At 37.7% G+C, this 52,449-nt stretch overlaps 1 protein-coding gene across 5 annotated transcripts; it reads left to right on the top strand.

Moving 5' to 3' along the window:
* The first annotated feature begins 23,514 nt into the window (after nucleotides 1-23,514).
* Nucleotides 23,515-49,804, top strand: LOC145979130 (uncharacterized). Of its 5 annotated transcripts, XM_083112135.1 has the most exons (4): nucleotides 23,515-23,612; nucleotides 30,018-30,106; nucleotides 39,448-39,557; nucleotides 46,021-49,804. In XM_083112135.1, exons 3-4 carry the CDS (start codon nucleotides 39,482-39,484, stop codon nucleotides 46,509-46,511), a joined length of 567 nt encoding a protein of 188 aa, XP_082968261.1. In that variant the 5' UTR covers nucleotides 23,515-23,612; nucleotides 30,018-30,106; nucleotides 39,448-39,481; the 3' UTR covers nucleotides 46,512-49,804. The 5 variants fall into 5 exon arrangements, with proteins under 5 accessions (XP_082968261.1, XP_082968258.1, XP_082968260.1 ...); XM_083112132.1 differs by lacking the exon at nucleotides 30,018-30,106; XM_083112134.1 differs by lacking the exon at nucleotides 30,018-30,106 and having other exon boundaries at nucleotides 23,515-23,662.
* The last annotated feature ends 2,645 nt before the right edge of the window (nucleotides 49,805-52,449 follow it).

The raw sequence follows: 52,449 nt of genomic DNA, 5'->3' as shown, positions 1-52,449 counted from the left end.
CTGAACATTCGATCGATTCGTTAAGTCTTGGAGACATCTTTGGCAGCGATTCTAACTACCTCTCCCTTTGTCTGTCTTTCTCTTCACCTCTCTCTCTCTCTCTTTCTCTCCCTCGTCTCTCTTGTTAATGAGGAACAAGAGAGGGAGGATAACTTAGTCGCTGCAATGATTGCTTATGACATCATCATTCATCAATGATGCCACGAATGACACAGCGATGCGATACTCGTGTCTGTCAAACTAATCGGATGTTTTGTACACAATCCATAGTTCTGTACAGCTTTCGACTTCATAGAATTAAAATTTCAAATATTTCTAATCATGGTTTCTAAGAGGGGCCAAAATCGGCTGTCCTGAATTGAAAAGATGTAGAATTAACAAATATTTTCTGTCTTATAACACTTGAAAATTCAATAATTGAAAAAAACTGCATATTGTGAAATTTAAATTCATAATATTTTTATATGTTTCAAACAATTATATGGTGATTCATATGACAAATTAAAAGCAAGGGCATAAAGTGAAGGAAATGAAATATAATGTATACAGGGTGTTCAAAAACAATAGCCGACCTCTGTCGCGAAGTGGTTAGCACTGCGCCAGGGATTCCGGATTCGGATCGCGGCAAGGCCATGTGTGCTATTTGTGAGTGTACCGTCATTAAGTTTCATAATATCATCACTCATCCATCTTCGCGATTAGTCAAAAGTGACAGAAAGACGAGGTACAAGTTAACTAAATCAATCAATCAATAAATTAAACTCTGAAGTGCAACAGCCCTTTGACAGCCAAAACGTGCTAAGCAAATTTTCATTGTGTGAGATCGAGTCCCATCACAAATGTTTCCTGATTTCTTAAACCGCTACCCCTGCTTTATTCCGACTAGCTCCCCCTACTGGTCTTCAACAAAATTTTCGAGCTCTAACCGGCCATCGAAATTGGAAAAGCTCGTATGAAGAGAGCGATAACTAATCTGCATGGGGAACATTTTTCAAACATACATTAGTCATTATTCATGTGTAGTGAGAATGTCGAGTTGTAACACCTCTTTTATCTCTCACTGTTAAAAGTTGCCATAAATTTTGCAATATTATTCCTCTAAAATTTAACAGTTTGCCTGTTAATTTACAAAAACGCGATGCAATTGTTTTCTTTCCCGAGAACGTTGTAGCGTCCATGTCGGCACCTCTCTGTGACGTGGCTGGAGTGAGGAGTAAATATGGTGTCGGTAAAGGGGTGGAATATTAAACACAGACACACATACTCATTATACAGTATTGAGACATATAAGAAAGAATATTTTGAAATTTGAATTTGAATATTTATCTTGCTTAAAAATACATATTGATTTTAAATTGCAGTTGTATGCACCGAAAATACGCATATTTTTAAAAAACAGAATCATTAAAATTATACTGGTCAAAAAAAGTTTTGCATATTGCAAGTTTTTTAAATTCTGCATCACTGACACCACAAATCTCCATACCTTTGAAGCGCACACATCAACCGAAGGCCAATTCAACACACAAAAAAGCAGTCAAATGTCTGTGGCGGGGTTTTGAAGCATATTTCACGTTTTAACCTCGTGATTCACCCACCGATTGTCTCGCAGTTCGTGAGAAGCACTGGACGTCTCAAGGAAGGTTGTAATGGTTATCATGGCGTTAGTTTACATTTTAGAAATACCACACTTTCGGCAGTGGATAGAATCAGAATAGTGACTCTACTACAGGAAGGTATGAAGCAACTGGACGTAGCAAATCGGGTAGGCTGTAATCAAAGTGACGTTTCTAGAGTGTGAAAGAAATTCCAGGAGACCCATTCAATAGCAGATAGGCCCAGAGAAGACCACGCAAAAACAACGGCTGCACAAGACAGGCATATCCGTATTTCTGTTGCTGTGGACATTCTACGTCCACAGCAACCCAACTCCACAAGAAGATCCGTGAGACCTCAGGGATCATGGTGTCGACCAAAACGGTGCGATACCGACTGCACGATATAGGGATTGATGCCCGTCGACCTTTAAAAGTTCCCCGACTCGCTGCACGACATAGGGCACTACGCGTAAGATGGGCCAGACAACATGAAAACTGGACCCAGGAACAGTGGTCACAAACACTGTTTACAGATGAAGTACGGGTTAGCCTGCACCCCGATGACAACACTATACGCGTCTGGAGAGCAAATGGGCAGCGTTTCAATGAATCGTTCATGGTGGAATGCTTCCAGCAACAGGGTGGTTCGGCACTGTTCTGGGCAGGAATCATGTTGGATCGTCGGACGCCATTAGTTCACATACAAGGTACTATGGATGCACAGACATACGAGGACAGTGTTCTTCGACCCGTCGTTAGGGCATTTGCGCAGGATTTTGGTATAGGATTCACGTTGGTGGACGATAATGCCCGTCCTCACCGTGTCCGTTCAGTGGACTTTTTCCTTCGAAGGCATGCAATCCGTCGGATGGACTGGACAGCAGTCTCCCCCGATATGAATTGTATCGAACATGCCTGGCACCTTCTGAAACGTGCCATTGCAAACCGCCCTCACCCACCACAAACCCTACGCAAGCTGCGATTCAGGAATGGTACAAATCTTCCACAACATGCATTGGATAACCTGGTTTTCAGCATGCCCCTTTGTGTTCGAGAATGTCTACGTGTTCGTGGAGGCCACACACGTTACTGACTAGACGGTGAGGGGTTTCTGATAGGTTTACTCACCTTGATAATTGGTGGTCTTTTTGTTGCATCTTACTTTGGTTAGGAAAACAAATTTGCTTCTTTTGTTTCTTTTGTTATATCTTTCAGATTTTTATTTAACTGTGTTTTGTGTTTTGTACTTTCATTGCCCTAGTCGGAGGTATCGACATGTGCGGCTTCTGCGATGCAGAAAATAAAAATTTTGTTATATGCAAAACTTTTTTTTTGACCAGTATATATTAATTACAGTTAGGGCCTCCCCCATGTCGCAGTGGTAGCGTCTTTGCCTTGTAATCAAGGGGTCCCGGGTTCGATACCCGGTGGAGGCACAAGTTGTTCGGATCCCACTTTAAACTGTAGGTCCAGTCCCTATTAGCCTTACTGTGCATAAAGTGGACTTAAAACAGCAACTCAACTCAATTAATTACAGTTAGCTATTTAGAATCGTTAGTACTTTAAAGACGGATGGATCGCAGTGAACTTTATTCTCTTCGACCGTCATATCACCAGTCAACTATTTAGAACGGCAACTTTATTTTATTTTAACATTTCGGATAATTTTAAATGGAATTCTTGGAATACTTATTGCAATCGCTTTTTTGTCACTAAAGTAGATATTGTTGATTCGATTGGTTTTCAAGAATCCGGGCGTCAATACCGAGTAAAGACATTTCATTTAGGAACACTGAATTCACAATGTAAGTACATTACATTAGTTAGTACGAAAATCTAACTTTTGGAAAAGTTTTTAGTCCACATAATAAATGCAGTAGTAAATTGTAGTTCAAGATGAGATCCTTTGAACGGCATTATATTGTGTATGTCAAGTTATCCCAGGGGAGAGGACAATGCAGACGGTTTACGGGAATACTGTACTCCTTCCCAAAAATTTAAGGGGGTACAATTTAACCCTGAAACCTTGCTCCCCGCCACCTTTTCAGACCTAGACCTCCTTCTATACAAAAGGGTCTCCTTTATAGGAAGGAGAAATGGCTTTGAAAGGGGCCGCAAAATGTTAAAGAAATGATACACTGGAAAGTACGCAAAATATCAGAAATAACTAACCACCTAACGTAACTTGACACAACAGTTATAACTATTTTATTTCATTTTTAAGTCCACTTTATGCACAGATAGTCTAATTGGGACTGGACGTACAGTTTAAAGTGGTATCCGAACCACTATGTGCTTCCACCGGGTATCAAACCCGGGATTCTTTGATTACGAGGCAACGACGTTAACGCTACGCCATCGGGGAGGTCCTCAAATTAAAGTAAGTTATACATTTGCTAATCATATTTGTTGTTGAAAGTAAACATGCGCAGGCAGGCACGTCTTACGACCTTAGCAAGGAGTCTAACGATGATCTTAGCAACACTGCTCTCTCAGGAATCAGCATCATGATAATGGACACTTTGTAAATACAAGCTTTTTTTTACTCCCGCCGCCAACACAGCAATTCTCCCGCGAATAGAAAATCGAATTCCCCTTGCTGGCGGGAGTGCGTACCAAACAGGGAGAGGAAGGGAGAGGAAGAGACAAGAAGAGGGAGGGATTTGGGGGAGATGAAATATTCAGCAAAATTTCTCTCCCACGTGAAGCACGTTTAACGTCATTGTCGAGGAGTCACGTGGGAGCGGAGGACGGCCAATCAGCAGCCGTCTTTTGTGTATGCAAATAACCCGACTTGCGAGCGTTGCACGTGGGGAGGGGGGGAAGAGGAGAATGGGAGGGATGCAAAGCAAGGGAGAGGAGGAGATCAAAATGGTGACAGGGATGCTGGAAGAGTGAAATCACCCGTTTCGATTTCTCTCGTCCAGTGCAAAGAATACAAGAAGGAAAGCAAAATAGACGCGATTGGAAGTGCCCCAACTATTTATTTATTTATTTATTTATTTATTGAACTCAACAGGTACATACCTAATTACAGAGCCCATATGAAGGATACATAGTCATTACAATTACATATATTTCTGTAATATAGAGATAGAAATTATATATATATATAGACATATATATATATAAAGTATATTAAAAATATTTATTTTATATATATACACTTTATCACACAATTTGAATACGAACTTATGTGTTTAAGCTTAAGCCATTGTGTTAATAGTAGCTTTACTGAAGTCCCTTAGGTTCATAGAAAAGATGTCAATGGTGTTATTCTTGATTAGCAAGTTATTGTAACTGGTACACATTTTCCACAATGGAGATTTCTTTTTAATTTCTGATCTAGCCTTCTTTATAAGAAAAACTTCATTCTTTAGTCTAGTTTTCGACGACGGGATTCGAAAATTAATCTGGCAGAGTAGATGTTCAGCATCTATTTCGTGATTTAACAATTTCCACAAGAATACTATTTCATATAACCTTCTTCTGTGACACAGCTTTGTAAACCGACATTCATATATTAGATTGTCGTAGTGTTCAAATGTGGGGTAAGCTTTCTGAAATTTGTATTTTAAAAATCTAAGAAATCTCGATTGGACTCTTTCAATTGCTACACTGTACTTTGCTGTGTCTGTATTCCATATAACAGATGCATATTCGAGTTTGGGTCTTACATATGAATAATACAAAACTTTTAGTGTCTCTATACTCTTGAAATCCCTCCCCATTCTAAGAATAAACCCAAGGTTCTTGAACGCTTCACTAATTATTTGTTCAACGTGTTTATTAAATGTAAGATTTGAATCAAAAATAACCCCTAAATCCTTGACAGTAAAATTTCTTGCTAGAGTATTGTTGTATATCTGATACTGAAATTCAACTGGGTTTTTCTTTCGAGTATATGTTACATAATGGCATTTACTGATATTTAGTTTTAAATCATTGATTCTTGTCCACGTTTCTAACTTTGTAACATCATTTTGAAGTCGCACACTGTCATCTTGTTTGCTTATTTTCCTGTAAAATTTCAGGTCATCTGCAAACAGCAATTTGTGTGAGTTTTCAAATGAATCCGGCAAGTCGTTAATAAGTAATGTGAAAAGAAGTGGCCCAAGGTTAGAACCCTGAGGTACTCCTGAGGTGACTCTTATCTCGTCGGATGTGTGGCCTTTATACGTTACGTACTGCTTACGGTTCTGCAAATAGGAAGCGAACAGTTGACGCAGTGGTTCAGAAATATTGAAGCATGCTAATTTACTTAATAGAATATCGTGGTTAACCAAGTCGAACGCTTTGCAAAAGTCGGTATATATTACGTCAACCTGACCTCCTTCGTCCAATGTTGAACTAATAAAATTGGTAATATCGGAGAGATTGGTCAACACCGATCTACGTGGTACAAAGCCATGCTGAAACGATGATATTACAGGTTTTACGTGGGTAAATATGTAACGGTGCATGATTTTTTCGAATATTTTTGCTGGGGCTGATAATATACTTATTGGTCGGTAGTTTTGTACGTCATTAGTGTTATTGCTTTTGGGAAGTGGACAAATTGCCGTGGCTTTCCATTTTTCAGGAAATTTGTGTTTTGCAAGAATTAAATTGAAAATGAGATATAACGGGTATTTCAATATATTACTGCAACCTTTGACTACATACGGCGGTATCTTGTCCGGTCCGGCTGATTTCTTAGGTTTTAAGTTTTTAATTGCTTTTTCTACGTCTTCAATTCGTATCTCTGTAATATTAAGATTATCCAAAGTTTCATATTGTTTATGGTTAGGCAATACTTTCATGTCATATCTAGGGGGATCTTTTTTATACACCGACTGAAAATGCTGTGCAAAAGCTTCGACTACTGATAGTCGGTCTGACAACACTTTATCCTTGAACAGTACAGGATCTTTGTTACTTTTCCTGCGTTTATTTGTAACATACGACCAAAACTGGGTGCTATCTTTTGCAATATTTATTTCCGAATTGGCAACGTAACTGTTGTATGCATCAATAATTTCCTTCCCCACTATTGTTCGAAATTCGCTAAGTTTATTGTAGTGGTATCGAAAGTCTCCCGCCTGTTTTTTCCACTTCTTGTGGTGATAATGTTTCCTACTTATATTTTTAATAATGCTGCTCGTAAACCAACACGGGTACTGTCTTTTGCGGCTTTTCTTTAAGGGGATACATTCATCGAATATTTTATATATAATTTCATAAAACACGTCTGTAGCTTGATCAACGTCATTCTTTGTTTTTAATACATCCCAGTTCGTGTTAAGCAGCTTGTGATAGATGGATGGAAAGTCGGCTTTACTAAAGTTGTACTGTAGCTTATGACATGTTTTGTCGCGGGTTTCTTTGACATAATTAATATCTACTAGCAGCGAGGGATGGTGTGTGTCTTCAGGAACTAGTGGCTGTGTGTTTCGTGTTACTGTTATTCCCTGCCCATTTATCAAAAACAAATCGAGCGTTTTCCCATTGCTATTTTTAATGTCGTTCAAGCTTTTTAGTTGATATACATTAATAAAGTTGTTTAAATCGAAATACGTTGTTGCTGATGAACTAGTTAGATTGTAATTGCTACCAGTTATATCTGTCAGATTAAAGTCCCCTCCCCACCTATCAGGAGTTTAGCGTCACCAGGTTGACAGTGCTTTTCTATGAACCTAAAGAATAAAGTGTATGTTTCTTTGTTACTACCAGGTGCTATGTACACAACGCAAATGTATACAGTTCCTAATCCATTTAACCATAGTTTAATCAAAATGCAGTCTATATTCGGATGTAAACACGGCGAATCTATTAATGCACTCTTGACGTTTGATTTCACTGCAATGATTACACCACCACCCATTGTTTTACCAGACACTTTTTTGCTTCGGTCCCCCCTATATACCACATATCTTTCATCGAAAAGTTCACTATTCTCGTGGGAATCTGCTAATCAACTTTCAGTTATCATTATTGCACTAAAGTTATTATAAAGGACATTCGTGTAAAATTCTCTTGTTTTGGTTCGGAGACCCCTAACATTTTGGTAACATAATTGAAACAACGAAGTGTCAAGTTCTTCTGAAATACATTTGGAGTTGCCTGTACTTACTATGTATTTTTACAAGGAAAATTGAACGAAAAGCTATTCATTTTACTAAAATAGTTACAAATACTCATACTAAAATACTAACTCTGAAATAATAAGATCGTTTCCAATGTTGTGCGCGCCTCTAGCAGTGTGAATAAATACACGGTGTATCATAATAGAGTAAACAACTTTTAGAATTTATTTCGGCTAAAGTACGAGGCATATTTTTGAAGTAAGTTCCGTTTTGATATTACATAAACACAAGGACACGTGTTGTAATAATTTTATTTGTACATGAAAGCCTGGGCCTACATCTACTTTTCAACATAATTGCTACCTACATTAAGGCACTTATCGTATCGTACGACCAGCTTCTGAATGCCATCTTCATAGAAATGGGCCACCTGATGTGATAACCACCGTGAGCACAACTTCCGGTAATTTAAGCGTACTGTCACAATTTCATACAGAACACTGCGTGACACTTTCGGAAACTCCGTAGATAAAGATGAAATCGTAAAGCGTCTCTTTTCGCGCACTTTTTCATCAACTTGCTGCACCAGGTCATTATTAATGACGGACGGTCGCCCACTTCGTCGCTCGTCGTGCACGTTTGTACGGCCAACTTTAAATTCCCTCACCCATCTTCATACCATGCTATCGCTCATGGCGTTGTCTCCATACACTTCTGCAATCTGCCGATGGATTTGGGCCGCTTTCACGTCTCTTGCACTTAGATTTGGTTTGGTTTGATTTGGTGTTGTTATAAGTGCACTTTGTGCACAGTAAGGCTAATTGGGACTGGACCTACAGTTTAAAGTGGGATCCGAACCACTGTGTGCCTCCACCGGGTTTCAGGCAAATAAACAATACCTATGGCAACTAATTCCATAAGTAAATTATTAAGCAAGAAAGGGCCGACCCTTCCTTCGGACTTGGCGTTCCCACCCGAAATGTCCATGCTACGCCACTGAAAACAACCAGTTTCATTGAAATTCGGTTTTCTTGTTGGCATCGGCTTCTTGTAGGTAGTAAGGAACCATCGTTGCGGACTGAGTTTCATGGAACTTTAATAAGACACAGTCTGCTTTTTCTGCCTTTGTGAAAGTCGACATTTTCTTTAACACTACTCCAACGCCACAATGACCGTGTTTACAAAAGTCTTGCGCATGAAAAACAAAACTTGAAGGTTTTCTCATTGTTATACAACAAACCTCATTATTGTGTTCAAGATATTTTTTTCGAAATTATAAACCTGATAAGTTGTTTCCTCTATTAAGATAAACGCTGTTCATTCTTATGCGAAAGTTTAGCGAAAGTTGGAAGAAATGCGACGTTAAATGTAACTTGAGTGCATTAAAACAATCTACGTATGATGTAGAAAGTAAAATTTAAAGCTTTACATTCAGGAGCGGCGCCAGGGTGGCGCGAGGGGGTGCTTGCGCGCCCCTTAATGTTTATTATGTTTACAGACACAATATGTGTAAGACTTCTCTTTGAGGATATACGTTTGAGGCTTTTTAAGTACCAAAGTTGAGAATTATTTTATTCAGCTGATAACAATATGGTCATATCTATCAATACCAGGATAAGAATAGATAAATAAATAAATAATATAAAAAATGACACCTTCTATTATAACTTGAAGTAAAGCTTCAACATGAGGCAGTATCACAAGAAATCTAGATTATTACGATGCATAAACTGCTTTTGGCTTTGTAAAAAACCATTGTCTCTCAGGGCTGTATATTAAATTAACCGATAAGTGTGAAGCAATTATATGACGATATGACAGTATTAAAAAGCATACAAACAATTTTTGAATGTGAAGAATTGTTATCTTGATATAAGATAAATCAATTATTGTATCACATCTTTATTCGTCTTTTTTTCCTTATTTTATGTTGCTCTTCTGCCTACTAGTAGTCACGACAATGGAGATGAATTATCATTAGATGAAATTGGTGAGGAAGCACTCACGAAGACTTAAACCTGAAATGTTCGATGGCGAGTTAGTGAAACCACTCAAAGTGTTACAATTTTATGGTTATTTTTGGGCGGATTGAACACATACACACGGATAAAAACATACACATACACATTCTTTAGGGGTGAATGCAGTTGGTTGCTTTGTTATACCGCTAGAGTAACTGCTAGGAAGAGGTGTGTGCATTAGTCGAGTATGAAGGCTCAATCTCAGCATTACCTTGATTGTGAAACACAAATAAATTTAACCCAGCACAAACTACAATTCAAAATTTGCGGGTCTATGTTTGTTAGTGGATGTTGACAAGGTTTGAATCATTGGCAATGATAAGTGTTTAGGAACAGTTGCCCTTCTTCCATCCAAGTCTCACAAGAAGATAAAATGGAGAATACCAAGAATAAATTTGTCTCTCATCTTGTTTTATTGCCAACTTTATCCTTCTGTGGGTTTAGGTTCTTTTCTGAGTTTTTGTAACTAGTCCTGGTGGATTAAGCCGTAAAAGACATCCTATTTTTAGCACGGGCCATCTGAATTTCATCCAGTGGGGTTGGGGACAGAGGGGAGGGAGATTTGTGTTTTTCAACACACGAACGCATCGCAGATTTCTTCCTCCGGAAACCGCGTGGCGACCTATGACCCGCAAGATGGCCGCCACAACAATGCCGCAGGTTGTTCGCGCGCACGACCTGGAGGACATCTGTCGGGCACGAGCCGAACTGTGAATTATGCAGCCGCAGCTGCGAACTGTCCCGGTCGAAATGGCCATATTTCTTCGCGATCCTCTTTGTCGAAGGACATTCAGGGATCCCCGTCACATGGCGAATTCGGAATTAAGGTCACGTGATGTCAAAGATCCATGGCCGGGACTGGTGAAAATTCTACGATCCGGTTCGTTCTCGCAGTGACGGGCGACATGGTCAGTTTCCAAAAGCAGGATTGGATTCACCCTCCCTATTCGTCGATCTCTTTTGATGTTTAAAAGGGAGTCTGATATTGAGAATTGGACAACTTTGGATACAACCACGATCATAGTAATGAAAAACTCTTCTTTTATAATTAAATATCAATAGACCATTTTGTTAATTAATCACTTCTTCCTTTCTAGATTACATAGGTGCAGTTATTTATTAATTATAATAATTACAAAAATTACCATCATTAATAAAAAATAATAACCAATAAGCGGATTAGTGTCGCCACACATATTTACCCTTTCACTAACACTCACGAGAAGCACATTTTATTTTTAATGCTATTTTGTTTATAGAGGTGCAGGTGTTTATTAATTATAATAATTACAAAAATTTCCATCGTTACTTTCCAATTGTACACTGTAACTGGAGCCAAGTGCATTTTGCCTCCTATTAACTATACATTTACATTTTTATGAACAAAGTGATACAGTTATATTTGGAACACCCTAGGAAACGATGTAATTTATTGTAAGCTAGGGTTAAGTTACTATACTTCAAAAATATTATTATAAAAGTAATATAAATCTGATGATGAAAGTGCGATAAATGAAAACTCTCACATTAAAACAACATGTTTTGTCACGTCATTGTCTCGTCTAATGAATATCTCGTTCTCGGTTATAAACGTAACAAATGCCTATCTTGTCTCGGTTTCTAAATACCCGTCTCGATCCCGGCTAGATCACCACTTGACTTCAACCATCAGATGGCCACCCCTACTTGTCTGAGTAAGTTGCACATTAAAGCACTTTTTGATTTACATGAGATTTTTCACATGCCTTGCATTCTAATTAACTAACACTTGAAGCAGGAGAGACTCTCGGATAGCAAGTCTAAGATTTGCCTTGATTTTACAGGCGAGTGTTTTGTTAACGGTCTCAAAGATGATGATCTTGTTCTCCACTCGATATTTAATAATGGTCGTGACGTCACTAGCAATAATTTGTGACAAAGTAGAGATCAAATATTCTGTAGGGATGGTTTCGAGAGCAGACGAGGTAAGATGAGACGAACCTTGGAAGGCCTTGGTCTCGTCTCGAGCTGTAAATGCTTGTCTCGTTCTCGTATCGACTGGACAGTCACGTCTATAGCATGCCTTCTCCCTGTCGGTCCCCTCTGCCTCGTCTCAATAAGACTTGTTTACGTCTCCATTTTTTTACAAGGCCGTGTTTGGTCTCGAGACCATCTTTGCTTCAATATACGATTTGTGTATTAGAACATACAAAATACATCCGATACCATTATGATGAGCAAGGTTTCAGTTAAGATTATTTATTTTACTCTTTCTTTGCATATAATTTTGTTGCCAATTTTCCCTTCTTTTTGATTTCACTTTTGCTATTCTATCGGAAGGACGTGAAACAAACTACAATTATTTAACTAGTGTGCTTGTGACAGATACGTACAGTGGGACGCATAATTTTAACGAATACCGCTCAAACTGTCCATCACCATGTTTATTATCTCTATTTGACGTTATGAGAGCTTCAAGGTTAAAACACGCCGCCAAACAAACACTACAACAACACACGTAAAAATCCATTTTTTAAAAAACATGTGCAATGTAAGAGAGAAAGTAATGAACAAAGACAATTAGTCGAGTAATACTTGTGCATCCCACTGTACCCGCGGAGAGTGGGAGGACACTGAGGCAAAGAAGGTGCCGAATGAGCAAGAAAAGGGGAAGTTGTAAAAGAATTAACGTCATGGAATTATTGGCACCTTATTTAATAAACATTGTCAGTTTGAAAAGAAATAGACTGGATTATTTTTTGACTCGCTTGTCTCCCAATGCAACCGTTTTTTTAAAGAGTCACATTAAGTTTAAAAAGGAATATTGGTTAAAAACATATATTACATAGGCCTACATATATGATGTGGTACACAAGCTATCGAGTGATGACTGACTGAAAATATGTGCAGGACGTTTTGAAAACCGAAAACGGTCAAAATCGAGATATACGTGTTGTAGTGCACTATTAGTTTAATGCAGATGTCAATCAGTTTTACAATGTTGTTCTATTAGAAATACTATTGTATTAACGTTTTTTGTGTGCTGTAATAATGATACTCAATATAGATACTGCATATTAATACATTGTAAATTACCCAGAGAACAGAAAAATGAATAATGCCAAATGTGAATTTTGAGCTTATTAGCTTAGTGAATGTTGAAATAGTTAAGAAAAATATTTTTATAATACAGGAACGCGAGTACTTAAAAATAATATGAATAATTAATATTTTAATAAATAAATAAATAATAATTAATTAATAATTAATATTAATATAATTAATAATCGTTTTCGTTACACGTAGTTTTTTTGTATAGGCATATTTACTATATAGGGCAAGCCATTACTTGTATTAATAATGAATTAAATGAATATTGTACGGCTTAATTGTAACCCTATTAATATAATAATAATAATAAAATAAGTTTTTTTTCCACTCATGCACTACTGGGTCGGAAAATTGCTTACTTCCGAATATTAAAAAGGATATAATATAAAGAGTATAACATGTGTCCAAAGCTTAGGAGGGGAGGAGCATGGGTACCTGGGGTCCAGAAATCTGCAGGAATTTAGACTTTTTGGAGGACCCGTTGCCGCTGGTGTATTCGTTACCGGAGCCCGAATTTTAACGTGGAGAACCTCTATTTAATTCAGTTCGGTTTTGGGTATTATGGGATTCCAATATAAATTTATTCGAAGTAAAGGCGAAGTAGTCCATGTAAGTGTTACTCTGTCTATGCGTTGGTTTTTTGCTCTGACATCCATTTCATCAGTTCACCACCATCGTCGCCAAGGGGCAAAAGAACGACGAAAAATAACCGAAAAAGAAAAAAAGAATGGCACCTCTTATTTAGAGATAATTATTTTGATACTTGCGGGTTTAGTATGATCAATGATCATAATTTTAAACTTTTCATGCGGAACATACAAGCCGTTATGTTACAACTACGAGAATACTCCTTTAAAAAGAGAAAATATAGTCGCCATATTGAAATCTTTGGGTCGATACAATTCATATTGCAGGCAGCTTGAAGGGGGATATTGATTTGAACGTGGAGGCAGGGGGTGCGCCGGTCTGTCACAACCTGGCCAAAATTTTTCCATCTTGTGCTCTTTCCACTCTGTCTCCACGAGAAAGACTGGAAATATGATTGAGTAAACTCGAGGTCTGCGATAGAACGATTCTATTTTGGAAGAGCAAATAATACACATTACACAGAATTTTCTTGACTTAACAAACAGAAGGTAAATCAACATTGGAAAGTTCCACACAATCTTTTGCTCTACGCAGTTGCATACTCAAGATTTAATATTTAGGGGCTGAGCCCTTGTGTGTGCGAGTGCTCCAAGCTCTCCTAAGCCATAGCAAGATAACAGCATGATGGTAGGCTACTCTATACGCTAATTTGGAAAACTTCGTCTTTTGTTATTAATTTAATTACTAAGTAATCATTACGTGATTTCGAATCAATTTTTGTTGCGAAAAAGTTTTTTTATATATATTTTAAATCTAAATGTACTAGTCTTACATAGTGTAAAGTATGTTTTACATTACTAAGCGGTTTTTTAAACACACAGCGGTATTTTATAGTGGAAGAGAGGGTTCCATCTACACTGAATAATATTTCAGATGCAATAGGAAAATAGGAAAAATTAAATATTTTGCACCATTTCCTGAAAAAAGAAGGGGTTCCAAGGGTAACCCCTTCTGGAAATAGATATTTAGTGTGTTTCATGTGTATGTTTCTTGGACATGCTTTTTTTTTAACTATCTCTCACAGAGTTTTTTTATCGAACTAATCTCGCACGGATGCGAGCGTAACTTTCGTAGAAAGAAAGTTTCAGCTTTCTTTGTCTATGTTCGCTTCCTGTTTCTACCGTATTACATGCCATTTTTCATAAAAGAGGAAAGACATTTGAAATATTTGCCTCATGCGGACTATGCACGATGCCATAACCACAACACAATGAAAGTCAGTTCGCTTGAAAATAATTTGGAACACTTTCTTGTATTTAGGTTATTTTACCTAATTTCATCATTCTCGTATACGTCGCTGATACGAGTATTACTTAAGGGATTTATCTTAGATGGAACTTAAGAGAATATTGGGGGCAAATTTGAAATTTTCATGTCGAAAATCCTTCAAAATGAACATTCTTGCTGGGAGGATTACACCTCAATTTGTTAATTAATAAGATCTTCTCCTGCAATTTCTTCCTCTCCTCAAGGTTGCCGTTGTCTTCCTCCTAAGTTAGGAATGCTATCGAGACGAGACAAAAAGTACTAAGTCTTTTCTCGACTTACGAATGAAGTCCTAGTTTTCTGTTTCGTTTGGAACTGTTACCACCCCTGTAGCCGAGTGCGTTGAGCGGTTAACTCAACGATTTCACTACTGGAAGTTCAGGATTCGAGTCCCGGTACATGGGTGTTTGTGAGGGTCCTTAAGCCAGTTTCCCTTATCATCATTCATCCTTATGGTCGTCATTAGGCTAAAGAGGCAGGGATTTGGCGTGAAAATAAGATAATATAAAATACGTTTGGAAAGGCACATGCCTGTCCCCACTTCGCTTTAAGAACAGCGGCAGCACTAAAGGAGGGTCAGTGTAGGCCACAGAAAAGTAACTGGTTCCCTTCTCTTCAGAAGAAAATATTCTGACTATCATTTTTGATTATATCATTTTTACTGCATACAATATTCTGTATTAACTTTCTAACTTTCGAGATTTGTTTTTTAATCTCTCCACTGCCCATACTGGTCGACTCCCTTCTAAATATTTTCTAGCCTCACTATTCACACTAAGTTCTAGAAATAATATCAAGAAAATAGTATGGAATACTGTTAAAAGAATTTGAAAATATCGCTCCCTTAACATGCAGCATCATATAGTAGAGCATTTTACAGTATTCATTCAATTTATATTCTTATTTTATTAAATTACCTCTCGATTAGTGGACCCGCGATAATCCAGACACGGGAGACCCGGGTTCGATTCCAGAGGTGGGTGAGAATGTTTTCAGCAATGTCCCTGTGTGGAGCGGCTTTAGGATACGCCCAGCCTCTTGGGGATATCCAGGAGTGTAAAGTCGGAACATGGTCTCATCGTGTATCGGTCACTCGAACAACGTTGTATCGAATGCCATAGAAACAATAAAACAATCAGTCATATCGTTCTTGCACGTTTTTCCACAAAGAGGAAGTTCCACGGTTCAGAAAAATATTTTGTCTGTTCATGGATCTTGTCACAACTATATTCTACAAGCAAAATATGTTTTCTCCAATATAAAGTCATTGTCGTTTTTTTTTTCAATACTGTTGGTTACAACGTTGATCGTGTGTTGATTCAATAGGCATATAGCGACGTAAAAAAGTGTAGTTGGGTAATTAGTTTCGGGCCAAAGGTTTATCCATTCGAGGGTGTAAGGGTAAATTTAGAGGCAAAATTACGATAAATTAGACCTTTGTGAAAGCAGGGGTTTATCCTGAATTTCCCATTTGGGAGTACAAATTTAGGGTTGTCGTGTAAGGCTAAATTTCAAGCAAAAATAACCATAAATTGGACCTTTGTGAAAAATTTTAGGGGTGTATTTAGGCGGGTGTCAGTGGTGTTTGTATAGATCACTGTGTGAAGGATTTTAGGGGGTGTTGAGGAAATTTTATGGAGTGTTGTGGGGGTTTGTGGCTGCCTCAGTCTCACCTCGATTTTCCAGACGCCGGTTCTTGTCTATTGGTATCGTCTAGTCACTATTCCTATACGAAATAGCACGCATAATAGTAACATCAGGTTTCGTGGTGAGAGAGAGAAAGATAGAACCAAAAAATCTCGGCCAAACGGCAGTGAAATACGATTAAGCATGGGCGAAAGTGAAAGGGGGGGGGGGTCATGCTTTGTCCACCCCGCAGTTGGAGACTCCTTTCATCAACTCCACCCCCTTTTCCCTCACCGTCCAGCGACTGACCCTTCCAACGCATCTGCACTGTCCCCAACAGCTGTTTTTAAGGCCGATTTATACAGTAACAAACAGCAGCGTGCGCTCTATGCATATTTACCGACCTATTACCGACTCGGAGCAGTATTCCTGTATTTTGTATAAATCCATTCGGATATAAAACCCAGAATGAAAGCTCTGTCCTGTTCAGGGGGGGGTCGAAATAAGAGGGGGGCGGGGGCTGCCCTTGGCGGCGCAGACCTCAAACTGGGGGCCACTCGTTTCCTGTGAAAATCTCCACGTCCCTTTCTCCATTCTCGGTTTTACGAGCGACACATAGCTGTGGGGCTAAGTGAATCTGCTTGTGATCCTGCCGTATACTGCATCAAAGTATTATGGGGAGCTTTTCTTTTTCTTTTTGGTTCAGCACGATCCTTGAAACATACATGCTGCCTCCTAACTCCCATAGCATACCTTAGCCTTATTTTCTTCTTTTAGTACCCCAACCTCTAAACTTCGCCTAAGCATCCTACCGAAGCACATATATATAATTATTACTTAAGTGTTAAAGTTGAAATATAATCATGTAATATACTTACTTATAATGATAAAACTGTACTTAATTGTAATAACTTCATTATACCATTTTGTTTATATATGTAAATGCTTTGTGATGCAATATCTACTCATGATCATAACCAATATACTAGCCTCATCCTCTATTCCCTACCATATTTCATAGTTGTGTTATTATTATTACAATTACACTTACTCTTGTTTTAACCTTAAACTTCATTTTTCGAAATTTTATTATTTCAGTTACTCCTTACATACACCCAAATCCATAAAAAAAACACGTATCACGTACATACAGAAAAAACATCAACCACAAACATTAAAATCCTTTTTACAGTTATAGGTATATAAAAGAAAAATACAACTTATTTTATTTGTGTACTTATGTAAATAAGGCCTGTTCTGGCTACCAGAACAAGTCTTCTAATCCAAATTTTTGTAATCAAAATACATAAATCAAACAATGTTCAAAGTTTTTATAATGCATGTAATATGTAATATTATAAATAAAGTAGCCTACACATAATAGAAAAACGGGGGAAACGGTAAATTCGGAGCAAAAGATGTCCTGGTTTATATTTAAGGCACCAGGACTTAAGCGCATACCCTCGAATGTATGCGGGTGGAGGAAGGCTGCTTTTGGGGGGTTTCCCCCTTTTTTTACGAGCGACACATAGCTGTGGGGCTAAAGTGAATCTGCTTGTGATCCTGCCTCAGAGTATTATAGGAAGCTTTCTTTTTATTTTTGGTTCAGCAGGATATACGCAAGGTAACGCACGATCCTTGAAACAGACATGCTGCCTCCTACACTTCTAGTTGATTGATTTGGTGTTTTTAAGTCCACTTTATGTACACTAAGGCTAATCGGGACTGGATCCGAACCACTGTGTGCCTCCACCGGGTATCGAACCCAGGACTTCTTGATTACAAGGCGACGACGCTACTACAGCGCCATCAGGGAAGCCCTTCTACACTCCTAGGCGTGAAATAATCATAATAATATAAACGCAATTTAAAAGAATCCGATGTCATATTTTAGCACCACGTCAAAGTATCTTCTATCTTCTTCAGCAAGGACATATTTAGGGGGGGGGGGGCAAGGGGTCCGGACCCACGAAAGACATACCAAGTATTAACAAGTATACTAAAAATTTTAAGAAATGAAAATGTACTTGTTTAGCAGTTTTTGTACAATCGATGGTTATTAATTTCCTCTGAACTTAATGGAAAGCAAGGATTATATTGGGATCATACGGATTTGAAGGACAGTACCAAAGATTTATGCTTGCGCAGTGGCGTGCCAGGATATTTGAAAGAGGGGGTTACATAGTCAGCCTACATTTTGCCATATTCTCTGCCTTTGACGTTCTTTTTTTATTTCTTTTTTTAGAAAAAACTGGCCCAAACGGGGGGAGGGTTATAACCCGCACCAGCCCCCCCCCACTTGGGCACGTCACTGTGCTTCCGCATTACTATTTATGATAATATGCATTTGAATTGGTTCTAACATCCTTTTTTGTTATTCAATAAGTAGCTATTAAATTCTTCATCTATTTGACAATTTCTTTGCCAGAGCACTTGTTTTATACAAATTATGCCGATCTTAACTACAGATAGACTAGATAATAAATATGTGCTTTTTTACCTATTCCTGTAAAAATAACAATATCATATTAATTAATCCTACATATTTAATTAGTGTTTATTTAAATTAATATAATGTAATTATTTTAATTTAAACATTATTATTATTATTATTATTATTGAGGCACTTGCTTTGGACCCCAACGAAATATATTTCTAGATACGTGTCTCGTCTTCAAATTTGCTACAAAAAATATTGACTGGAGAAATGACGTAAAATGACAATGACCGCTTTTAATGTACGTAACGTAACGATCCTACGTAGTTAACAGCAGTCAATCAATCAATTGATGTAGTTTTAATTATTCAGTTTTTAAAATTATATTTATGGTGCACACAACTTAAACTTATAAACATTTTCTAACTTTATACATGACAAAATATTCAAATTTAAATTTTAAAAAACAAGTGCGTTCCATTTTTGCAATTACATTTTATTGGTAAAATATTATAAATATTACGATAACTTCCAACAATATGACAAGCTTTGTCATATGAATCTTTTAAAGCGTACAACGAATTAATTTGTGGGACAACTTTAAACACTGTTCTAAAATCCACAGTAGAAGAAGAAAAGAAAAGAAAAGGTGTTTTGGTGTATCTTCCTCATTGATCATTTAGTGATATTATACCCAAAAAATGTTCAAGTTGAAGCTCATATTTAATTTGTTATTTCTTTACAAAGTGACACAACATCCTTACACCATTTTTAAAATACAGTCTATGACTGTAAATATGAGGATCAGAATGACAGATGTAAAGTCAATTTCCAGTATTCATTGGAAGTGGCAGTAAGATTTTATACACAGTTCTTACCTATATGACTCACAGGTCATATTGAGAACGCCTTGTTTCTTAAAAGATAATCGTAACAATAATCTGTGAACCAAATAGTGAATACAGCAGGTTGTACAATTTTTAATTTTGTAAAAATAATGTTAGTTCTTTAGATATTATTGTTGACTGTTATTTAATAAATCACAATTTACTAAAGGGACAAAATGATAGGAACTGTGGTCGCTTGTTATTCATAGAAGTCACAATTCTTTCCATGTACCTTCTGTAGTGACCTGTCAATAAGAAAATAGCAAATATGAGGATCTGAAATTTCCTAGGGATGAAGACCTAGAAAATAATACTTTGATGCAAAATTGGGCTATTCGTAGTATAACAAATACAACGCACATGACTTCACGTACAAGCGGAGAAGAGCTGCAACTACCCACGCTTGAATCCAGGCAAAAATATGCAAAAACTTCATCAGGCAATTCGCACAAACAACTTTCACTTTCAGTTGCCAATAACTTTTCACCAAATGAAGTTACATGAAATCTGATTTCAGATTTGACATCCTGACGAAATTATAGCCTTTGGTCATGTATCACATGACCCACCTATCATTTTAAATAAAAAAAGTTGAATTCAAGATGGCGGAACCAAGATGGCGGACGTCCGCGTGACATACTCCAAAGGGTGTCCCCCTAGGCCTATTATGTATCGGCCATATCAAATGCCATGAAAATACATCACTGCGGATTTTACAAGGGGTGGTAACGGACTTCTGATACACCCTGTAGTACATTGGTTTGGATAACTAAAGGCAGATCTATTATTCAAGAACTGCATCAAGAGACCAACCAAGCTAGGAAGAGGTCTGTTTAAATTAAATGCACACATTTCTACAAAATTATTATAGTAGTCAATTGATTAAAGGCTTACGTACATCATGCATTCATATCAAATCCCCTTCTCGACATAATGTTCCCGATCACGTTAAACGATAAGTATTTGACCGTAATAAGCTCACTGGAGTAATGGCCAAATTACATAAATAAAAAGAGCTAAATGAAATGAAAGTAGAAGGTTATATATATATAACACACACATTCGTATACGTAGCTATACCTTCTGGCATTATTATAGCAGAAGTCAGAAGGTATACGCTAATGAGTAGGCGTATACCGCCGTATACCCTGGACGCAACCGTGGCTACATCTGATGAAATGTAAAACAAAACAGAAGAAAATATTGTTCTTAAATACCTAAATAATTATTTTTATACAATTACAATTTAACAGAAATCCTGAATTAATTTGTCACACTTTTGTCATTTGTCAATCCATTACCAGATAGAATACTTCTTGAACAAAAGCACATTTCTCGATAAGTATCCCAGTGAGGTCAAGGACACTCAGTAACTGGGAACCATAGTTACTCCAAAGATCAAGAAACCACCCTCCCAGATACCAGCACCAATCACCGACATCAAACAGAAGTGAGTCACAGTTCTAGGCGTCAATGACAGCAGCAGGGTGGTATTATTTGTTGTTTAGCTTTTGATTCGATTTCCTCGTAAATCTGTGTGGTATACACTAGTTTGAGGCGGATAAAAGGGGCATTTCCCCTTCTGGTTGCAACTGTTCATCTCTAAGGTGATGCTACATATAATGAATTTCTCTTGGGTTATGTGCATCAATTTACATCCACTCCATCTGCTTGGACGGAAAATAGAAATTTGTAATACCCAAGTATTGAAGAGAAAATTGCTTCAACAATGAATAAGTCGACGACGTGGTTACAACTGATGTCACAGTAATTTCATATCAAGTCTACTCTTAGCATTTAAGTATTATATTGAATATCTTAGATGGCTAGAAAAATTTCTTGTGGTTCACAATGAAATTTACATACGCTATTGTTGTCACACACACGCTATTATTGTCATCCATCATGGTCACAGTGCCACCGTGAACAACGTGGGTACCAAGCCGTAAGGACCATCGATAAACTACTAGAGGTAAGGACTAAGCACAGCATTTGAAAGTTCAGGGTCATTTTCTGTGTCAGGAAGGTACTAGTTCATTCTTCGAAATTCTGTCGATTTTTTTGGAAATCAGAACACAACCATTTATCCACAATGACATCCAAAGTAAACATTGACAAAATATGCTTCTTTTTGATCTTATTGTCATCTTTTGTCTTTGTATTCCGTACATGTAAGAATATGACAGCAGGAAATTGGTCCTTTGAGTTTGGACCTGGATTTGCAGAAGACTTTGCCATGCCTTTGCAAAGTGTAGTTCAACCATAATTTTTTGACTGTAAGACCAGTTGTTGCCGGTATCTGGTACTGGTATTACAAACATTACATGAAATGTAGTTTTTACTGTAGTTTAGCTGTTAATAACTATAGTGCATAATGATCCTGTTATTTAGGACAAACCTAAAATAAACCCCAGCAAATAGTCATTTTTGTAAACAGTTTTTAACCGTAAAAATACAAATGACAGGAATTCAATATTTTTTCACTATCCATTATTATATTAGCCAGTAGTGCTGGAAATATGGGTCTACAGGCGGGAATTGCTTCAAATCTTGCAATTACGCGAGGGAAAAATGGCATGAGCCCTGAGAAGTGGGAAGGTATTGCTGCAGTTATAAAGTATATATATAGATTGTAATACACAATTTTCAAACCATCTTTTAAAATTTGTAGTGTATATTTTAAGTGCATAATTTGGCTGTTTTAATGTATATTTGCATGCATATTTTGACATTTATAGTGCATATAAATCCGTCCCCTAGTGATAACACTATCGCTAGTAATCAAGGGCTCCGCCTCCCGTATTCGATACCCGTCCGTGGAGGCACAGTGGTTTGGATTCCACTTTGAACTCTATGCGAGTAGCCTATCTGAGCATAAAATGGACATGAAAGAAAATTTGATGACTTCTGAATGTGATTGCGCTTGTTCAAGAAATGAATGAATAAATGACGGAATAACATTTATGTATTTTGGAAGCGCGAGGCCTGTCAAAAGCATGAGTAAAGGACCCAGCACAAAGATGCGGGGAAACATGGAAAAATCCGGCAACAGAACTTCTTTCGTCTGCTTCTATTGAAATCGAATTGTGTAACATGTCTATGGGTGTAACGTTTACTACAGGGGAACGTGCGGAACCGAAGCACGGAATTTCCTGCTATAAGTCTGCAGGTTATTTTGAAGGTTTTAGCCCACTGAGACGCCGGAAGCGAAACTGTCCCTTTCCGTTGCCTCGCTCCCGGCGTCTCAGTGAGCGTAAAGCTTAACTGTGTTGTGACATTCGTCCAGTGGCGTGCCCAGGATTTTCGAAAAGGTGGGGTTACGTATATTTTTCCTTGGTTGTCAGCCCTCATTTTGTCTTTTCCTAAGGTAAAGTAAAGGTAAAGTGCTCCCCTGTGTTTAGCACCACGCCATGAAGGCGTATAGGGGGTGTGAGGGTAACGCCCCACACTTTCTTGATCCGGTCGTGAGTGGGAGTGATGTGATCAGCATCACGCCCCTGACCGCCTTTACCCCCCAGGGTTTCCCCCAGGTACCCATGTTATTCGACGCTGGGTGGGCGCCGGGGCCGCTTCCAAGTTCCCGGATTTGAACTGGCCGGGGATCGAACCCGGGACCTTTAGCATGGTAGCGAGACGCGTTACCGACTGAGCCACCGCGGCCCTCATTTGGTCTTTTCCTACCTTGGACGTTTTTTTAAAGTTTTTTTTTAGAAATACTGCGCCACAGGGGGTTTATAACCCCCACCAACCCCATTACACACGGCGGCCCCGACATTCGGAGAAAGCTCAGAATAAAAATCCACGCCCACCATCTAGTGGCAAGGCATGGTACTAGCTAGTGAAATGTGGGGTTATTTGTTTATGGCAGAAGCACGACAGAAGCAAAGATGGCTCTCGCGTCGAAATGAATGAAAGGCATTTGACAAGAGGCATTCGAACGTAGCATACTGATAAAGCACGTGGAAATATTTAATGTACAAAGTTTTTTCTTAATATCAGCTAATATATATTATACAATCGTCAGGTGAATGACAGTGGCTTATAGCTTTGATTTCGATACAGGAAATTACGTTTGATGTGCATGTTATTCGCGCAATAGGTTAGCTTGTTACATGTCAATATTTGACAATGAATATTTTGTTGTTGTTACACATATACATACACATACGCACGCGCGCGCAAGTTAAAATATGTCAACTTTGTGTGTAAACGTGTGTAGTAGCAAGTAATTTTGTGTTGGAAAGCGAGGTAGAGGTCATTTCCCTTACCATTTTATGTGGATTACACACACCAAACTCTACCCTAAATTTTACATAATATTTTAACATTTTTCCTACAAAACAATGTATGTTTCTTACTAAATGCCTATTTCAGTATACCTATTATACATTTTCTATAATTTTCTCATTGTACAATTTTAGATTTTGTATGTTTTACCCTTTGTTGGTAACAGTTCGTTATATCGGAGACACATTTCTTCATTTTTACACAAGAAACTACGGTACTTGTCTGATAAGGCCCGAACATCTCTCACTCGTTTATTTCCTTAATTTTAGCATTGATAATTACATATTCTGCGTTGCGGAAGGTTCTTTAAGGTGAAGATATGCCTTTTTCCATTAAATAGTGTCAACTTTTAATATTACGAGTCAATATTTGTCTTCCATGTTATGCTTGAGTAACAGACAATATGGCGTGCAGTCGTGCTTGTGTTTTGTCGATCCGAGTGGGTATGCAGTGTTTCAACCTTCTTATCCGAAAAATACCTACCTTCGTGTTTATTATGTCATCATAAACCATTGACGGATAGCCCCAAAAAACCATTCACAATAGCCCCAAAAACCATCCACAATAGCCCCACGAACCATTGACGGATAGCCCCAAAAACCATTCATGATACCCCCACGGACCATTTCCGGCAATGTTAGGTAAGGTAAGCATAGTTAAAAATTAAAAAAAAATTCTCGTAAATGAAAGGCACGTTTGGAAACACTGCCGAGACCGCGTGACTTTCGACGCTTGCGCCATCTGCACGTACATAATGGAAACAACGGCCTAATGTTACAATAGATGCAAGTTCCTTACGTAAAAACTGATTATTTATTGTTCTGCAGCATTCATTTAGTTTCCGCGAAAGAAAATACCTCGAAGAACCTCGACAATGATACAGAAAGTGATTTCAGTAAGTAGTTTCTCCTGTAAATTTGAAGAAATCCGTTCGGGCGATATCAGACAGTTACTAAAACTACTTACGGAAATGAGTTTCTCTAAGGTTTCTAACGTTCGTCGAGGTATTTTCTTTCATCGTGGAATCTATTTGACTGGGTAATCATGTATTTTTCAAGAGAAATAACTCACCGACGCACAATTGCCATTGCTTTCGCTACGTGAACTGCATGCTCCGCACGTTCGATGACGTAACCCACTGTCAGTGTTTCAAACTCCCTTTTTTTTTTTTAATTCTTGCCTAACCTAACCTTATGGAAATGGTTCATGGGGCTATCCGTCAATTGTTCATGGGGCTATCCCTCAGCTACGACTACCCGTGCATAATGTATAATTTCCACCAGTGACGAACACGATAGTAGGTATTTTTCGGTGAAGAAGGTTGAAACACTGCATACCCACAATGTGAGTCAAGATGTGCCCGCTATATTGTGTGTTCCGGAAGCGAAGAAAGGAAAAAAACCCACTCAGAATGTGAAAAATTGTTTGTTTTCGTGTAAAAGGCATAATGACACGCCACCTTGAACTGTGTTCCACAATACATAATTCGGAACGACTTGTGAGATGACCGGACCCCTCTCTGATTTTCTTCATATTTGGCATACTCACTAATTGAGGCCTCCTAATCGCGAATCTGAAGTTAAAATTTGTCAGAAACATCTAGAAATTGCAAAATAAGCGAAAATAAGGCTTTAGTTTTCGGAATGGAAACTGTCAGTTTTCGCAAAATTTTTTGTTTCACAACCAAATGTATATATTCCTGATACTACCACGACACCAAATTTTAACTATGTTTGCCTAACCTAACCACGTGCCAATGGTTCATGGGGTTAGCGCCAATGGTTCATGAGGCTAGCGTCAATGGTTTGCAATTTTTAGACGTGACCGACAAATTTTAACCTCAGGTTCGTGATTAGGAGGCCTCAATTAGTGAGTATGTCAAAAATGAAGAAAATCGGAGAGGCGTCCGGTCATCTCAAGTCATACCCATAATTCGTAACACAAAATATCTGATTTTAATGTGTCTCCGATATAACGAACTGTTACCTCTTTCTTTATATCCATTATTATGTGGCGATCTTGAAGGAAACCATATCTCATGATGATTATTTTATGAGTATGTTATCTTTTTTGAGTGCATGTTAGGGTAGACAGTTAATGTTCAATGTGTGTCTGTAAAAATAATTACCAAGGAAGTTGTATACAAGAAGGTACTCATAAGTAGGTAGTTGAAAAATGCATATTTCAACAAATTCAAATATATTTGTGCAGCTTCCATTGTGGGTTAGCAGAGATTCGTCCTTAGTTAATGGGGCCAACTTGGCACTTTGTTGGTTAATGTTCAGATTTTCCTGTAGGAGTTAGGAAACTTTGGCTGGCTGGCTTGAAGGAGAGAGCACTCCCTTATCACAATGAGCCTGAAGTCATATAAGTTCATCTTCGGTAGGGCGTATTTGTTGTAAAGGTAGAAAGCATTTAATAGTATAAGCTGTACGTAATGAACACCTCACAGTCTTATGATCACTTGGATACTAAGACGACATTTGGTCCTGTCTATCTACACCAGACATATAACAATTGCACTGCACAATTGGAAGTGGCTTGATCTGTTTTCATGTATTTTATTCGGAGCTCAAGTGATTCATTTTCATATTCTGTTGATATATAAAGCACGTTTCTTTTATCCCTCCACTTATTGATCATTACACCTTCATGAGAGTATTTTCGCACAGTTTCTCCCTTTTTTAATTTTGCTTGTGAATTTTTTTTCTCTTATACTGAATGTGGAATGTGTTATTTTCTTCAGGAGAGTCTCAGATAAGTCATTGCAATTGTAGAAGTTATCCATGTATATGGACTGTCCATTATCTAATTTTTCCTTCATGAGGTGCAGGACTACTTTACTTGAGTGACCCTTGTCACCTAGATCATCAGATGTGCCACTGTAGACAAAAGTCTTGACCACTAGGCCATTCTGTTCTGTCAGGTTGTGTAATTTTATACCATATTTATATGTCTTACCTTTTATGCACTGCCTGAAGAAAAGTCTGCTATGCCACAGAACCATTGCTTCATCGATGGTCAATTCCTTGCCAGGGTAGTACATTGAGAGTTTTTTATTGTTAAAATACTCTAAAATTGTTCTAATCTTATATAAATTGTCATTCTTGTTCCGGTTCATTTGGACTTGGATTTCTACAAAAATGTAAGCAATGCAGGATAATCAGAAATGTATCTCTGCTCATAAACTGAGGGAAGTATTTGGATAATAAATTGTCACTTTTCCAATAATCCTGTAGATGAGGCATCACTATTGTCCCAGTGTGAAGAAGGAGACCCAAAAACTGTTTCAGTTCATAGTGTCAAGTCTTTCCACATTGAAATACGTAAATATTCCTTCATATTCCCTGAAAGAAACATTTCCTCTGCATAATGGTTGGTATGTTGAACAACTTTGTGTAGAAATGGGTCATCAAGTAATAACTGAAAATAGTCATGGGGGTGTTGCCTCCAGTCAGAGAAACAAGAAGTGTGTTACATTTAGTGAAATGGATTTTTTTTATTGGCCGTGAAACATCATCAGACCATGTTGGTGTGTCCGATTCACTGCTTGAAGTCCCCTGCTTGCTAGCAAAACTAACATCAAGTCTTGATATTTAACTTTCACTTTTTGAATTTGATGATATATCACTCGATCCTACAGATAATTTGTCCAGTTCACTTATGTCATATTTTCGGCATCAATATTTTTACCTCAAGACAAACGTCCAGGTTGATTAAAGTTACCGTAAGCTTTATCACTCGTATTGAAGACTGAAGTCATAGCAGTTGCTAAACTAAACTCCGTGGTGCAACATCCCTTGAAGGGTCAGAGCTGCTTTTCATGGGGGTGACGCATGGTCAGCGCATAGGATACCGTCACCACTGTTTTCTAGCTTTCGTGACTGGAGCCCACTACTACTTCTTGTCAACTAGCTTCCCAATTGTCCTCACGGCACTGGGTTAATGCTGAAATTTTGTGGGCTTCCATTGGTAATTGAACCCGGGATCGCTCGCACGAAAGGCGAGAGCGCTCATCGTTTGGCTACGTGGAAGCCACAGCACTTACAAAGGAATAAAAGAGTTAAGATAAACAAAGCTACCTCTGCCACTCTATGCAGTCTCACAGTGGCAAAATTGGCACTTAGTTCCCCGCAAAACTAACTCTGCTCAAACGTAAATGAAGCATCGAAAGGTGACAACTGCATATTGTGAGACAACATGATGATGCGGATCGGCAACATCAGCAGCGAACATGTTAATTGCATGGGGGTCCACGATAGTCACATGACACAAATTCAATTTCCACTTTGCCCACTAAATAAGGGGCAGGGAGGGGGGGGGGGGGTCATAAATCAGAAGCTTGTCCAGAATGTAGAGGAAGTTTTTCTGGAGCTGGGAAATACTGCTAGGCCATCATGGTAAGGAGGAGGTGGGGGAAGTTGCAATGTCTACTTATGAATTATAGATTATGATAATAATATTCTATTACGTTAACAGTACTGCTGCTACTGCTAATGTTCTTTCAACACTTGATGCATTCACTAGTTTCGCATGTCTCAAGACTTTGTCACTATCATGTTGCATTTACCCTATGCTTTATCTACTCTTCATGGCTTACACATACAGATAGTCTGGTAGATACCACTTCCAGTTTCAATCAAATGCAGTGAGACTAGTTAATTGAAAATTAACTTGAAATACCCATTTGTATGTATGATAGATTAATTTTTTAATGTTTTTTGTTACCAAAAGTATATTTGGTGTACTTTTAATGTTTTTTTTTGTTTTTTTTTAGCAAATACGTATAACAATTGTTAATGAAATGGATTGTTGTATCTGCATATATATTTTGGTGTTGTGTAATCCATCATTGAAGTTATGGGAAACTGATTCCTCCTTCATCAGATGGAATGTCTTATGAATAACAAGAACTTTTTTTTTCATTTTTCATAATTCACCTGCAAATTCCTCTAAAGTTTGGACACACATGTTGCAATTCTCCTGGTTCCCTGGACTGGTTGAAGAATTGTTCCATCAGCCAATCAATGATTGTAACAAACTTTGCTCATACACTGACATCAGTCTCTTCCAAATTTCCTTAGATGTATCACATGCACTGGTTAGTTCTGAATTTATATCATTCATGCTATTCACTAATATCCTAAGTGCCATAATGTCCTCCTTTTGGAACGTTTTAATGTTAACTTCGTACACACATCTATCTTCTTCATTGAACTACTTTCCCATTCACTACTATAGCACTTTTAATTGTCGTTTCCGCCTTGGCTAGTACTGTGTGCTTTAAAGCATGTAGACTGTACTTTTGAACTCCATCTTTAAGTTCTAACATCAAGGCTTTTATCAAAATCTGCAGAACTCTCAACCAACAAGCCACATAAAATAGTGAGATTCAGAAACCTGCTAGATTTAACTACCACTGTGGTTACACTGGGTCCTTAACATGATGAAACTTACTTACGTGAAATTGAGAAAATTTCGCGCTTCCGCATTGCACAATTTAATGGTTAAATCCTATTAATTTCGAAGATCCACTGTCTTCATTCACAAAAGGGTACAGCGTTTGTAGCGAAGATGGTACCGCGTCACCTCCGCTTCAAACGTCGTTCCCTTTTGTGAATGAAGACAGTGGATCTTCGAAATTAATAGGATTTAACCATCAAATTGTGCAATGCGGAAGTGCGAAATTTTCTAAATTTCACATAAGTAATTTTAAACCGTGTTTACCGCAACCATCATGAATGATGAACATTATTGGTTAAATTTATTATTAAATCTAGTATTCACAATGTTACTTTACATTCAACCTGCAGTAGCCTGCATGCAGCCGTGGTTCTACAAAAACATAAATGACAAGACAAGTGTACGCAGACTACACTGTTCTGTAGATATATTCATTTGTACATGACTGGAACTCCATCATAGTTTTTCTTCTATTATTTAAAATAGTTAATACTAATGTATGTGTGTGTAGTGATGTACACTTATGATGTGTAGTGACAGTGTCTGTGTTCTTTACTGAACATTCATTGAAGATGTGCTTAGAAATATTAACAAAATTAGTATTTTGATTGATATATATTGTACTTTAGGTAAACAGAAATACAATCAAATACGATTCTCTCAACTATAATGTAACTGAAGCAGTAGGCTTGACTAAATGGTTGCTTCTCAATGCCAGGTGAGGTGGAAATGTGAGTAAGTTGCTAATTGAGTGATTGCCACTTTTGGGTAACCACGAAGATGGCTATGAGTGATGATGGTGATGAAATTGACATTCATAAAGAAACCCACGCCCAGGCTGAGATTTCTAACCTGGGACCCCTGGTGATGATGTGCTAACCCAGAGGCGTGGTGCGCATGTAACCAATGTTACCGCAGGTACAGCGCCTTGAATAATGTAGTGTGGAAAATGACCCAAGAAACTGGTTCCCCGAGACGATGACAAGTAGATGGCAGTGCGATTGACCCAGGTGCTAATTTTGTTATGAAAGTAATGCGGCTTAGTTAGTTTTTGGAATATATTGTGTAGATTTGTTTCTCTAGAAAGGCGGTAAGTGAATTGATGGAAACAGTTATATTTGTGGAGTGATTTGAAGTCACGAAATGGCATTAATTTGGAAAGAAAAGTAAAATAAAATTAATAAATAAGTAGCATGCGTAACACAAGAAGAAACATCGCAATGTGATTCCGCACGTCAGGTCTTGGACTGTGTATTAGAGTTTATTTTTCTATGTTATTAGAATATAAATAGTATCCTGAGAGATATTTCATACCGAGGCGACAAACCACAAGTGTCGTTTGAAAGCGAGCAGTCAGTAATCAATGCAGGTTTTCGAACCGTTGGGACACAAGCTCTGACTGCACCGTTTCCTCAAGGAGATTTTAGAACAAAGCGATACGCGACAAACGATACAAGGATTTCACACCAAGCGACACGGGTCTTTGGTCCAAGGCAACTTTCATACCGAAGCGACACATGTTGCTTGGACAGGAGCCAATCAAGAGCAACATTTCACATGACGGGAAGCACAGGCCAGCGTTCGGTTGGTGAAATCCTCAAGCGATAAGTGTCGCGTGCCCCTTGTCGCTTTGGTGTGCAATCTCACTAAAGCAAGACACTCATTGCATCGCGTATGCCCGAACAACAAACCATGGCAACATGTTGCAAGCTATTGAGGAAATGGCCCAGTTTGAGCGACGCAGAAGCAACAAAGCGACACGTGTGGCTTATCATGTCGCCTAGATCTGTTGTTGTAATGTGCGGTTTATAGTGTCGCCTATCTGTTGTTCGCAAGCAACGCTTGCTAATAGACTGAAGGCACCATGTCGCTTGTCACTTAGTTGGGAACTCCCCCTGTAGCACGTCGCTTCGGTCTCAGCACCCGTCCTTTAAGGAGCTTTCCGACCGAAGTAACAAGTAGCACGCGAATACGCCATATGAACGTGTCTTTTCCTGCTTGGACCCTAATGTGCAATGAATGCTATTTTACAGTCTGGAAGCGTGTGTCACTAGTGTGACAGTGTGAACATCCCGTGTCGCTTGTCCCATTGGTTTGAAAGTTTCCTTACACTCATGTCGATGGCACTAAGAAAGTTTTGTGGGGTTCCCTTTGTCGTTTCATGCAATCATCATTATCATCATCGCCGCGATTAGTTTAAAGCGGAAGAAAAGAGACAGTAAATATCAAAAATACAAGTGCTTCAGTGTGTATATCTTTAAAAGAAATGATGATGATGATAATAATGAACCTAATTCATACTGAACCTAATTCATACACAAAAATTTAGTTGCCAAGAACATTCCACGCGTATTTTTTCTCCCGTATTATTAACGAAAGTATGACGATAACAGGACGTGGTCGACTGTCTAGAATGTTCGTTAATATCTTCGCGACCACTGTACCAAATATCATAGCAATTATCACATTCATAGAAATGCTTCATGCTTCATGTAAAAGAATCAGACGTTGCAGCGAAAACTCCATTTACTTCCATTATAAGCAGTCGAACACCAAGCACCGGGTTCAACACCAGCGCCTCTAGCGGATCATTTTCAAGTGGAACCAGCCTGAGAGCGCAGAAGCATGCCATTTTCCACACTACGTTATTCTAGGTGCTGTACCGCAGGTAACACCAAAATATAAAGAATTGAAGAACCCATCTTAAAATATTATTACGTACATAAACTGGTAATATTGTCGTAAAGTAAACATTGCAGACTGACATTTTTTCTGACACCGGCAAAAGCGAAGAGGAAAACTGATCTGGTACCCTCCTCAGGCAACATGAGGAATTATGGCGGGTTATTGCCATGCCTGTTTAGCCAGTGCAGTTGCCGGTGATCCTTACCGGATACAGATCAGTGTTGCCATATTGAATTGACAGAAAAGAGCTGAGTCGCCTAATAGGGTCTATATTACTCTGAAGGTGTCCAGTCACACTGGGGAACGATGGCGCAGTGGTAGCATCGCCGCCTTATAATCAAGTGATCCCAGGTTCGATACCCGGTGGTGGCACAAGTCAAACAAGTGGTTCAGATCCAACTTTAAAGTGTTCCGATTAGCATTACTGTGCATGAAGTGGACTTAAATCTCCAAATCAAAATTTTAAAAAATCAAATCACACTGTGGGAAAAGCAAACTTCCAAGTGATATTTTGTATTTACTCTAAATATCAACGATTACGAAAGCCCTCTTTGTCCTTCTTCAACATCATGGGCGAGAAGGAGAGGAGAGGGAAGGGTATGATCAAGGGGTCTGCTGTCCTAAAAATGTCAACCTAAAAGTCTATATTTCACACATATAATATTATTTCGGTTACAGGAATTTGTGATAATTGTTGAAAGGGCCGATTGAGATTGACATACGTTGTCGCAGGAATGCGATAATTTCGGATTGAAGCAATGTTTGTGAGGTGGTAGAACTGTTTTTGGGTGAAAACATTACTTACAAGCATAATTTCCCGATTGTTATCTTAGCACGCTCTGAAGTGTCAGGTGTCGCAGGTTCGAATCCTCAGCAAGAAATGGTTATTTCAATGTTTGTTGTTATTATTTTACTTACATAATTTTACTTACTTTTAAAAATCCCACACCACGCCACTGTGCTAACCACTCTATCACAAAAGTGGCTGTGCTAGTTGTAATTTAGTTAAATATTACTTCAGTTATGTGCAATCATGGACTTCCAGTTGGCCTTATTGTAGTAAAATTGTTTCAGAGTCGTCAATTTTTTATTTCCTGAATTTTCCACATGTCTTTCAGGACTTTCAGAATTTTTCATGCATATAACTTCTGTTGTAACATTCTGAGTATTTATTCCTTTATTCCATTCTTGCCTTTCCTTCTCCCTCTTTTGTGCCATATCTTTCTCTCACTTCTCTCTGCTGTGTGTGATTCGTAGGGGCATGCATATTTCGTTTTTGACAAAAACACGAAATGTGAAATAACAGATTCTAATGTTAATTTTTCATGTTTCTGAAAGGTTTGAGGTGCATTTTACTACTCTGTTTTGTCACAAAATAAACTGCTAAATGCGAAATACACGAAATTTAGAGGTTATTTACCGACGGGACACTCTCTGAAGTTTGAATTATCCTGTGAGTTATGAAATTCACGGAAAATTGATTAATTCTGCTGTAAATATTGGAGAAGCAAGAATGGACCCCTTTAGACAGGAATTAACTTAATACTCTGGTACTAGTGGAAGGGTTATGTTTACTATTGTAATAAGTGCAGTTTTTAAATCAAATTTTGGATTATCTTCACAATTTTAAAACCAAAATGTCATTTTGAATACTACTTTTGATCTGTTTTTTCATAGCTATAACACCGAAATTTTATTTAATTTACCAATTTTGAACCTGAAATGGACATTTCCACTTTGACATGAAAAACGTTTTAAATCCATTCATTTTACAGATAATGACACACAAACATGAGATGTGCAAAATATCTCGGCGATATTTGTTTCGGTTCTCGAGAAACACGCCTTCAAACACCACTGAAATTCACCTACTACGTCATGGATTTGAAAACATTCTCTTCACAGACAGGAGGTCCTCTGACGTCGTCATTTAGAAATGCGTGTAGGCGGGGCTTCTGCTCGTCCCGTCAACTTAGCATGAGCTGCGTCTGCGACAGAAAATTTGCTTGTTACTGTGTAAAACAAGTATCTTACAACTTCCAGTGCAAAAATCTGTGCTCCATTTCTTGGAGATGAATTATGCCCTAGCAGTATAGTAGTATTTACTATAATTCAGCCACTCGGTAGAGGGTTTTCCCATTAGGGTGACAAAGCAAACCTTGTAACAGTCAATGGCTGAACACGTGAACAGCCTTGTTCATTGCGAATACATAGGTTAGTTCTGACTGGCAAGAACTTAATGCTATAGGAATGCCTTTTCTGGAATTACAGTTATTTTCGTCATAATATTTTCTTCACAAATTTTAAGTTAATACTTTAGAACACACTGGTTTACATGCCAATTTCTGCAATATAAGAGGTGATACAGTATAAAAAGGTACAGTGAGTTTTTAAATTTCCTGCAGTAAATGACAGTTTTCTTCAGTTAATATATATATTGCAAATTTTGTATTTAGCCTACTTTTACGTCGCTTTTCCGTTCACTTTGTTTAACCGCAACGATGAGAACGCATGGTTAATTTATTATGTATCATCTCTAACATCACATTTCTTCCCACTTTTGGCTAATCGCTACAATGAAGATGAATAACTACAAGCTGTATTCGAAGTCGGGGTGCAGGAGTACACCCCCACCCCCCCCACACACACACTACCACCAACTGCACAATCTAAGTATCACCCAACCTGCCATGATAAGAGACGAACTTTTTCTTCTGTCCCATCTCATTTCGAAAACATTCACTTGTCCCATCTCCTTTTATGAGACGAGACGGAACATGCCTCGTCTTGTGAGCAACACTAACATTAACAATAGAAGCATCCCCCAAGCTGTCCCCAAAGTCTTGAGCAAACATCCTCCCATGTAACAATTTCCAGTTCAATGAAATGTCACTCACAAGGAAACAGTCATGCTCAGGTCGAGAGTCAAACCTGGAACATGCGACTTCCTCAGATAAATCATGAATTTTGTGTACAATAATTACAATGCCAGTTCATTCCTGGTAATTCTGAATCTGCAGTTTGGTTTGCATATATAAGCAGGATAATATTTAGTTTTCGAGGGATGTACCATCGAAACGAGGAGTCAAAAAATAATAATAATAAAAAAAAAAATTAAGAAAGGTTTTTTTTTTTTGTATTTATAATGATAAGCCTCTGCATACGTTGTTAATTCTATATTTTTCTAAACTTGAGACGAGAACGAGAATTGCCCTCCCAAACCGAGACGGATGTTTATAAATTGAGAGGAGACTGTCAATGAGACATTTACAAATAAACACGAGACAGACATTTACAACTCTCAACGAGAACGAGACCAAGGCTGCCATGGCTCGTCTCGATAGGATCCTTAGTGGTGAAGTTGTGAACCAACCAATTAATGCGTTCGGGGTAACGAGATGAGGCAGCTTTTTTTCGCAGTACAAAATTTAAAATAATTATATCGTACCATTTCAGTATGGGATATTGTTATACACATGGGCGTATATATAGTTCAGGGGGGGCGGGTAGGGATGGATCAACTTTTGGTATGTTTAGGGTTGCTTTATTTCGTAAGTGAAAATCCGACAAAGTTGTTTGTTTGTAGTTACGAAGTATTGATACTTTTCTGTTCATCTTGTGTCACTACGTTTTTAAGAACCAAATTTCTTTAATATGATTCAAGGGGGAAAAAATAACTGATTTGATAGTCTCAATGCAGTTTCTTATTGCAGAAATTCCGAAACTATCAGGAAATTGCAGATATTTTTCTGCAGTCCCATCTGGTGTGTGGAATTACAAAATTTCCTTCCCATCCGTATCCCATCCTATACGTCTCTAATTTAAGAGAATGAAATAAGTCCGAAGGAATTTTTTATGAACAAGCGGATAGAACAAGGAAACTGGTAATTTTAGTGAACCAAAAAAAGAGGGGGGGGGGTTGGACCCGTTGAATCCCCCTTAAATACGCCCATGGTTTTACACATTATTTCCTTGTAATAATTATACATAAACTAAGTATAGATATGTACTGTGCAACTAATGTAATCTTCTCAGTGTATTTTCTCTTATCTGCACAAAAATATTTGATCATAATTTGCACAACAGAAATGGAACACAAACTGAAATTGCTTTATGGAAAAGAAAGTTAAATATGCTTTATAAATAAAGTGAAGAATGTGAAAATTCCTATTTTGCACTACATAGGTTACAGTAAATATCGATAAATATAAGTTTAAAAAATATTTTTGAGTGTCGGGTCAGCAATCAATTTTATAAGCAATATTTTTCGCATGGCCTGAGAACACACACGCAGCTGAAGCCTTTCATTAATCTTGCACGTGAGCAGCACGGATATTTCATAGAAGAATGATCATTACAAAGCATAGCTTTCCTTTCTCCCATCGCTCCTTCTTCCATTATTTAAATCGGTACAGATTTGTAAAACTGCTGCACGTGTTCGCTCACCGTGGGCTACCCATCCGGAACTGGACGCTCGAAGCAGACGACAAACGAGCTCTCCCTAAGGAGTGACGTAGTAACATGGCGGCGGCATGTTTTCAGCGCAACGCTAGCCTCGCAACTTTTGAAGTCTCTTTTCTGCCTTAAACTGGACTCAGAGAAACACCAGAACTTGCAGGGGTCATTTTTCCAGGATGTAGTTTTTAAAATTGTTGTAAAAAAAATTGAGTGGAAATGTCCATTGACTCTGTTTTTGTACCGAAAATTTACCAAAAATATGTGCCTCTAGTGATTGGGTCTTAATACGCTATAAATAATTTTGAAAATTTCTCTTCCCAACGTATTTGGATGGGCAGGAAGCAGGGTGGGAAATAATTGAAAACTGGTTGGGGGAGAACGTTCTTTATCTACAACCCCCTCCCCACAAACATCTGTGTGAATTATACGATATACATATTTGTAATGTTATTAAAAGTAAAAATAAATTACTCAATTAAAATATATTATTATTATGATTATTAATTCCTTAAAGGAAATTAGTTATTTTTATACATATCAGATAGTGTAAAGCAGATAACTAATTCCTTTACTAACCGGTTGAAGGTGTTAATAAATTATGAAGTGGTTTTATAATGTGTAATTTTTTGTTTAGTTTGTGCATTATAAATCAATTAGATTTCATAGTTATTATTGTTTTGCATTCTTGTTTTACTTTTATTGTGCGTTATGTGGGTTTTCGATATTATTCTTATTAAAGTATATTTGAAATTAAAAGTAATTGCTTATCTTTTGTTTGTTATAACAAAAACTCTCCCCCTAGAAATTTTTGGTGGGAGATTTCTGAGGCCAAGATTGTTGGGGGGGGGGAATCCCCCTCATCCCCCCAGGATTTCGCACACTGGCAGGAAGATTGGCTGAGAATATTTCATGATCGCTTTCACTCATCTTTTGGTGACACTCCAGTTCAAACCTCATGGTTTAGCCTTCAGCATGACTTGTCATTGTAACATTATAACACTTGTATAGGTTTCCACCAGTTTTATACTAATATTTATCCTGATATAAAACTTGGGTTTTGGTTTTTGACAAAAAAATCATGTCTTACCTTTCTCTGCCAGCTGTGCTTGCTTCTCTTATGAAGTTCAATTGTGATGTTTGCCCCTTTACCTTGGAATGCTAAAACAGGTGCAGCTTTCTGTAATGGACGAGGGCAGATTTTTGTTATCCATGGATACAGTTAGTCTGTGAATGATTGTTGCCACACATCAAATTTCTAATTATTTGGTTTTAATTGTGATGATTTGTCAGTCATAGTGAACAATTTTTTCAGGACTTGCACAAGAGTGGATATCAAGCACCACTGACACTACCTTATTTTTCGACTTCTCCTTCATCCTCGGTGATCAATATTCTCACAAAATATTTCAGAAAGTCTAAAATAATGTTATAAATGTGTAATGAAATGGTTTATCTATTTATTATGAAAGTCATGTGTGTGTATGTATAAATTGTTAACTGGTGCATGAACTATGTCCACAACCAATAAAGTTTTTATATATAGTTTTTTTTACATTGCAAGGGAAAATATACTATTGAAAATAACTTTATGGTGGGATCTGCACCCAGAACCATGTAACATACACTGATCTGCAAGTACAGAACACAAATATTAGATGTAAGTAGTGATGAAGTAAAGGGTACTTTGAAAATGAAATCATATGGATACTATATAGGATGCTCCCTTTCTTCTTTGACAAACATGGAGCTCTCCCAAAAGGACAGGCAATCTGTGCAACATCATACTGTGACACATTGTTTCTCAGAACAGGCATTAAGATCAAGCGATGTGGCCTGCCCAGCATCTGCTCGACAAAGACAATGCCTGTTTCCTTGTGGAAAAGGATACTGCAGTTACATTGAGCAAGTGCTTGGAACCCTACCAGATCTGAGCTCTTATATCGTCAGTACTGAGAAAAACATCTCGAGGGACACTGAAGAGGTGCCAACAGATGGTGCTCTTCCCAGAGTAAGGGCTTCTTCCAGGAAGATATCCATCATTTTGTTTCTCGCTGGGAGAATGCCTGAACACATTACGAGCCAATGTTTATATTTGAAAATTGTAACAATTCAAAGTTGCTCAGAATATTTATAACAAATTGGAACTACATCATACCAATCTCCCAGAGTTTTGCTTGAAATTTTTATAATTGTACATTTTATCACAAAATCCATTTCTTCCACAAAGATATTGAAAAATGCTGTGCAGGATATTTAGACCTTGCAATGTATGTGGCATTTTTGCAGACTCCTCAAGACCCTCAGATTCGAGAAAGGTATCAGCTGGTATGGACTATTAAATTCGAACTGATACCTTCTGATACTAAACTCTAGTATCAATATATCATTCTAAACATCCGTTCAGCAACATATATGTATGTATGTATAAATTGAAGGAAACCGTAAACACTTTCCACACAAAATGAAAATTTCTATGTATGACAGCCTGGGTACATATTGAAAGGTAGGTAACCAGTCCTTACCTTAAACCCACTCCTTCGATTCTGACATTTTTCACCCTACCTGACCACCATCTAGCAGTCAATCACTAGTGAAACTGTCTTTTTGTCTAATGCCTGCTTGCTATCTCCTTCCATTATCTGGCTACACTGCAGTAGGATGTCATCTTTCTTTCTCCAGTATAAATATGGCCATTGTCTGTGGTTATTAGTATTAAATATTGTGGGAAAAGATCTCCTGTTTTGAACAATTTATCATGAAAACATTTTGCCCCTGAAGTAGGAGCATTCAAGGCAAGTACAATTTGTTCTAATTCAAAGTTTTAAAAATTGAAGAAAATTAAATATTTATTTTTAATTAAATATAATAAATAAGAGAACTACGCAAAAATCTCCAATAATTTCCTTTATATTACAGGTACAATTGTTGGCTGAACTCAAGACAAGAAACAATGACATCAATGAGCAGCAGCAGTGTTGCAGGTGCAGTAAGTGCCGCAGACCAAAAATTATCCAGTTTTGCTTGTGGTATGTATGTCTCTCCATACAGATTAAATGATACATACTATGAATTATGTGATAGGGTGGTAATTTACAATGATAACTCTTGTAGTGATTCTTCTCCCTTTTGCCTGGCCGTAGGTTATGTGATGTATCAAACAGGGGTGGGGAATCCAATTTTATATTTCGTGGAGAAAGAAATAGGGATTTTAAGCGATTTGGTTTACTTGGACAGGAGATATTCTTCAAGATACCTCATCAAGTTGTAGGAGATCCACAAACATTTGTGTGGGCCATTTTCAAATTTTCGATTGAGAGAATATTTCATGTGGTGTCCGCCACGTTGGACTTATTCTTCCTTCGGGTGGATCAAATAGGGTATTCCTTTGCGTAAATGTGTAGCATTAAATGTAGATGTTATAATGCATTATGTAACCAAGGTACTGAAGAGCAATGGATCTTTTTTTGTTGGGAACCAACTAAAATGCGAAGTGCATATTGTGGAACCACACAATGGTAGGAGAACATATACACTTTACAAGTGCTATGGCAGGCAATGACAAACAGAAGAAAGCCCTGACTGTTATTAAGAGTAAAGACAATCTCTGCAAATTGGAATTATGCTTGCCCAAAGTAAGGCCAGTAACAAAATATGATCTAAAGTTGAAAGAAGCAGTGTCGACAGTATGCCATGCAGCTGGTGTACTTGTAGACACACCAAATGAATACACAGTCGAAGATTTTGTGAAATTCGAAAATTTATTAGCCCCTGATTATCAGATTGTTACTTATAACTCCATTAAGCCTTGTTTCCATTATTATGAAAAACTAAATATGCTGACCAAGGCAGTAATTTATTTTATTAAAAAACATAAACTAACGTAACGTTTCAACCTTCTAGCAAGGTCTTCTTCAGACTCTGTATCAAGTACAAAAGTAGCCAGATACAACAAGAAGGGTAATATATATACACAAACATTACTCCCTCCAGACTATTTAGAAAGTTGTTTGGAACTTTCTAGCAGATGACTTTCACTTTCCAACTTTACTTTCACCTAAAAGGCTAAACACTTCCATATAGAATGTGGTTGGACTTTTTAATCTCACGCTCTTTTCCCTTCATTTTTCTTCCTTCTTCTCTCCTCTTTTTCTCTTGTCCTTTCCACTCTTTCCAACATCTTCTTCCATTCTTTGTTTAACTTCAGTCCCCCATTCCAGTTCATTGTGTCTTCTTCGCCTTTCTTCTCTATTTCCTTGGCTTCCTTCCATTTTCTCTAAAAATGTTGTTCCAAATGCCAAGGAACAAATGAAGATGAATTCCAAAATACTATCCCAAGAAAATGCGAACACGTGCAACAGGGAATTTATTTCTGCGAAATATTTTAAAAACCATTCTCGCACTGAAGGGTGAAAAACAGTGTATGTCAATCTGTACTCCAATGCTCAACATGCTTTAAAATTGACAATACACGGAAGTTGCAAAACTCCACATAAGTCTGATGAATATTTTTGTAGCAACCTGTGAAAATTTGAGTCTATACCAACATTTTTGTATTTATTTTATGATTTTGAGTGCATGCTGCATAAACAACGGGAGGGGTTGTGTAAGAGAAACATATTGGTAATCTTGCTGTTGCCAAAGAAGCCTACTATGCTTGTAAGGACTTAAATGAGGACTTTTGTCAAGTATGTATAGTACTAACGATATGACGCGGCAGTCATATCCGATCAAACCTGTAGTCAGCAATGAGCCCATCCTACGTAGACACGTGACACGTGCGATTTGTCCGCTCGCAATACACGCAACGGTTGATTTTCAAACAGGTTTGTTTTGTATCGCATTTGCCATCCGGTAACTTATTGGAAGGGCTTATTGCAGAAGTGCAAAGACAAAATTTGTAGTGGGATAAAAAGAAACCCTCGTTACAAAGATTGTTTAATTGTTGATAAGGAGTGGGATTCTGCAGCTGAGAGTGCAGGAATTGCAAGTAAGTAATAATGGAATACACACACAGTCTTCACTTTTTAATTATGTGAAAGTCATGAGTGGATGAACAAAAACATCAAATTGTATTCACTGAGAAGTAATCACAGAATACGGTTCGTACATTTTCTTCTGCTCTAGAAGTGCGGTTGTTTCCCTTCGAGAGCTGTAGGTTCCTGTCCATCACATTTTCTTCCAAGACGTTTACAAGAGAATCTTTTTCTATGTCAATTATAACATTATGCAGAATGCAAATTACTTTAACAATATGAACAGCATGCTGTACACTAGTTTCAATAGGATCCTAAATTTCGCAGAACTTATGCCGAAAGCACACTCAATTTTCATTCGAGCACGCGATAAATGGTAATTGAAATATGAGGCGGCTGCATTGTTTTGAACTCTTCTTTTAGAATATGGTCTCATAAGATATGTTTGTAATGGAAATGCTTCGTCTCCTACAAAGACAAATGGGGCTTTTAGATGGAAGTTGGGCAGCTGCAAATCTTTTGGTAATGATAAGAAACCATTTTCGACATTTTGATAAAGTGCTGAGTTAGAAAATACACCTGCATCACTTTCTTTGCCATATACACCCACATCGATCATTAAAAATCTGTATCTTGCATCAACAACGGCCAAAAGCACTATGGAGAAAAACTGTTTATAATTGAAAAACATGCTGCCTGACTTCATTCTTATGTTTCCCATCGATACTACCAACACAGTTAGGGAAGTTCCACTTTCCAAAATAGTCTTGCGCAACTCGATTGAAATCTGCACAGGCATGTGTTCTTTCTGAAGAGAATCCCAAATGGTTTTGCACACCTCAATAACTGTAGATGCAACAGATGATTTAGATATGCGAAATGTGAAGGCAATCTGTCTGAATGCAATTCCAGTCGATAGGTATCTGGAAGGAAAAAAAGCATCCATTTTAGAGGTATTGCACTCCAGTCGATGGCTTAAAAAATATAGTCATCATGCTTTTAACACGACAAACCCCGTATGCTATTGAATTCTCGATGATTAACTTGTGTATTGCAATGCAATTTGGGAAATAAGGTTAACTATGTAAGAGCTATGGGGTTTGAGAAGAATTTAAATATTGTATAAGTTGGAAACTCTGCACTGTAAAAAAAAAAAAAATGTCAAGAAACAGCAATATAAGGCCATGGATGTTCCCAAGGTAAAATATTCCGGAGGTAAAATAGTCCCCAATTCGGATCTTCCGGGTGGGGACTACTTTGGGAGGTCCCTGGACTAAGGATAAGATCTACGTTAGGAATAAGGATATTAAATTAGGCACCTGGAATGTTTTGAGCCTTTACCGCCCTGGGGCATTTCAGTGTACAGTTAATGAGATAGTTAAGTATAAATTAGATGTAGTAGCTGTCCAGGAAGTTAGGTGGCCAGGAGAAGGGAATTGTAAAACTAAAAATTATACTTTTTTCTATGGTGGTACTGAAAATCATAATTTTGGAACAGGCTTTTTCATAAATAATAGAATTATCTCGGCTCTTAAAATAGTAGAATTTATTAATGATAGGATATCATATGCAGTTTTACAGGGTAGGTGGTGTAAAATTAATTTAATAAACATACATGCACCAACGGAAGATAAAGATGATAATACTAAAGATGATTTTTATACAGAGTTAGAACAGGTCTTTGATAAATTTTCTCAGTATGATATGAAAATTCTGTTAGGTGACTGTAATGCACAGATTGGCAAAGAAGAGACATTTAAACCCACGATTGGTAAAGAAAGTCTTCATGAATTAAGTAATGATAATGGTATAAGATTGATTACTTTTGCAACCTCAAAGAATTTAATTGTGAAAAGTACCACTTTTAAACATAAAGATATCCATAAATATACCTGGTCTTCTCCAGATGGTAAAACTCATAATCAGATAGATCATATTCTCATTGATAAGAGAAGGCATACTAGTATAATTGACGTTCGTACACATAGAGGTGCTGACTGTGCCAGTGACCATTATTTAGTAATTGCTAAATTAAGAGAAAGACTGTCAGTGATAAATCATAAGCAACAAAATCTAAAAGTTCTAAAATTTGATACAGGAAAGTTTACTGACGAAAGAATTAAGAAAGATTACCAAATTAAACTGTCAAATAGATTTGATGTTTTGCAGGATTTAAATGATGATGAAAATATAAATGAAACAGACGTAAATAAGAATTGGGAGCAGATAAGTAATGCAATAGAATCAGCAGCTAAAGAAAGTATAGGATACCATTAACCAAGAAAAAGTAAGCCATGGTTTGATAATGAATGTCATAATCTAATAGAAATAAGAAATCAGGCTAGACTTAGGTGGTTAAATAACTCTGATGATACAAATCTAAACAATTATAATATAATAAAGCGAGAAGTTAACCGCACGTTTAGAAGTAAAAAAAGATATTACTTGAAAAGCAAAATTAACGAAATTGAAACAAACAGCAAAAATAAAAATATCAGAGATTTATATAAAGGTGTAAATGAGTTTAGAAAGGGGTGGCAACCTAAAGTAAACTTTATAAAAGATAAAGACGGTGATTTTCTAGCTGACCCAAGCGATATTCTAAATAGATGGAAGAACTACTTTAATGACCTTTTAAATGTCCATGTAGGAGATAAATCAGAAGTAAATGAAGTACACACAGCAGAACCTTTAGTTCCAGAACCTAACTTGACTGAAGTTAAAGATGCTATTAAAAGGTTAAAGAATAACAAAGCACCTGGCATTGATTTAATACCAGCTGAGTTAATTAAATATGGTGGAAATTCATTAATATGTCAAATTCATAAATTAATTTGTTTAATATGTAATAAAGAAGAAATCCCTCAACAGTGGAAAGAATCCATAATTGTTCCTGTGTTTAAAAAAGGTGATAAAATGAACTGCAATAATTACCATGGAATTTCTCTACTCTCAACAACATATAAAATATTATCTAACATTCTTTTAACAAGACTAACCCCATATGCTAATGAAATTATAGGTGATTATCAATGTGGATTTAAACGTAACAGATCAACTACAGATCAAATTTTTCACATCAGACAGACACTTGAAAAAAAGTGGGAATATAATCAAAATGTCCATCAGCTATTCATTGATTTCAAAAAAGCATATGATTCGGTCAAAAGAGATAAATTATATAATATATTAGTAGAGTTTGGAATACCTAAGAAGCTTGTTAGTATGATAAAAATATGCACCAGTGAAACAGAAAGTAAAATTCGTGTGGGTATTAATATGTCTGACAAATTTACAATTCATGATGGGTTAAAACAAGGAGATGCATTATCTCCATTGCTCTTTAATTTTGCCTTAGAATATGCTGTTAGGAAGGTAAAAGAAACTAAAGAAGGACTAAAATTAAATGGTGTGACTCAGTTGTTAGCATATGCAGATGATGTAGACTTACTGGGGGATGATGTGAATACAATTAAGAATAACGCTAAAATATTTTTCAAAACTGCTAAAGAGATAGGTTTGGAAGTTAACAAAGAGAAAACTAAATATATGCTTACAGGCCGAAACCAAGTGTTAGGTAATAATCAAAATCTAATTATTGATAACAACTCGTTTGAACCAGTTTCCAAATTCAAATATTTAGGAGTAATATTAACAAATGAAAATTATATTAAAGAGGAAATAAAAAGTAGGCTTAATTCAGGAAATGCATGTTACTTCTCTCTTCATAAACTTTTGTCTTCTCGTATAATATCTAAGAAACTAAAAGTTAAAATATACAAAACAGTAATTTTGCCTGTACTATTATATGGATGTGAAACTTGGTCCCTTACATTGAAAGAGGAACATAAATTGAGAGTATTTGAAAATAAGATCCTTAGGAAAATATTTGGACCTAAAAGGGATGAGGAGACAGGTGAGTGGAGAAGGTTGCATAATTTAGAACTACATAATTTGTATTCATGTCCAGATATTATTAGAATAATTAAATCAAGAAGACTTAGGTGGGCAGGCCATGTGGCACGAATGGGAGAGGAAAGAGGAGTTCACAGGATTCTTGTTAGGAAACCTGATGGTAAGAGACCTGTAGGAGGCCAAGACGAAGATGGAGGGACAATGTTGAGATGGACCTAACGGAAATCGGTAGGGATGGAAAAGAGTATATAGAACTTGCTCAAGATAGGGAAAGATGGAAGGCCTGTGTTGCTGCAGCCATGAACCTTTGGGTTTAAGAAGGCTAGGAAGTTAGTTAGTTAGTTAGTTAGTTGGAAACAAGTGGATGCATTATCACCACACCCTTTTACAGTTGCCTGCAGTATGTAGTGAGACAGATCAGAATGAATTGCATAAGCATATTGATTAGCTTGTTCAGACGATGCTGATTTGTATTGAAATGTACAAATTTATTAATACTCACAAATGCAGAACAATTCATAAAGGCAGAACAATAATAAATAGGTTTAGACAATGCAATTAGAGTTAGTTACTTAGTGAGTATCTTCTCTTTTGATTTCAGAGGATGAAGCTAGAAAGAAATGGTGCAATTTACGAGACCAATTTGTGAAAGAGTTTAAGAAAATTCCAAAATCCAAATCTGGCTGCTCCCAAGAATGTGTGGCTACGTATCGTGGAAAGCGGCAGTATTTTACGAGTCTACTTTTTCTAAAGGATACAGTAGTCCCCAGAGAAACGGAGGGAAATGTTTCATTACAGGCATCAGAAGATAGGCAGACGTCTGGAATGGTGAGTGACTGTCATGAAGGTGATGATTTGGAAGAAGATGCAAGTGTCGACGAAAACACAAATACTGAACTTTCTCAGGTGAGTTTCAATGAAACACAAACACCATCTGCTCCTCCACAACGAACAACACAATCTTCCCCATCCAAAGCAGGTATGTCTCGTCTAAGGTGGAAGAGACCACACGAAGAGACAATTGATTTAGAACGAAAACTGCTGGATATTGAGTCCAAAAAAACTTGCTCTACTTCAAACACCCGAAGATGAGAATTTACTGTTTATGAGGTCATTATTACCATATTTTCAAAAAAATTGTCAAGATGACAGTGGGAAAGAAAATCATATTCAGAGTCTCCATAAATTTTATGTTGATGCAACTAAAAAACTACCTGCAAGTCTTGGACTCAATGATTATCTTAGGGAACATGATTTCCCTTAATTGTTTTCTACTCCAAGAGAACCAATTTTATGTAGGGCCTTTCCCAGACATCCAGTTTTATGATGTTGACTCGAAATCTCCCAAGAACAGGAAGAAATAATAAAGTGACTTTGTAAGTGTTATAGGGAAGGCAAAATCTTGGATTTCCAGAAGGAACTTAAATAATACTGTGTTAATAATGTTGAGATCTTAGCTGCTGCCTGCATAAAATACTCCAATCTGATTGAAAAATTGCCATGGATCCAATGTTTTCTACGATGCTCTCCACTTTCATCATTAGCGTTTCAAATATTGAGAACTAAATTTCTAAACTTCATATTGGTACTTGCATGCTTCTTGTTTGACCTTTAATTCCAAACTTTAGTGACTCAGATACTATTCATTCTTTCTACACATTGTTCCTCAGAACTGGAATTTTCTATGAAAATGGTGGAAACTCACTCTCAAGGGAATGTTTTCATCAGTAATTCACTTTATACGCCTTTATTCTTTCTCCAACAATGGAAATTGATACAACTTGAGATCCAATTCATGCCAGTACAGTTAGCTTAAAGTTGTCTTTTGCAACGGTAATGACATCATCAGTCACATGTGTTGCATGGGGAATTTGATTCATAAAATTCAAAACATAAACTGCTCGCCATTAAAAATGCAACACCCAGAAGGAGTAATCGGAATCGGACGAAATGTGCACAGTGTGTAGAGGAGAGGTGCAGAAGGAAATGATTAGGTGTTCAAGGCCGTCATGCGTCATGTGCGCCTGCCATGCCATCTGGTAAGTGGTACCTGTAGCAGGTCAGATAGGTGCAGAAGAGCAGTGAAAGTGCATGGTCGTGAGTGTAGTGTGTTAAAATCGGTCAGCAATGCCACGTCGTCGAATACGGCAGCGATTCCAGCAGGTTTTCCAGTTCGATCGCGGCCGAATTGTTGCATACTGTGAATGCGGATTATCCTACCGTGAGATCGGTGCCCATGTAGGACGGAATGCATCCACAGTGATCCGTGTATGGAACCAGTGGGTCCAGGAAGGCACTGTAGAGCGACGTAGAGGTTCACAACGTCCACGTCGGATGACGGAACGAGAGGACAGACGTCTGATACGCATGGCCCTTACAGACAGAACGGCCACGTCAACGAGGATTGCGCATGAAGTACGGGTTGTTTTACAATGTCCAGTGTCCCTACGAACCGTGCTTCGTCGTTTGGCGAACCGGGGAATTTTTTCCCGGCACCCACTGTTGTGGATTCCTCTGACGCTAGAGCATAGGCGTTTGCGTCTTGAGATGGTGCCAAGACCGTCGTGCATGGATGGCGGAGTGGAATGCTGTAGTGTTCTCTGATGAATCCCGCTTCTGTATACAACATCATGATGGACGTACACGCGTGTGGCGGCACCGTGGCACTAGGCTTCATGATGCCTGCATCATGCATCATCACACAGGGCCTTCATTGGGTATCATGGTATGGGGTGCCATCGCCATAGGTGTTCGTTCGCGTCTCGTACGCATTCAAGGGACATTGAACAGCCAACGGTACATCACACAGGTTCTCACCCCTGTTGCTGTCCCATTAATCCATGCACTGCATAATGCCACTTTTCAACAGGATAACGTGCACCCCCATGTTGCAAGGAATGTCCTCGCATTTATGGAAGCTAACCACGTGCCCCTGCTTCCTTGGCCAGCACATTCGCCGGATATGTCGCCAATTGAACATGTCTGGTCCATGGTGGGTCACCGGCTGGCCCAACTCAGGTTTCCGACACGTAATGTTGAAGACCTTTGGCACCATGTGGAAGCCGCTTGGGACGCCATACCGCAAGCAGACATCGATAGACTCATTCTGTCACATGTCACACCACCGAGCTCTAACTGTAATCATTTTCTTATCTTATTATGAACTACATATTTGCCAAATTTCGTGTTTCTATCTCATTTCCTTCTGGGTGTTGCAATTTTAATGGCGAGCAGTGTATATATGTACTGATTACTCAAAATAGTGCTTCAGTTAAATCCAGGCAGAAGGGAGAAGAAGATCCAAGTATGAGGGCTATTATTGAATTTGTACATTTGGGAAGAACTTAATCAAGAAACAGAAGCTGAAAATGAACGGTTAATAAATAATGTTCCCGGTTTACTGTTTAAGTATTGAGAGATTGCATATTCTATTCTTCCTTCAATCTTAACCCAGTATACAAATAAATACAGCACTGTTTATCCCAGTGGTACAGAGAAACACCAATTCCTGTCATCCCTTTTCACTGCACAGTTGTCAAGTTGGAGGAACTTGGATGCCCAAAGGCTTCTCTTATGAGTTTCCCAGCCAACTCATGTTTCAATACTTATCATCACTTGAGAAAAATTATATGTTCTCTTCGGCAAGGACATCTAAATGCACAATTCTTGAGACGTTACTCCTTACAGTGCATTCTACCAACCATAACACCTGCCTACACACCATTATACTGTTCTGAAAACTACAAAGAGGGGAACTTTGCCTGTGGGTCTTCACAAGCAAACCTAACTTTATTGGAGCTGTCAGAACAATGGAGGGCATATGAACATTGTCAAAACTGTGCATTGTTATCAGTTATTTTTGTGCTTGTGTTTACCAACAATATTTTCCCTAAATATAGGACATTTCCCAGCTTCTCTAATTATAAACACTGATGAAGATACAAGACCAGGACTGCACTGGGTAGCAGTCTATACTAATTGTCCATAAGCTGGATAGTTTTGGAGAAGAACCTAGTGAACATGTGATAACAGTTTTTAAGAAGATATTGCACTTCGTGGTGTTTCAATAAAACAGTGCTTCAAAAATGCATAGTCTCTTAGTGGCATTTTATTTTTATATTACTTAAGCAGATGCTTATATATAAAATATTTTCTATTCTTCTTTGATAAAAACTTTGAAAAAGAATGACAGTCTTGGTGCAATGTTTTAAAACTGTGTTTTCATAATTAGCAGTGTGGATGCAATCAATACAGTGTAACTGAACAAATATAATAGTGATCAATGCCTTATTTAGACCATGGATCATACAATAGTGTAAAACTATTCTATGGAGTTGAACTATAAACTTGAAGTGAGAAAAGAAATGAACTAGTGGTATCTCAAGCTTGACTGTACAGAGCAAAAATAAAACTTGTATGTATAATACTAATAATAATATTTTTATATAACAGTGTTAGGATAATGCTGTGTATTTATTCTATATGTACAATAATAATATAATAATAATAATAATAATAAAAGTTTGATATAAAAGAGTTAGGATAATGCTGAATATGTGTTGTTCATGTAGTAGCATGGTTTAGAGAAAATAAGTTTATGTAGACCTAGTTTCAATATGACTTATTTATAAAGGTATCTTTTATTAGTTTAAGATTCCCTCTTAGTCTTGGGTTCGATTCTTGAAAGTGAATACAATTTGAATTGTTAAATAACAACAAGATTCATGCTGAAAGCGACTAGCACAAATTAATTCACATGAGAAGAAAACTGATGGTAGCCATTGGCTCTAAATAAATTGAACATACTACTAATAATAGTATATTGAATAATACTTGTATTAAACACAAACTTGCAGTAACACTGGGTTAAGAATCAATGATTCTTTCATGAAAATATGCAAACTTATACTTGTTGTTGTTGCTTTTTCTATGTCCACTCAAACATTCACTTAATCACACAATTCAAAGCTTTTCACATCTCTCGGTAAATTCAGATCACACGTGTGCACATATATGGGTTGTAAATTTAAAAGTGGCAACACTGTCAGGAAGATGTGATAATACTGTGCATGTGCTATCAGACTGTGAGCATTGTCAGTTGGGGCCCATGTCGATGTGTGGAGTATGACAAGTAGTGGGTCCAGCGAGGGCTGTTGTGTATGTACGAGGTTGAAATGAACACCATTTTTTGGACTGCCCTAAAACATCTTTGTCAAGGTAAGAGTAATTTTGGATCAAAATCCAGGAGGCCCGTGACAAAAATCCAAGAGAATGCATCAGGACTTGCATGAAGCCTGTAGAAACAATATCTAGCCGTATCTGTCGGTTGCATAACGGGGCAAGTGCAAGTCTTGAGGAGGTTGGGATGTTTCAGGGAGAACATGAGGAATATTGCATCGTCCTGGGTTTCCTATATTGTCACCATTGTGGAACTATGATTCTTCAAATGTCATCAAAATATGTAACTACAAGGGACAAATCCAATACCTCTGCGATTGTACAATGGGCCGCGGTGGCTCAGTCGGTAACACGTCTGACTACCATGCTAAAGGTCCTGGGTTCGATCCCCGGCCGATTCAAATCTGGGAACTTTTCTAACAATGGAAGCGGCCCCGGCGCCCACCCAGCATCAAATAACATGGGTACCTGGGGGAAACCCTGGGGGGTAAAGGCGGTCAGGGGCGTGATGCTGATCACATCATCCCCACTCACGACCGGATCAAGAAAATGTGGGGCGTTGTCCCCACACCCCTATACGCCTTCATGGTGTGGTGCTATGTGCAGGGGAGCACTTTACCTTTTTTACCTTTACCTGCGATTGTACACTTCTCTTCAAAGAAACTGGCACACTCGTTTGAGTTAAAGATCACCTTCAGAGAGGTTCGGGAAAACAACACTCTGCAGTGTTGCTTGCTGACCACTAAAGTTTTTCACCGGATGCAGGGAATTTTCTGATTTGCCGAGTGAATAGAAATGGTTATAGGAAAGCCTTGCATTTTAATTATTAGTGCAATGCAGTGTCCAATTTTAAAAGAGAGTGTCTGGGAAAAAATCAGGAAAATATCTTCGAGATACTCAGTATCCCATAACTAATAATAATAATAATAATTATAAAAACTGCCTCAATTCCTTCGCTTGGGAAAAGCTCACATTCGTATGAAAGTAGAGGGGAGTTGATGGTGGTTCCATTACCTCTTTCCCTAGCTTAGGGTAACAGCAAAGTCGACGTTATCCAAGAGGACCCGGGTTTGAATTCCGACCTGAGCATGGGTGTTCTTTGGGAGTGGCCCTTCATCAATTTTCCCATATCATCATTTATCTTCTTCATCGTGATTAACTAAATGTGGAAGAAAGGTGACACTAACAAAAAATAAATCAAATTGACGTTCAAGATGCAGACAGGAGAAAATAAACAATCCAAGGCAATAAGAATATCTATCACTGCCTGATTGATGTGACTTCAGAATCACTTTCGTTACTTTCTCTTACGTTTTCAAACTGCTTTCCTAGCTTGTAATTTGAACATGAAAGTAGGATAATAAATCTCCCAAAATCAGTACAGGCTGGATGATTGTCTTCATATTTTCCTGAGAAATCACTCTTCTAGCTAGTTTAAAAATATAATTATTTATGTGCGATTGACTTATAAGATTCATTGCCACATATCAGAATCTACTATGTTGACAGAAGCTAGAGTACGAAGATTATTGGGGGTTGGAAACACTAAACTTGCACAGAAGCACATCTTTGATCGTCTTCATTAATATACACACACAACATTAACTTATAGTCTGTGAGCAATGTGTGCACAGCTTAGAGACACTATACCATGAAGTGTATTGCTTTCTAATTAATGTAATTACAGAGAAGGAACATTGAAAGTTTGGAACCAGACAGGAAATAAAAGTGCAATCTTCAGGAGAAATCACGCTAATGGCATGCTTTTTTTACACCGTGGCTTGTGTCCATGTTGGTAAAATGCCAGCTTCGTAAGCTGAAATCCTAGATTCTATTCCCCATGTGGTGAAAG

This window comes from Lepisma saccharinum, chromosome 1 (assembly GCF_977018435.1).
Source record: "Lepisma saccharinum chromosome 1, izLepSacc3.1, whole genome shotgun sequence".
Taxonomy (NCBI): domain Eukaryota; kingdom Metazoa; phylum Arthropoda; class Insecta; order Zygentoma; family Lepismatidae; genus Lepisma; species Lepisma saccharinum.
Note: the sequence above shows the minus strand (reverse complement) of the source record. Positions and strands in the feature narration are given on the sequence as shown.

Excerpts from the sequence above, each read along its gene's own strand:
- LOC145979130 (XM_083112132.1), top strand. Across the intron at positions 39,558-46,020 it reads ATTATCCAGTTTTGCTTGTG|AGGATGAAGCTAGAAAGAAA; the intron begins GTATGTATGTCT and ends TTTTGATTTCAG.